The sequence below is a fragment of the Triticum aestivum genome, chromosome 3D (assembly GCF_018294505.1).
Source record: "Triticum aestivum cultivar Chinese Spring chromosome 3D, IWGSC CS RefSeq v2.1, whole genome shotgun sequence".
NCBI lineage: Eukaryota > Viridiplantae > Streptophyta > Magnoliopsida > Poales > Poaceae > Triticum > Triticum aestivum.
In genome coordinates, this window is record NC_057802.1 from 554,108,081 (window position 1) to 554,180,169 (window position 72,089).

Genomic DNA, 72,089 nt, shown 5'->3' on the forward strand with positions numbered 1-72,089 from the left:
ATACCCTGGTAAGATTTTTTACTATTACGACATCTGTGCATTTTGCATACTTCTAAAACTAGTACATCATGCTAACTATGAAGTTATTACTATGTTTTTCAACAGATAATTCCAGAGAATTGTGTGCCTCATCTGATGTATCAGAGTGGTCGCCTTGATGTTTTGAACATACATCCAGGTCATCCTACGAATCTGAACTGTCCATACCGGATTTCTAAAAGAAGTGGAGACATGAAAATCAAGGAATGGAAAAAATGTATGGACAGTCGTAAGGAGGTTTTTGGAAGCAAAAGGAAGTGAAGCGCAAGAATTGGAGACAGGATGATCTCCATTCTTCATAATGGAGAGTCGGGGTCTATATTGTTTTATGCTATTTTACCTTAAAAGGGTATTTAGGTCCTACCTAATACTGATGATCATGTGCCTAGAACAATTAAGTAGGGTTGGTTCGATGACTATGAGGATGTTGATCGTATGACTTGTTATTAATAACGAATAGAAGTTGTATGATGATGATTAGTAGGACTTATTATTATGATGATGCATGATACGGGCATGAAGAGTTATTACATATTAGTGGGTGAAATGAACATGGATTGGATTAAAGTGAAGGCAACAAGCATGTGGTGCATGTCGAAAGTAGTACTAATCCAAACTTGATCAAGTTAGGATTAATATTACTTTCGACATGCACCACATGTTGCCTTCACTTTAATCTAAGCCATGTTTAGGCATAGCAGTAGCGTTGGTAAACCAAACCCAGAAATAAGAGAGGACACTTCTCTCTGTTAGCAAGCTTACACACCCTAAATTACCCCCTAAACCACCTCCTTTCAGAAAAAAAAAACAAAAACCTCAGCTCCTGCCACCTGCTGACGCATGGTGCCACCAACCGAAACTAAAGGCCCTGGGCTCGCTGCACCGGCCACGTGAAGGTCCATCTGTCCCGGTTTGTGTAAGAACCGGGACTAAAGGCCTAGGGCATTAGTAATGACCCTTTAGTCCCGGTTCAAAAACCGGGACAGAAGGGCCTTACGAACCAGGACAATAGGCCCTTTTCTACTAGTGAAAGGGGGATCACCTCACGCACGTTTGCTGCGCTCCGTTCAAGCGCACGCTGCCTCGTTGCCAAATCGCAATCACCGCCGCGGCCGTCTCCTTTATTCTCTATGTGTGTGTGTGAGAGAGAGGTGGTAGGTTTTCTAGACGAAAGCACACATTGCAACCAAGCTAACCAGGCCAGATCGAGCACCAGACGCATGCATAGGCTGACATCATGGGCCGCGCGCCGATTTTCAAATATTCCTAGGGTCCTTGCCGTGCTGAAAGTGTCCGTCGATAGGGAACATGAATGATCAGCTACAAAGATGACTCGGAGATGGTGTACTTTTTGTTGAGTTGTTGGGCTTTTAACCAATTTCAATATTTTCAATAATTCCTAGGAAACCCCAAGGGCCCATATGACTTATTTATGTGTGACAGGGGAGTCTGGAAAGTCTAGTCCCATCCCGGCTGTGGAGGATGTGTTGGAACAACATCTAAGATTGGTTTCCTCACACACCAGTAAGAGCTTGACATGATACGGACGGCGAGTACAGCGGCGGCCGTGTTTGACGAATTGTTACTTTTTTGCTTGTGATTTTTCCATTACTAGATTCGAGCAATGTAATAGGGAAGCAAATAAATTTGCCCAGGAACTTGCTAAGTTAGCTAAAAATTTTTCAAGTTTTGACTGGTTTGAGAAGCCTTTGAGCGAAAATTTACCCCTCCTCGTAAACGATGTAATTGTTATTGAAAATAAATAAAGATCTGTGTTTTTCCAAAAAAAAAAGCGCTTGACAAGATGAGACACACACGTGCACTCCTCCGCCGTCCGCCTCGCCACACCTAGCAGGGGTGTTGTGTATCGTGGTCGAACTGAGCCGCTCTAGGACCTATGCCACGTTTATGCACTACCTTCCTTTTGTCACGCAAGATAGAATCAACAAGTTTTACACTAATGGAAACGAAACCGAACATTTATTGGGTTGTTTCCCCTCATCTCCTATTTAGTGCTTTCAAGTTTGTTTTCTGGAGTCTAATAAGAGCTTGCTACTCTTCCATAGATAGAACTTACTTCATACCCTATTTGTTTGCCTCCCGGTTCCATAGCATTGCGCCGTCTTGGCATGCACCATGCAGTGAGACAATATGCCGCCGCAAACCTGTATCATGCCGCCGCAAACCTGTATCTGATGATCCTATGGGAGAGAGGGCTGATCAGATTTTCGGAAGTGCTCTCTTGCGATTGCGAACTCTTCTCCAACGTGGTTGCGCACAACTACTTCCTTGCTATTAGCGTGTCTAATACGTGCACGTGTGAGTTTTGGCTAATACGCGCATATTGCCAATATTGTCTGATACATGAATTTAATAAACCTCTTCGTAAACAAAATATCAGAAAACTTAACTCCAATGTTAGAGCTCATCTGAATAAAGAAGAGAGTGAGGAAATGAATGAGAGGTGACCGCACCAGTAACAAACAAAGTAATATGGCACCGAAAATGCAGGAACAAGCAAACATTTCTGCAAGAAACAATTTGTATCTAAGATATAGCCAGAATCCCTTGTTTTACAGATGGTGTCGAAAGACAATGTACAATTATTTAACAAATCGGACAACTTGAAGATAACAAACACATTTAATCTAGGAAGACACATGTGAGATAAAAAATTCCAAGCAAGATAAGCTTAATTGTTTGATAGAGGACACACTTGCAAGACCTAGAAGAACAAAAGCAACCCAATCAACCTATGTCTACTGATAAATGTTCGGAACCATGTCCAGAGTTACTTTACATGACAAAATAAACCTAAAAGCTTAAGCCTAGAGCAATTCAATTCTACAGAATTGATCCAACTGGTAGTTTGTGGTAATAATTGGCACATGACTGGTTCTGCATTTTTACCACACACCGATATGGAAGGGTACAATTCCCGTAATTCAATTCTAGTCGCCGTGCGGAAGAAAGAGGGCAGAGGAGACAAACGGAGTCAGAGGGGAGAGGGGGATCACCTCACGCGCGTTGCTGAGCTTCGTTCAAGCGCACTGCTGCCTCGATGCCAAATCGCAATCGGCACCGCGGCCGTCTCCTTTATTCTGTCGTGGGAGGGAGGGAGGGGGAGAGAGAGAGAGAGAGAGAGAGAGAGAGAGAGAGAGAGAGAGAGAGAGAGAGGAGCAAGGAAGGGGGAGAGGCGCTAGGTTATCCAGACGAAGCCACACGTTGCAACCAAGCTAACCAGGCCAGATCGAGCACCAGATGCGTCCATAGGCTGACATCATGGGCCCACGCGCCGATTAGAGCCTCAATACACCAGAGCGCATTAATATCTTGGAGCGTAGTACCTGTAAGGCTGGTCATAGTGGGGAGTATCATATACTAGTATCATGCATATGATACTAGTGTATGATACTACATCTATAGTGCATAGTATTATAAATTAGTATCATAGGTGATCTCATTTATTGACATGCATGACACATAGTAGCATCACATTTATTATGTTACGGTATCAACCTATGTTACTATAACCATCTCTCTCTTCTTTAATTCTCTGCCACATAAGCATGTTTGCGAGTCTCAAGTGCATGGTACTACTTATGTTACCCCACTATGGCCAGCCTAAAGATTAGTTCATACCTATGGGAATCACTGGGTCCATAGTTAAATCAGGGGGAGAGAAATTAATTACTAGGACCTAAATTTAAACCAAGAGGGAGAGATATTAATTACCGAATCCCACAGTTAAAATCAAGTGGAGTAGAGATCAATTATCGAACTCCACAATTAAAACCAGGAATTTCGATACACATCGAGCGTTGCAACGCTCCCCCAGCAAAAAAAATCGAAGATACCCACACATACACACATAGTCATCCTTATGAATGCACACAAGCACACCCTACTTTTATGAGCTTCTCCGAGATACTGAGCCGGCACAACATCTTGCGATTCTCGAAGTAACCACAGACATCTCGTAGTCGACGGAAATGTCTTCTCCCACAGAACGTACATCGTTGGAAAGACTGAAATAAATCCAGAAAATAGATGCACCAGTGTTAAATGTAGGACTTCAACCCTGGTGGGTTGCTTTCACCACAAGGAACCTAACCATCTGAGCTATGCCGAGTTCACGCCCAAATCTTGTTAGTTGTTGACAGACATGTCGACTATATCAAGATCGGCGTGTCTTGGCCAATAGGTCGAGAAAATTGGCGTTTATCTTGGCTTGACTGGCCATTCACCTTTTTTCAAACTTGTTTAGAAACTCAAACTTTTTTGGTCAGTTTAAATAATTTTCACGCTTTCAATAATTGTTCCTATTTTCCCCAAAAAAACTACACAAATAGAATATGTTCAAGGAAATTCACAAAAAAATTAGTTCCAATTTTTGTTCGTATTTTTCTGTTTTTTATTCCAAATTCCAAATTTGTAATGTTTTTAAAAAATGTTTGTAATTTAAAAAAAAATCGTGTTCAAAATTTGTTCTCCCTTTTTAAAAAATGTTCGTGTTTTGACATTCTGAGGAAATTTGGAAGACACAAACTTTTTTAACAAATTTCTTTTAAGTGCTAATATTTTTTAGTTTGTCGAAAAAGCAAACATTTTTTTTTTCAAATTTTGAACAAATCCCTGTGCGTGGCATCGTCTATTGGAGGAGCTCCTAGTCACCGCTTTAAGCTCCGGTTAGGAAACTGGCGCTCGTGCGGATGCCAGCGGGCCGTAGCCAAATATTGCGCAAGCTCGGTCCCCCGCTCACCTGCTTCGCACGCTCGCTCGCTTCGCCTGTTAGCTTTGAAAAAAGTTAATGAATTTGAAAAGTTAGGATGTTTGAAATATAGTTCACGAATTTGAAAATTATTCATGAGTTAAGATTTAAAAAGTTAATAAATTTTAAGAAAGTTGACTAGTTCGAAAAAATTGTGAATCTAAAGTTGCTACGAGTTTAAAATTTTAAAATACTACGAATTTGGAAAAAGTTCAGGAATTTTAAAAATTTTCATAAGTTCAAATTTTAAAGATTCATAAATTTTAATTAAGTTCTCGTTTGGAAAATTTGCACAAATCTGGAAATGTTTGCGTACTTTGGAGAATGTTTCACGAATTTTAAAGAAGTTCACAAAGAAAAGTTAAAATAAAAAAGGGAAAATAAATATAAAACGGTAATGGAAAAAGAAGGAGAAAAAACCAAGCGGAAACCATGCATAAAAAAACCAAAAGAAAAATAGCATGGAGACACTATGGAGATCTGAACCGGAAATGTGGACAGCAAGAAGTAAAAGAAGATGAGCTGGTAACTGTGTTAGGAAATAAGCTGGAGGTATGCGTCAGGTAAAAGTTGGCAGGGCCGTTCAATCCTGCGTCGTATCGGCTGGCGCTCGTCGTCCGCCCAGTAGTTTCGCTCGTTTTAAGTGGTCTACCTCCGACAGTGAAGTGTACTCTGCCTAGCCAGCCTATGATGCCAACCTCTTTGGTAGAAATCCCAATCCTACCAACGGTGTGGAAAATCTAACCTAAGGCAAAGATCAAGTTCTATATTTGGCTGCTTTTACGAAACAGACTCCGACTGCTAATTTTTGTTTTTTCTAACCAGGCTCCCCCCCCCCCCCCCCCCCCCTCCCCCCTTACATTAATTTCCTAATTGAAATATCCAGTACAATAGTTGCACATAACAGCAGACTCTGACTGCTACTCCTACCTCTGGTTTAATCTACCAAAGTGTCTTATATTTTGAAATGTAGGTAGTAGTTGATAGGCTGCTTTCTCGGAATTCGCCCTATATCGTCTTGCTGCCCCTGTGATCAACTTCCGGAATCGGCTGCCCACCTTACCCCTTCTTCTGTGATCATGTATAGTAGTCAATGAAAATGCATAACACCTGCTAGTTGCAGTAAAAATAGAAAAAAATGACAGAAACTTCAATACACCAGGAAAATAGGAGTGCTCTTCTGATTTGGCAAGAATATGAGCTGCACACTTACAGTATCCAACATCTGGATATCACACATTTACAGTATGTGTGTACTAATGTACTACTGGATGCACTTGCATTTATAAAGATGTAGTAGCAGTACTAACACCTTTTCGAAAAAAAGTAGCAGTATTAACTAATGCATGTATCTTTTAGAAAATGAGGATGACCCCCTCTGCATTTGGACGATGCATACGGCCATTTTATTAATTATTCTCACAAGACCTTATAAAGCCATACAACAGCAAGACTAAAGCCACCGTCTAAGTAACAACTGTCGCTACACCTATCCAATTGATGAAGGGGCGCAGATAGTCTGGGCCTAACACCAAACAGACATCGTAGCCAAACCTAAATATCTAAGACCTGAGGTCCCAACCAGGACGCTTGCCGGGTATGGGGCACCTACCAGTCCGGCGCACTCCTCAACCAGGACGCCTGCCGGGTATGAGGCTGCCACAGCCACCTGCCACCAATGCATCTTCAGAGCTGTACTGTTGCATGTACCGTGCCAGGTCTCTCTGCCATCGACGCCACCATGACGCCCGACAGCGTCTCCTCCTGCACGAGTCCATCCTTCCACAGCGAACTCCGAATCTGCACAGCGCCACGCCGTTAAGATCCGTCGCCATCAGTGTGTAGGATGAATCACCGCTCCACCAAAGAATCCGGCCTCTGGTCCCTCGATCACGTGTGTACCTCCAAGAATGACGCCCCCAAGGGAGGAACGACACCAGAGCGCCGCCGTCATCCGATCATCCGATCTAGGGTTTCCCCCGGAGGTAGCAGAGAGTGCCCTTGAACTTCTCTACGGCGATGCCTTCAAGAAGGGAATGACGCGCCGCCACCGCCGGCCTTAGCAGACGCCGAAGGCAAGTTTTCACCCAGATCAGTTCGAAGGGATCCAACTCTCGTGCACGGGCCGCCGTCACCACCAGCACTACCAGGCAGAACCCTGGAGCACCGACAGATCAGCGAGCCACCGGTACCACCGCATCCAGATCGCCGGCCACGCCGGGCCGCCGCCATCCGCCGTGCCGTCTGGGTCAGAGACGGAGCTGCCGACCGCGCACAGGGACCGCCGCCGCCTGCACACGCCGGAGCGCCACCGAGAGCCCAGCGCCCGCCACCGCTTGCCGAGGGCCGCCGCCGCGCGTCCCGAGCAGACTCTCACGCACACCAGGGGAAACCGCGAGCGCGAGCCCTGCCGTCGCCCCCAAGCCCGCGCCGACGCGCCCCGCCTCCAGCGCGCCGCCAATAACCGCTGCGATCTGCCCGCGCCAGATCCAGCGAGTCGTGGGAGAAGAGATCCCGCCGCCGACGCCGATCGGGCTTTGCCCGGCGGCGCGCCTCGGCGGCGGCGAGGAGGAGAGGTCGGGGGAGGGACGAGGACGCGGTGGCGCTAGGGTTCCCCCCGGCCGCCGCGCAGGGGCGACACGGCAGGAGAGGAGTTTGGTTTTCCACATCGATATCCATCATTTGGATTCCCGCATCGATATCCATCTCACACATTCAATGCAAGCTCGAAGGAACATCTATAAAGAGCAGGCTGATGAGTTCACATCGATCCCATCCCATCACATCGAAAACAAAGCAAAGCGAAGCCTAATCGTGTTCGAGTTGGCCATGGGGTTCAACAGAGCACAGTTGTTTGGTGCCTTCGCCCTGGGCTTGCTCATCATGATCCACAGTAAGTTCAGAGACCAGCGCCACACAACATGCCCATCCAGTCTTGTGCTAGAAACAAAAATCTAATTCTGTGGTGCAGGTGTGGAGGCGGTTAATCCCCGTCCCCGGATATGCCATTCCCCTAGCCATTTTTATAGTGGCTCATGCAACAACAGGAAATGCACGGAGACGTGCCACCACGAGCAGGGGCGGACCCAGAACAAAAATCTCCGGGTGTCCAACGTATACGCCATGCATGATGGATACCACACAATAATATACATAAAACTCAAAACGTCCAAAGGAAAAAAATTCTTGCCAAAATGAAGTGTTCCAATTGAAGTGCTAATTGAGTATGTAAAGTTGAATAAAAATCATAAGAACTCACCCCCAAAAAAGGAAAATCGTAAGAACTCCAAACAATAAAAACAACATGTTTCCAGTTTGTAGATGCAAGAATAGAAACAATAAATAAAACATATTGGTTGAATTGTACGCTTGCAAAAATTGATGAGTAATTAAAAATTCCAATTAGATGTGAATCACTTAGGGTAATTTTCAAATCGTAGCATTCAGATTATCGATTATGATACCATTAAATTTGATAACTCTGGACATATACAATTTAGACAACAGGTAAAGAAAATTTAGATCTGTACGTGTTCTTGAGCGAGATTGGCGACCTTACCGAGAGGCGTACCTATTTCCTTCAATTATTTGGCGATCTACAGCGGCCAGCGGTTTGAGAGCAGAGACGGGCGGCTGGCGTCTGGCGGCGGCTGCTGAGCGGGCGACGACGAAACTAGAGAAGGCGAGCAGGCAGCAACCGAATAGGCGCAGGTTAGGGCATGTACAATGGTGCTATCTTAGAAGTGCCACGTAGGATAAATGATGAGGTGGAGGAGAGAGAACTCATAAGAAAAGGCTTGTCTTCTCTTATCGAGAAATAAGGGATGCAGTCATTCCCGCGCCTCCTCAGAGTTCAGCGCATTCTGGCCGTGCGATCTGTTTGCTTGATGCGTTTCCGACCGTTAGATCGATGCGGTGAAGGATTCTGGCCGTCGGATCGACCCCGCGCGTCTGTAGCAATGAATAGTTACCGCCCCCCGGTCTTTCTCACTTCGCGGACCCGTTCCGGTCTCGCTGACGTGTGGGGTCGCCCGTGTGTGGGCCGCGTTTGTCAGCGGCTGTGCCTGGAGATGCGCCCGGTGTACGTGCTTTGCTGTCAAAATATCACGCCACCGCCAGTAATTTCGCCACCCCGCCAAGGGCATTTGCGGGAATTCGCGTGCGTGGCGTCGTGTGGGTGGTTGCGCTTGGCATAGGAGCGAGGAGGGTCCCCGATTGGGTGAGAGCCCTAGCCCATTCTCCCCTTCTCCACCGCAGCCGTCGCCGCCATGGTCCCGTCCTCCTCTCCTCCCCGTACATCTCCCAGCGCCGAGTTCGCTGCCTTAGCTGCTCTCCCCACTACCAGCACGCCGTCGACGGCCAACCGGGCCGCCGCACGCAGGAAGGAAGAGCAGCAGCAGCCGGGACGAGGGCGGGGGGCGTCTCCTTCTCCCCACCCCCTTGGCGCTCAGCAAGAGGGGCGCTGCTCGCCGCCCGGCCTCACGAGAGTGGTCGCCGCCCCGCCGTCTTCGGATCTGGCCGCCGCCGCCATCTCTATTCTTGCCCCGTCGTTCTTTCGGTGCCGGGTGGATGGGTGTCATGGTGAGTTCGCGGATGGAAGCCGAGGCTGTGGGTTCCAGTTCAAGGCAAGGGCCAGCGGCACCAAGCCGGCGCCCACCTTCCGGTGCGAGTTGCAGCTGCCCAAGGGTGAACATGTCAGCTCCATGGCCGTCATCGCCAAGCTGCCCAGGTTGCTCTGCCTCTCTCTCTCTCTCTCTCTCTCTCTCTCTCTCTCTCTCTCTGTCTGATGTTAGCTTGATTTCCTCTTATTTTACAGAGTAGGAGTGGCCTACAAACATGAATCCAAGCAGTCTGACAGGGGAGGATACACCTCTCATGATGTTGTGTTCTTCAGTTTTGCAGGAACTGCACACATATCAAATTCCAATTGTACATTCATCTATTGTTGTTCTCACGTTGCCTCATCCGTGTCTTTCTTTCTAGGTTATTATTACCTGTCTTTTTTGGTCCATGATGATGGAGTACCCATGTCATCTATATAATGTCAAAAAATTCTTATTTGTACCTTCTGCAGGACAACGCAATATTTTGTCAAGAACATTGTCATTCCGGCGGTTGTAATCATGCAGACAGTGGGCTCATTTGTTTGCTGCTTGTGCTACTAGAGGTAACATTATAAGGCTTTCTACTACCATTGTTGCCTGGCAAGTTTGGTGAAATTGATGTGTCTCAATGGATGCATTGGCCTGTACCAGGCAAATTATGAAAGGGGCGACAGTCGATGACCCGATCTACTTCAGTGATGATAAAGATACGTTCAATGATGCTGTGTTCGTGATGGTTGGTTCAGTTATTCAGGTAGCCGCTGTATTATCCTCAGACGATATATTGAATCATATATGCAGATAGACTTGTGCAAGAACTAACTCTTGATTTTTTTTCTGGACCATTGTCTTTGTAGTGCATATATGATTGACTAATAGTAATTTAGTAGTGCATTCTCAGGGTATCTATGTAGTGCATATAGTTCATGATTGACTAATAGTAATTTAGTTTTGACTGCCATCATATCAGAATAGTTAGATTGCAGTTTCAATCATAAATAGATCGGTTTATGATTGAACTATTGCTGCTGTCCAAGACCTTTCGATTTTATATCCTGGTGATCTTTCTGTCGGACTTTCTGATCCTCCTAGCTGCACCTTGGCGAAGTCGGTCGGACTTTCTGATTCTGCTAACGATCAGTACGTGTGATGGTCCATTAATCATTTTTTTGAAAGTGCATTTTTTAAAGAAACTTCCGTATGGTTAAATAATACACATGCAGACATGCGGTTTAGTTGATTTGGTCTTACAAATATTATGGATTTCTGGTTTAGATACCGGAATCGCTGATAAATACCACGCCTAGCCTCTGTTTCCCTTCCTTAGCTAACAGTGCTACGCACATATTTATGGCATTCCTGTCTACCCTGAAGCAGCATAAAGGAACAACCCATGGTAAAAGGCTTGTATATGGCCCAATCAATTAAACATTGACATGGCGGAAGCCGAATATATGGTTCTTCCAATTATTAGTTACCCTTTTTCATTCTCAGAGCAACTGAATTAATATGATGACAAAACGTACTAACCAGTTAAGTACCATGGTTTCAGAACCATATTCTAATATTCATACAGGCAAATCATTTTGAGGCGAAGAACCCAGATGTATTTTTCCTCAAAGTAACTTAAAAACCAAGCGATCGGTCTAGCTTGGGGTCTCAATGCGCATTCGTATCTACTGTAGTGTGCTGCTGTTTGTTTTGTACAACTTATAAGAAACTCTGCACATGCATATGATGCCTATGAATGAAAGATCATGTAGTAATGTTTTTTTCCTTCTTTCCGGGAGAGCCTTTAGCTGCTAACAAACATTGTGTTGTTTATTGTGTGAGAGCTTTGAGCAGAGGAACCAAGTAGAAACTGCCTAGGCCTTACTTGTGTTGATGTGATGCCTTAGCATATATGATTTCAAATCAAACATTGTCATATCTTCTAAATTAGTGTTTCCCATCACACAACAGAAATAAGTGATTCAAATTGATATGGGAGTGTTCTAAGAAACTTCCTAATGTTCGAAACAATTAGTGGTTCAATTGCAATATATTGTAAACGGTTTATTGTATTAAGAATGTTACCATGGTTTGAGATTCAATTGGTGAGGTCGGATTTACTTTTATATTGTTTGGATCATGTTTACATGTTTTTCTTGGTTGCAAGTGCCCTACAATTTTATATTGACCGCACTTATAATGCTTAGAGAATTCCAAGCACGAAACCATGGTATGCACAGTTGGTCAGACCTTCAAAATTATATGGTCTCCAGCTCATCAACTCATTGAAAATAAAAGGTCTGCCATAACACTTTGCCCTCTTTTATCATGTTGGTTCACTTCTTTTCTGTACCACTTGCTCTTTTGGTACCTCATTTTACATGTGCCTAATAAGTAATGCATCTTCCATCAGTATTCGCATATGGTTGAGATGAAAAGTTGCATCTAATATCATGTAGTTCCAGTCAGAGTTTTCTGGTCCAGTACTTGCCAGGGAATACTTACCTTGCCATTTGCTGTGATTATGTGCTCTTATGGGGCTGGTTTGTAGATTGGTGAACTCAAGAGGCTGTTGGAGGGAGGTCAAGTATGTTGGGTTATAGAGGCGAGCCCCGACACCATCAGGCATTCTTACATTGTGCACCTGATCTCTACCATGTAGATGGAAAGGTCTATGTGGGCTTGCCCAAGATTGCTACTCTCTGCAGGTGAATTGGGCACTTTACAAACTCGACTTCTATGCTTCCATAATCAATAGTCCTGATTGAATGAGTTGTATCGGTGATGTAAACTCGCTTCATGTATATAATCAACGTGACTTACTGTGCACATATAAGCTATGATATATTGTTCATACACTTCCTATTTCTGTGACTCGTCATCTGGATGGCAGAGTAATAATTAGTTGTGACGTTTGTTGGTATAATGTATTGAACCTTTATCCTTTTGGTATATCATATTGCATTTCCTATGAAAATGCACTACTGATATGTAATAGACTTTGGTACTTTGGATATTTTTTTCTTAACTTATGAAATATAAATCATGCCTTACCAGGCTGTTGGCTATGGCTGGTGCGGGTGGGGTGCGGCAAGCCGCACTTCCTATCTAGTTTAAGAGAAGACAAGAGATGATCTCTTAGCACAATATGTCTCATCACGTTTTTAGGAGTTGCTAGTTATTGAAGATAAGACTAAGAGATGACCCATTGTAGACTCTTTTTTGTCATCTCTAGATTACATGCAAAATTTAAGATAAGACTATCTTATCAACCATTGTACATGCCCTTATGCACGTACGGTACATCATAGTATGATCCAATCGATCGATAGCTACGAGCTCGCGCCATACGATCGATAGGCGGATGGGCCAATGCTACTAGATGGGCCGCGCCAGCTCGCACGCTTGCTTCAAATCGTCCAACCGGTGTCCAGCTATATTTTTTACCGGTGTCCAAGCTCAAAAACATACCTACATATCACGTAAGGGGGACTTCTACCCGGTGTCCTGTGACACCGGCTGTGCCAACGTAGGTCCGCCCCTGACCACAAGCACTTCACCGGCGGCTACTGCACACGTAGAGGGGCTGTTAAAGAACTTCACTGTCAATGTACCATGAGATGCAGCAAGCATAGTCCTCCACCGCCGGCGGAAGTGCTGCCACCGCCGCCGTTAAAAGTGCCACCACCACCAAATGTCATGCCGGCGAGAAAAATCTCTGGAGGCATGAACTACTGACTTAAAAGATCATTTTCGTGTCTCCATGGAAATGTTCAATTTGTAAGGAACTAAACATGCATGATTGATCGCATGAAAATAATTTGAAGTGTCGAAACAATAATAAGAAAAACCTCTTTAATTTGAGACTCTGCCTGACAGAATTGTGGTCGGTTTTACTAAATAGTCTCCGTTGCCATGATTTCATGTCACGCACACTCATGACCTATCATATATCATATCAAATACATAACCACGGCATATTAAAGTGATCCGATATTTGTCTTCAAGAGGATTGAGCATTGATCTCGACTTGACACTGACTTGAAAAGAAATAATGTAATTATGAATACCTTTTATAGCTCAGTCAAAAGAGGAGGTAAGAATTCTAAAAAAAGAGAGGTAAGAGGGACCATGTTAAGATTATTCACACAAGGCTCGGTTCGTTCCCAATAGGAAAGGAAATAATACAATTTGACCAGTCTTTTAGTACAACTTTGTTCACGTTGATTAATATAGAAAAATAAAAATTCACAAAAAAGAATAAATACGAATTAAAAATGTTCACGAAATTTTCAAAAAAGTTCACCGAAGTTGAATTTTTTTATTAAATTTGAAAAAAGGTCATTGCATTTGAAAAAAGTTCATCGATTTTGAAAAAGAGTTCATTGATTTTTTGAAAAAATATAATCAAATTAAAAAAATTCATCGATTTTGAAAAAGGTTCATCATATTTTGAATAAAAGTTCATAATTTTTTTGAAAACATTTCATCGAATTTATAAAAATTTCATCGATTTTGAAAATAGTTCATCATATTTGAAAAGAGTTCATCGAATTTGAAAAAAAGTTCACAAATCTGAAAAAGTTCATGGATTTGAAAAGAAGTTCATGGAATTTCAGAAAAGGCTCATCGATTTAAAGAAAAGTTCATGTATTTTCAAACAATTCATCAAACTAGGAAGAAGAAAAAAGAAAAAAAATTAAAAAGGAAAAGGAAAAAGGTAAAAGGAAAGAGTGAAACGAAAGAAGAAGTTCAATCCTAGCTGATGCTGCGAGTTGGCGTGGTGGTTACACCTGCTGTAATGCGAGAGGGAGGACCCTTGTTCGAATCACGATTAATGCATGTATTTTTTCTTGAGACATGCATGTATTTTTGCTGATTAAAACAGAGAAGAAAGGAAACACTAATGGGCCGGCCCAGCGCGGGAGCACTTCAGGCGCCCGTTTGCGAACGGGCGCATATGCGCCAAATAGGATCCGCCAAGACACAACCCCTTAGAAGTAGTCTAGACTGTAGCATGGTAGCAGCCCATTTAGCATTGTTGGCCCAGGTGGGAGCCAAATCGTTTTCTTCCTCGTTTTCCCCCTGGGTTGTACAAATAGATTGCCATAGTGCCATACACCATATAAATGCATATGGTTGCCTCATTTTATTTAATATAAATGCATATGGGAGCATATATACTAAAAGTTTTCTGCAAAAATATTGAGTATGCATTGGATACCATCGCATTAAGCCCAAATCACTAGTTAAAGAGCACTCTTTGCAAAGGTCTCCCCGTCTTCCCAGGTTGCCATTAGTGTCACACTGCATATACGCCACTCGCCGCAACCTTGGAGTTTTTTTAGATTTGTTTATTCAAATGTTTATCTCTCAAACTGTGCGTCCAAATCTTGAACTGTTTTCACTGTTGGATTCCATGCATCGAAATCTTCAAAACTAGATCCCGTGTTGATAGATTTTGACGAATGTTTTTTCATGAAAAAAGATAGAAAAAACCCGAACCGGGATTACGTTATTCCCTTTCCAAGAGGCACCACCATGCCCCTCGCGGAAGCAGATCCGTGCCTTCATGAGAAGTAAACCCGTGCCTCTCGTGATAGGGAAAAACACGCTTGTTATCCCTTTTGCGAGAGGTACGGCCGTGCCTCACACGTAAGAAAATCCGTGCCTCCACAAGAAGTAAATATGTGCCACTCATGGAAGGAAAAGTTAAGAAAAAAAATATTTTTTCCTTTCCTAGAGGCACGGCCGTGCCTCTCGCAGAAGCAAATCTGTACTTCTACAAAAAGTAAATCCTTACCTCTCGTGGTACAAAAAGAAAGTGTGTTTTTCCCTTTTGCGAGAGGCACTGTTGTGCCGCTCACGGAAAAAACACATTTTTTCCCTTTCCGATAAGCACGGCCGTGCCCCTTGCGAAAGCAAATCCGTGCCTCCACGACAAGTAAATTCTTGCCTCTCCCGGAAGAAAGAAAACACATTTTCTGCGTCAATTTTTTTGTGGTCCAAAACCTAAAAAAAGGTCGGGAAAAACCAAAAAGCTGAAAAAACCAAGAAAAATCATCTAAAAGCCCAAAACGCGTGCAAAAAAAAAAATCCAAAGAAAACACCCAGAGCACGACATGTGGCGGCGGATGAGAGCGCTTCAAGTGACCCTTGGGAGGCTCCCGAAGGTGCGCTCGTTGATTAGACGCTCTTCACCGGGGGTAAAAATGAGAAAGGGAATGAGATAGAAATACCCGTATCCAACATTTGGATATCACACATTTACAGTATGTGTGTGCTGATGCACTTGCATTTATACACTATATAGTAGTACTAATGCCTGTATATCCAACAGTTGGATTCCCTCATCGATATCCATCTCACACATTCAATGCAAGCTCGAAGGAACCACTATAAATGGCAGGCGGATCAGTTCACATCGATCACATCCCATGCCATCACAAGCAAAGCAAAGCGAAGCCTAATCGTGTTCGTGTTGGCCATGGAGCTCAACAGAACACAGTTGTTTTCTGCCTTCGCCCTGGCCTTGCTCCTCATGTCCCACAGTAAGTTCAAATACCATCATGGCATCATCACAAGCCCATCCTGTTGCTAGTTAAAAATATCCATCCATTATTGTGCAGAAAACAAAAATATAATTCTGTGGTGCAGGTGTGGAGGCGATTCATCCCCGTCCCCGGATATGCCATTCCCCAAGCCATCTTTATCATGGCCCATGCAACAATAGGAAATGCGTGGAGGTGTGCCACCACGAGCACTTCACCGGCGGCTACTGCTCACGTAAAGTGGTTGTCCGTGACCTGATGGATGAGAACCTTATTAGAAGAAAAAGAAAACCTTACTGTGAATGTACCATAAGGTGCGACCATAGTCCTCCACCACCATCGGAAGTGCCTGAGCCGCCGCCATCCCAAGGGCCACCACCACCAAATGTCATGCCGGCGGGAAAAGTCTCTGGAGGCACGAACCATTGACTGAAAGGATCATTTTCGTGTCTCCATGGAAATCTTCAATTTATAAGGAACTAGACATGCATGATTGATCGTATGAAAATAATTTGAAGTACAGAAGCAATAATAAGAAAAACCTCTTTAATTTCAGACTCTGTTTGACAGAATTGTGGCAGGTTTCACTAAAGTCTCCATTGCCATGACTTCGCACACTGATGTTCTATTAGTCAATATCGCATTATCGTATCTAATTCGTAACTGTGACGTATTAATGGAATTTGATATTTATCTTTGAGGCGTGTGAGCCACTTAGCTCGACTCGAGGTCGATATGAAAATAAGTAGGCTAATTATATATGAACACTGTTTATAGCTCGGTCAAAAAAGAGCTGAAACTGAGCGAAGACTAGTTTGCTCGATTTTGACTCAAGATAGCTTGAATGAACATAATTGCTACTCCTTCTGTGCGGGAATACTTGTCGGAGCAATCGATTTATTTAGATGTATTTTAGTTCATTTTTTCAACAAGTATTTCCGAATGGAGGGAGTATGTTAATTTAACTAGCTAAATACCAATGCATTGCTACGGGATTAATAATATTTAAAGAGTGGCGGCATGTTACCGAATGTCCTCAATGGTCATGGTCTTCCTCGAAGGCACGATCAGAGCTCCCGACCTTCAGCGCTGGGTCGTCCTCGATGTGACCGTCGACCTCGCTCGCGAATGTTTCGGCAACCATGCATCAGCGTATGGACATCATTTATCATGGCGAACATTTGCTTGCCCATGTCAACAGCGCATGATGGCATTGTCCATGTTAGCAAGCGCTAGTCGGACATGTCAATGAGAGCCTGCTGGCAGTCACACGCGTCAGCGAGAGCCTGTGGCCGTCATTGCCTGCTAGTGTTTTCAAATTCATTCAACATCATTAAATGTCTCCCCAGTTAATTAATTGTTAGCCTAATTGAAAATAATCCCTACTTCTAATTATCAGCAAGTCTAATTAACTCACCATCTAGTTAATTAATTGCATAAATGACTCGACTTTCAAACGGATTCGATGTGGATAATCCTTATTTAAATGGACATAATTGAATGAACAAGTAATTAATTTGTCTACACTAGTAGAAATAGGGGCTTTTGGCCCGGTTGGTATGGGCCTTTAGTCCCGGTTCAAAAACCGGGACTAAAGGGTCGTTACTAATGCCTCCCCCTTTAGTCCCGGTTCTTACACGAACCGGGACTAAAGGCCGCGGCCACGTGGAGCTCCACCTTTAGTCCCAGTTGGTAACACCAACCGGTTACCAAAGGAAATTTTATGATTTTTTTTTTAAAAAGTTTGATTTTTTTTTTGATTTTCAAATTTCTGAATTATTTTAACCTCTAATCTCTAATCACCACCCCTCATCACTGCTCAATTTATCCCCTAATCTCTAATCATCCCTCATCATTCCAAATCATCTAACTTCCCGAACGGTCACCCATCCTCCCACTCCCCCAGCCTGAGCACGCTTAACTTCCGGGTTCTATTCTCCCTCGTTTCCAAGTCTTGCACTTGTTGTTTTCCTGACAATATTAAGATGTCAATCCTATTAACCCTCAGGAATTTAGCTTGAGCATGAAGTGACACATTTCACTGTTTGAGTTTGAAACTATTGTTTTAAAAAACAATAATTATTTAGTAACACTAATATTTCTTGAATAATTAGTTTGACCATTGTTTGACCATAGTTTGACCAGATTTGACCAAAATTCAAAAAAACTGAAACAATTATTTAGTAACACTAATATTCTAGAATAAAAAGTTTGACCACAGTTTGACCACAGTTTGACCAGATTTGACCACATTTTTTCCAAATATAAAATTTGAAACTATATTTTTTTCTGTTACTAGTAAGTTTCCCACTAGTAAGTTTGAATTTTTTTGCCTCTAGATCTTAAAAGCCCCGTATCTTTTTTTCTGTTAGGTTTTTGAGGATTTTGAAAATGTTAAACGGGGTTCCCCTAGTTAAATTCGGATGTAACTTTTCGAGTAGATGATTTTTCATATAAAAAACTTTTTAATCCGAGTTCGTATGCAAAAGTTATGCCCATTTTACAAATTCCAGAGAGATTTTGCAAATAAAGTCGAAATTCATATTTGTAAATTTTGCCAACAACTAGACCACATATCACATGGGAAACTTATTTTATTTTATTTTTTTGACATTTCCATCATTTTCTTTTGTTTTTTCTAAAACTGAAAAGGCGGTCCACGGGGGGGGGGGGGGGGGGTAGAGTTTGAAAATGGGACCTTTAGTACCGGTTCGTGCCATGAACCGGTACTAATGCCTCAAAGCCCATTAGTACCGGTTGGTGCCACCAACCGGTACTAACGGGCATCACACCCTTTAGTCCCGGTTCGTGGCACCAACCGGGACTAATGCCATAGCCGCACGAACCGGGACCAATGCTCACATTAGTCCCGGTTCGTGACTGAACCGGGACTAATGTGAATATTGCTGTGTGACCAAAGCCCTGTTTTCTACTAGTGCTAGCTAATTTATTTTATTAACTGTCTGATTTCCAAATTGATACGACGCTCAATTTCAAAACTTTTTTAGCACAAATGTCACGCGATTAATTCATTGCATTAATTGCCTGATTTTAAATTATTATTTTGGCGTGAATTTTTCTATTTAAATGAACCCAATAAATTGCACAAATAATTCACTAGTTGGCTAAATTTTTGCATTAATTACTTGATTTTTAAGTTAATTTGGCGCTCGGTTTTCAAATTGTTTACGCATTAATGACTGAGTGCGAACAACTACATACACTCGTCTTTAATAGTACATATACAAAAATAAATTCCATTTTTATCCTTTAGTTTTATGTTTGTGAAAGATTATACCCTACTTAACCAAAAAATATCCCAATTTTACAAAATTTAAGCAAACTGCTGACACTTTTTAACCCTTTTTTTCTTCTGTTTTGACTGGTGGCTCCAAGTTTCAGTGTTGACTTGGCTTGCAACGTAAAGGGGTTAATTATAGAAAATATGAAATGGCTAATATTCGTGTGTATTTGTCTGAGAACACTTGGCTTGCAACGTAAAGTGGTTAATTGCAGAAAATATAGAACGGCTAATATTCGTGTGTATTTGTCTGACCCTTGTGTAGGGCATATATAGGATTACATGCGAGGGAGAGAGACTTGAAGAAGAGTGCAAGTCATACATGTTTAAACCTATTCTATCTCTAACTTTTATATCTATCTTAAACACAGTTAACTTCTAGCATTCCCCCGGTCGTAGCTGGAGTGAAGCAGACGATTGCGACTGAATTTGAAGTCTTGCGCTTCTATCGTCTTCTCTGTGGTGCCATCATCAACTGCGTCTCTTATGGGTTGGCACCTAATGATAAGAACTGAACCTCGTGGCGAGATTCGATCTGTTATAGCGGCCCGGTCTTTCACGGTACTCCACCTCTAGCAGCAGTAGCCTCTCGCCTGCGCACGCGATGTACACGAAGTAGAGGGTTTGAACCTTGCGGCTCAGTTTCGAAAAAAAAACCTTGCGGCTCAGCACGAGAGAAACAATCTAGACGACGGCACCTCACGCGCAAAACAATTTCCTCGCAGAAATCGCAACAAAGAGGTTATCTAAAGCTACCTCAAAACCTTGGGGTGTCTACCTAAAAAAACATATGTTTATTTCATACCAAAATATAACCTAACTCTTACATCCACGCACCATGGATTTAAATAACGACTTGACTCTAGCCTAACCCCTCACGCACGCACATGACTTTGAAAAGAAAATAAACTAGTACTAAAATAAAAGACTCCAATCCTTTTACATTTTAGATTGAATTTTTTTCTAGCTAACAGACCGAACAATATTGAAGGAGGACCCCAGCCCGTGTCCTTCAATGACATAAAATCTCGTACTAGCAGCCTCGAAGTCTTGCCAAGTTGAGAAGCCTTCTCTACGTGGAACTGGCCAGAATAGAAATAAATATTTTTCCTTGACGTTGTTGACTGAGCCAAATATGTCACATCTGACTTGTTCCTTTGCATCAATGTAGGTTACGTTCTCTTTCCAAATATTAATGAACGTTGATTTCTCCTTGCCAAAACGAGCTTGGTCAATATAACATGCATAGCTGCTGTCTTGATTTAGCACGTCACCTTGCATGTAATTATTCTCTTTTAATGCCCGTCCAGAGACGTTTCTTTCTTTAGCGAATTGACATCCGATTGTATTTTGTAAACATCAACAACACTTGCATCCGCCATATCATCAGCTGCAACTACCATAGTTAAATTACCCATGGTGGTGTCACCTAAGGCGGTGATTGCGTCCTCTTCTGGTGCCTTTCTTGTCTCTCCTCTACCCCCAACAGTCAGAACGGAGGTGGCGTGGACGCTAGTGACAGCGCGGACGATGTTGCCTGGAGTTGTTGTCGATGAGTAATTGTACATGTTGTCCTGTATGTCGATGTCAAGGTAGCCGATCATGATGTAGCCGTGGTCGAGGTAGTCATGTCGATGATATTGACGCTGACACGCTGTGGATGATGATGCCGCACAAATACGGAGCCGTAAAAAAATGCGCTATGTTGTATATGACGGAGCTGTAAAAAGATGTGCTATGTTGTAAATGACGGAGCTACAGTAGTGGACAATGCACCCTGTGGATATCAGAGGGTGCCGTCGGTGATGAGTTCACTGGTTTTTTCAGGACCAGAGGAAACCCATCGAGTACACATCGATTTTGGCAGAACCGTGTGACTGTGAAAGGGGTCGTCACTTTAGTGACGCCATGCCAATGTAGTCGTCTCATCGTATATGATGCGGTCGTTACCGCCGTCGTGCCGCGGTTATTGCCATCATCGAAGTCGTGTCTATCAAAGGATGCTGGAGATGTCCACCTTGTGGATGGACGGCGGTGGTGTTTTCACGAAGATGTTGATGAAGACCAATGGCGGTTGATTTCTAGGGGCAGTGCCCCCCCCCCACCCCCCACCCCCAACTTTGAAATATTTTCATGATTTTCCTTTAGCCCTCCCTGAACCTTTTCCCTAGCTCCGGCACTGATGAAGACCATTTGATGTATACCTTGTCAATGATGTGTCGGCGATGACGTTGCAGCGGCGTGTCGACGATGATGCCATTTGAAGGGCCCCCCTGTCGCGACGAAGTGTCAACGCCGTGTCATGCCACAGAAGTCGATGAAGAATTCGCATTCGTTTCACACTGCCTGGCGTGTGGATGGTACATTGGTACGTATTGGAGTCGCTTCTTGTTAATGTTCTCTCGATGAAGTGTTTTTTCCTGGCCGTGATCGATGTAGTCGTACAGTGGGATGTTGATGTTCGGCTGACTGTAAATCCAGCTTGATGTTGGTGTTGATGTAGCATGCGGAAGTTCGCCCTCCCGTGCGGTCGACTCACCAAGTCGAGGGCCGTCCCGTGTTCGGCCTTTTGCAGCAGAGGAGGTGCGTGTCGCGCTGCGTTTGTGCGGATGGTCGACAAAGCAGCAGGGACGGCAGTCAGGGATATTTGGATGACGAACAGCCAAAGTGGTGGTGCTCGGAGATGCATACCTGAAGCTAGCCAAATCCATCCCATCGCTGGCTTGAAGTAGCACATGGGCATGCAGGCGCGTCGGTGGTGCAAGGGGCCATCTACTCCCTTCTTCTAAATACGAGTCTTTCTAGAGCTTTATATATAGGAAAACGTTTGCAGCCGGTCGACCGGCTACCTGTTCCGCCGGTCGCTCGCGCACATGTACTGGGCCCACGGGTGCTCTTCTCTCGCCACATACCTCATCACGTGTCGCCGTTCCCCTTTCTCTTATCGATTTGACCAAGACGCCGCAACTTTCCCTATCTTCCTCACAAATCACAGCCATCGTTGCGCACAATGGCCACCAATCGCTGCTGTAAATCGAGAGGAGGCAGGTGCTGCTGCGAGGACTCCGGGGGGAGGGAGGTGCTGTGTTTTTTGGGCGGTGGTTTTGCTGTCGAATCTGGTGCTGCGGCTGCCGGGGGTCCCGACGAAAGCTGGCCGGAGCCAAGGGAGACACGAGGGCGAGGTGTGATGCGGGGCGACAACGGAGGTGCCGGAGTGCCACAACCGCGCTGTGCCTAGAGCTTGGACCGGCGTGCCGAGGTGCGGGGGCATGCTGGAACCGGCGAGGCGGAGTGCTACCACCGGCGAAGAGCGGTGCTTCAACCGGATTCGGCAAGAGCTACTATCAGCGTCAATTTTTGCTACAACTAGGATTTGTTTTGCTGGAATTAGTGAATTTTTTTGCAAGGATTTGTAATTGGGGGTGTTTTTGGCTGGAACCAGCTCCAATTTTTGCTGCTACCATATATGATTTTGCTACAACCATCCTTCTGATTTTTGCTACTGCCCGTCTTTGATTTTGCTAAAACGAGTTTCAAATTTTTGCTACCACCGCCCTTTGTTTTTGCTGCTACCGTATTTGATTTTTGTTACCAGCCTTTCTTTTTGTTTTTCTGTTGGATTCATCTTTTTGCTGGAACCAACGAAGTATTTTGCTGGGAGCAGCAAATTATTCTGCTGGAACTGGCTTCTTCAATAGCACGGCCATGGCGACCGCTTTCCTTCCCTCGCGCAAGATGTGCCAGGGGAGCAACGAAATTGGCAAAGCTAGAACCGGCACACAATTTTGCTGGAATCGGCACCCAATTTTGCTGGGATTGGCTATGGTGACGGCTACGGTTGAAGCAACGAACTAGCGAGGATGTTTCAACCTGCAGGCTTTTTTGCTGGAACCGACTGCGTGTTTTGCTACATGGGGGCAGACACACGCGGGGCATGAGCGATGCGATCATCGAGCCGGCGAGGGGGTCCGGCGAGCTGCGCCGACGAGCGGTGACTGCGAGCCGACGACCGGCGCCATGGAGCCAGAGGCGGGAGGCCGCGGGGGGAACAACTAGCAAGCAGGGGACATGCGCGACTGGCGTCACTCGCGAGAAGAGAAGGAACTTGCGCGAGGCAATTCTGTGGTCCAAGACGCGTGCATCGGGCGGCTGCGCGGCGACCGGCCTAAATTTGGGCCGGTCGACCGGCGCCTAGTACTGGCCTTATATATATATAAACTATATACGAAACAAAATAAGTGAATCTACACCCTAATATATACAGAGTAGTATGTCTATATACATCCGCATGTAGTTCATATGAAGTCTCTACAAAAACTTATATTTAGAAATAGGGGAGTGTCTCTGTTGCATGCTTCATCGAGCCCTGCGATGCACGTGGTTTAACATGACGTTTAGGACGCGGGTGGCGCAGTGCGCCGTGGTCGGCAATGCCGTCCATGTATACGGGGTCTTTCTTCGGCGGGCGCTGGAAGGCGGGGTTGGCCTGGATCTGACGCGAGAAGGTTGCGGCGAGGCGCTCGTTGCCTCCTGGCTGGGCGAGATGCAGCGGCTGGGCTTGTGCGCTGCTCGTCCGTGGGGCGTGACAGCTTCGCTGGGTGATGGCGGCGGGCTCGGCCGGCTGGTATGACGGACCTGGCCGTGGCCTGTCCGTGGCGGCCTGGCGCTTGGCGCGGTGCCGCGCGGCGACGGTGATGCGGCGCTCTCCCGCGTGGAGGATCTGGTTGGTGCCCTATAGCTCGGTTCGATTTCGCTGATGGCCTCCGGTTCGGCTGGATCTGGCGGGTTTAGCCTGATCTAGTCCTCTATCAACCCCAAGGCCCGGTGGTGGTTCGGACTGCGGCTAGTTTTTGGCCATGTCCTGAGAAACCGGACCGGCGGCTCTATGCCGAGACCGGGAGGTTGACCGCGGTGGCGAGACCGGTCGATGTCTCTACGGTCCATGGCTTGGTGATCATGATTCAGATCTGATCGGCCGAGTGGAGTAACTGCAGACTATGCTGCAACGATCTCGTACGGTTTCATGACAGCGATGGCAATCGGAAGATCTTCCAAAATCTAGTGGTTGACTTTGGCGATGAGATGCAAATTATCAACGATGACTTGACGTGTAGAGGGATGGTTGTGCAGTTGCGCCGGACTGCATGTAACTGCTGGAATTGTGGAAAAGTGATGGCGACAACACTTGAGTGACTTCGATGGTGGTGTTAATCAAGCACCTGGTCACGAGCTCCGGGGTGAAAGCCTAGGTCTGACCAGATGATGGTTATACCTGGCAATGGCGATGTTCTTATGTCGTTACCTTGTTGAAGGCATTGCTCGGATATGTTCGGATTGATTCTTCGGGGTGAAAGCCTAGATTCTGGCCTTGGTGGTTCGATCCGGTGACGGCGACGCTTGAGTGTCGCTACCTTGTTGAAGGCGTTGCTGTCGAAGAACCTCATCGTCTATGTGATGTCATGAGATGGTTGGTGCGGACATGGTCTTTGTTGTAATTTGCCGATCACATATCTGATCATCTTGGTTTTTTTTGCCTGCACATAGCTTTGGTCTTATATGACTTTGCTATTTGCCGGCGTGTTTTTGGGTGCGTGCGTTTGTGTTGACTGTGTACACCCTAGCTATGCAGAGGTCGAGCGTGTGCTCTATGGGTTTATATCCTCTTGATGCTCCTGTTTGAGCCAATAAATCCACCATTTGTTGAAAAATACGCAACTCCTGGGTTGGAGTTGGATGTCGAAGAAGCTACACGCTCGCCCCATCGGAGGAGAAACGAACCTTGTAGTGCCGCCATGCACGTCAGGTGTCAATTTTGCACTGCTTGGTTTCACCGTTTTGAGGATCGCCAGATTTATTCGTAGCTAACGGGGAAGAAAACTTTTTTTTTTGCGGGAAAGCTAATAGGGAAGAATCGACCTAATATGATTGGATCTGTCTGGAATTTTAAAATTGTGAATATTTAATCTATATAAGAACTAATATAATCTATGAAACTGATCAGATGCTTATGTAGGGCATATATAAGATATGTGAGGGACTTGAAGTAGAGGGCATTGTCATACATGTTTTTAAACCTATTCTATCCCTCACTTTATCTATTTTAAACACAGTTATACTCCTAACATTAATTACTACGGTTAACAATCCACCTTTGACCTAGGCAGCCGCCGCCTCCAAAAAACTAAGGTTTTCTGCCTCCTGCCGGCGTCGGCGCCGGTCCGTCCCGTCTCCGGTGGCCTTAGGGCCATGGAGACGGAGTGGATCTCAGCCCTTGCCGGTGGGAGGGCTTCGTTTATATATATTTTTTCAAGCTTTGTTAGGGTTTGTATCCTGCTCAGGAAGGCGAGACGGCGGCGGCTCCCTGAAGATGGAATAAAGGTCTTCCCTCCTAGTCCCCGTTTCGGTGATGCATCTATCATCATCGGTGGGCATGTGGAGGTGTGTCTCCGGCGGATCTGTCATTGGTGGATTTGCTCGGATCTATTCGTCGTTCGTGTTCGTTCGTGTGTCTTCAGGATGGATCCTTTTGATCTACACTCTTCATCTGCGGCGGTTGCTGTTCTGGTGCGTTGGTTTTATGGGGCCTTAGCACGACGACTTCCTGACTGTCTACTACAACAACGTTTGCCCGGCTCCGGCGAGGGAGGGGCGATGACAGCGGCGCGCCTTCGGCTCGCTTCAGTGCTTGTAGTCGTCGCTAGGTGGTCTATGGATCTGGATGTAATTTTTATTATTTCTAGTGTTCGTTGTACTACCATGATTGAAGATGAATAGATCGGAAGTTTTTCCAAAAAAACATTAACTACTACGGTTGATTTTTTTATTCAGTTCACTTCGGTTTTTTCAGCACAAACCACCGGCCCGTTTGATGTACTCCACCAGCTCTGCCCCACCGGCCTCCGGCCGCCGCACCACCACTATATCCTAGCCTGGATCATGTCCAGCTCACCGATGTCCAACACGGACGTCCTGCCCATCGTTTAAACTACTGACTGATTTTTGCGTCTTCATGGAAATGTTCAATTTTCAAGGAACTGGACATGCAATCATGTGAAAATAATTTGAAGTATCAAAGCAATAATTAGAAAACCCTCTTTAATTTGAGACTTTGCCTGAGGGAATTATGGTCGGTTTTACTAAATAGTCTTCCTTGCCATGATTTCGCACACTCATGTGCCATGTCCTATTAGAGCCCTTGTCTTCCCGCCACATCCACTCAGGTCCCCCTCCTGCTCATCCTGCATCGCCACTCTTGCTCGTTGCTGCCATGCTCTCCCGCCACACGCCACCGCCACGGAGTCGATCCTCCTTCTCGATGGACTCCTCGAGAGCAACCTGTTTTTCTAGACTAGACGGAATGGCTTGGTGCGGTACGTTTTGCTAGCCGGTTACCCTACCTCGTATCCGTGGCTAATTCGATGGAAATTTAACTGTGCACTGGTGGCCTTTGTCTACCTCCAACTCATCTGCATATTATATGTCCCTATCTCAATTACAAGTAATTAACCTAGTGGGTAGCGGAAGCGGGGGCACCTAACCACTTGGTTGCAAGCTTATGCACCTAACCAGTTCACCCATCAGACCGATCTGATGGAAGAGACTAGGCAATGCATTTATACGTCAACACTATCCTCATGCGTGGCTCCCTCATGCCTAAATATGGATCGAAAGTAGGCTGCAATTTAATTGCGCCAGGCGGGTCTTGAACTCAAGACCTGTTGGCTCTGATACCATGTAGAAGTGCATGCTCTAGCCAATGCAACCAAAAGACCGATCTATGGAAGAGGGCTGGACATTATACTCGAACAAGGAGAACCGACATTGGCCGAACATGCCATTTTACGATAACCAGGTGTAGTATACTGCCAAGGATGTGTATGCGGCGTATGACATCTAGATGTGCATCATCAACTTCAAAAAGTGTCTGCTTCAAATGGAGGATCGGGAGGGGAAGAAGAGGCACACCCGGGTCATGTAGGTCTGTAGTTTGGAAAATTTGTTAATCTGTTTCTACAGTATTATGTTTGTGTAGTGCTATGATTTGTAATTAAAAGCCTGATGTACGTATTTGACTTAGTGTGTAAGAAGATAACACTATATTAGTCATGTGATTTCGATCAACGAAATCTGCCCAAAGTTCAAACCTATTGGGCCAACTAAGTTGTCACTTTCCCAGTTTGTCCAATACGTGTATGTAGAATTGTTCAGACTTTTTTGATAAAGTCGATATTTTTGGCTAGTTTTATAAAATGCTGTCATATGTAGGTCAAAAGTGGTCATTTCTAAGCAACTTAGTTTTGAATCATGTAAGATTTTTATGACAAGCTCATGTATCAATATATGGACACCATGCCAACTTTGAATTTTTTTTGATAACTTTCATTTCTATTTTTTTCCTAAAAAGTTGAAGAAAATGCTTCCTGAAAATCATTATTTCTCTATGTGTATCCTATTCAGATTTTTATCATAAGATATTGTACTACCTGTGATCCAAATTAATTGATGCTGCTTTAGTACAACAAAGTTGTACTAAAAGAGCTTCAATTAATATGTACTAAGGGAGTACCAATTTCTTTCATTTTTTAGTAGAGGGGTATTCTATTTTGCTGAGTATCGCTGGAATTATCATTGTATGGCCCGACTTGCATTCTCTCCACGTTTTGGACTATTTATACTCCAGTATATACAGTTCACGAGTTCTGTCGACAACTATCTCTGGTGGATGTAGGACGAGGGGCCACCGTAGGAACCACTCTTTGATAGGAACTCCTCCGAAGATGAACTTTATCACTTTATCAGACTTTGTTTAGAGACGGCTCATTTTCTAAAAAAAAGAAGAAAGCCCCCGGCCTCTGCATCAGTTTAGGGACGGCTCATTTCTTTGTTAAAGACTCGATTAATGGTCTACCTCTGACTGTGAAGTGTACTCTGCCTAGTCAGCTTATGATGCCCAGCTCTTTGGTAGAATCGCCCAACCCCACCTTGAAACGGTGTGGGAAATCTAACCTGAGGGAAAGATCAATTTCCATATTTGACTGCTTTTTACAAAACAGACTCTTACTGGCTGCTTTCTTGGAATTGGCCCCATATCATCTTGCTGCCCCATGTGATCAACTTCTGGGATCGGCTGCCCACCTTACCCCTTCTGTGATCATGTATGTAGTCAATGAAAAAGTAGAACACCTGCTACTTGCAGTCAAAAATACCCGTATCCAACATTTGGATATCACACATTTACAGTATGTATGTACCAATACACTACTGGATGCACTTGCATTTATACACTATATAGTAGTACTAATGCCTGTATATCCAACATTTGGATACCCAGATCGATATCCATCTCAGACATTCAATGCAAGCTCGAAGGAACCTCTATAAATAGCAAGCGGATGAGTTCACATCGATCCCATCCCATCACAAGCAAAGCAAAGCGAAGCCTAATCGTGTTCGTGTTGGCCATGGGGTTCAACAGGGCACAGTTGTTTGCCGCCTTCGCCCTGGGCTTGCTCATCATGTCCCACGGTAAGTGCAGATACCAACGCCACACCACACGCCCATCCTGTTGCTACTTGAAAAGATCCATCCATTCTTGTGCTGAAAACAAAATTATAATTCTGTGGTGCAGGTGCGGAGGCGTTCATCCCCGTCCCCGGATATGCCACTCCCCAAGCCATCTTTATCGTGGCTCATGCAACAACAGGAAATGCGTGGAGGTGTGCCACCACGAGCACTTCACCGGCGGCTACTGCTCACGTAAAGGGATTGTTAAAAGACTTCATTGTGAATGTACCATAAAATGCGGCCATCATAGTCCTCCACCGCCATCGGAAGTGCCGGAGCCGCCGTCGTCTGAACGGCCACCACCACCACCAAGAGTCATGTAGGCGAGAAAAGTTTATGGAGCCATGAAACACTCACTGAAAGGATAATATTTGCGTCTCCGTGGAAATATTCAATTTGTAAGGAACTGTATGCATCATTGATCGCATGAAAATAATTTGAAGTGCCGAAGCAATAATAAGAAAAACCTCTTTAATTTGAGACTTGCCTAAGGGACTTGTGGTCGGTTTTATTTTTCATACGCACGCTCATGTCCATATCGTATCAAGCCCTCGACTGTCAGCGCTTGGTCATCCTCGAGCGCTTGACCATCGACCTCCCCACGAACATTTCGGCAACCCTCAGCATGTGGACATCCTGCATAGCATGATCGTCATCCATCTTCGCTAACGCTTGGTCGCACATGCCGCAAGCAATTGGTGGTTGTTGTCCATGTTGGCAAGCGTTGGTCAGCCATGTCGCTGAGAGCTTACCGGCAGTACCAACGTCACCGAGAGTTTGCTGACTATCCTCAGCCACGAGTGATTTTGAATTTATTCCGCACGATCAACTGCCTACCAAATTAATTAATTGTTTGTCTAATTGGAAAAATGCCTACTAGTACAAATTATCTGCATGCTTAATTAATTGCCTACCAAATTAATTAGTTTCATTAATGACTCATTTTTTAAATTGATTTGGCGCAAAAAATCCCTAATTAAATGGACCTATTAAATTTCACAAGTAATTATTTGTCAAGATAAATAATTGCAGTAGTGACTTGGTTTCCAAATTGATTGGGTGCTTGCTCTTGAAATTATTTTCGCATTAATGACTATGTGCGAATGACTACGTACACATACACCTTTTTTTGTGGGAAAACATTCGATATATTCATCTCCAACCATGAGAGCAAAAAATAATAAAATTAGATCCAGATACATAGGCCACCTAGCGACGATTACAAGCACTGAAGCAAGCCGCAAACGCGCCGCCGTCATCGCCCCTCCCCCACCAGAGATGGGCAAAACTTGTAGTAGACAGCCGAAAAGTCATGCTGCTAAGGCCTCGTAGGACCAGCGCACCAGAACAGAAAGCGCCGCCTATGAAGAGTAGCGTAGATCAGAAAGATCCAAACTGAAGACACACAAACGTAGACGAACGACGAACAAATCCGAGCAAATCCACCAAAGGCAGATCCGCTGGAGACACACTTCCACACGCCCACCAGCGATACTAGATGCACCACCGAAACGGGGGCTGGGCGGGGAGAATCTTATTCCACCTTCAAGGAACCGCCATCGTCTCGCCTTCGTGAGTAAGACACAAACTCTAACAAAACTCGAAAACACAGTAGATATTCGATATTTGTCTTCAATGTGCGCGAGCCAAATGAGCTCGACTCGACCCTCACTTGAAAAGAAATAAGGTAATTATGAATACCTTTTATAGCTCGGTCAAAAAAAGAGCCAAAATTAGCTAAGACTAGTTTGCTTAATTTTGACTCTCTACATAGTTCAAATGAACATAGTTGGCATGTGAGTTGCAATACCACGAATGTAATTGGAATCATTCGTTTAACTTATTTTAAAATTTAACTTGATACTTTAGAAAAATACACCGTGGCGAGCGTGCCTATATTAAGATGTAGGAAAACATATCAAGATGAGTGAAAGCTGGACGGCTCCTCCCACTGGTAGAAAAAGCGGCTTCCATACGCCCCCATTAGTCCCCAAAACAATTGAACCGCGACAAAAGGGGTCTTTAGTCGCGGTTCGGGAGGAGACCCGCGACCAACTATCTGGGCCCAGCGCGCTCGGTCGACAGCTGGCGGACGGGAGGGGCTTTAGTCCTGGTTGGCCTGGCCAACCGGGACTAAAGGTCCCCGAAGGCCTTTAGTCGCGGTTGGCCAGGCCAACCGGGACTAAAGGCCCATCCCTATATATAGGACTCAGCTCACTTCACTTCACTCAGCTCACTTCACAATTTTCAGAAGGGGGTGGTGGGTTTGCTTTTGGTTCCTCGTATGCACACAAGGTGTTCGATGAAATGCCCGAGAGCCTGAAACAAACATGATATGAAGTGTCCGAGCCACACTTGAGCTTTCTCATTTATTTTTCCTCCGCGATCGTGGTTAGCAACTTGAACCTTTCATGTGTCATTGATAAAATATGCATGTGTGTAGTTCATTGTTTAATTTGTATTATTTCTAGCTAGTTAGTTTAACAAATGCATGATGGTTAATTATATACTTTATATAATAATAATGCAGATGAATCGGCAATGGATGTACGGTCCCCGACTCTCCGGCGAGTTCACTACGGGTTTGAAAGATTTCCTCGTAGTGACAAATGCGAACAAGCAGCAAGGTTTTATTATCTGTCCATGTGCTGTCTGTAAGAATCAGAAGGGTTACTCCTCCTCAAGAGACGTTCACATGCACCTGCTTCGGCACGGTTTCATGCGAAGCTATAATTGTTGGACCAAGCATGGAGAAAGAGGGGTTAGAATGGAAGAAGATGAAGAAGGGGATGATATCGATGACAACTATCATGATCATTTCGGTGATACTTTCATGGAGGATGATGCTGAAGGTGGGGAAGGGTTAGGTGAAGGTGAAGACGAGGCACATGATGAGCCCGCTGATGATCTTGGTCGGACCATTGCTGATGCACGGAGACGCTGCGAAACTGACAAGGATAGGGAGAATTTGGATCGCATGTTAGAGGATCACAAAAAGTCGTTGTATCCAGGATGCGATAATAGTCTGAAAAAGCTGGGCTGCACACTGGATTTGGTAAAATGGAAGGCACAGGAAGGTGTAGGTGACTCATCATTTGAAAATTTGCTGAAAATGTTGAAGAATATGTTTCCGAAGAATAATGAGTTGCCCGGCAGTACGTACGAACCAAAAAAGGTTGTCTGCCCTCTAGGTTTAGAGGTTCTGAAGATACATGCATGCATTAACGACTGCATCCTCTACCGCGGTGAATACGAGAATTTGAATGAATGCCCTGTATGCACTGCATTGCGTTATAAGATCAGAGGCGATGACCCTGGTGACGATGTTGAGGGCGAGAAACCCAGGAAGAGGGTTCCCGCCAAGGTGATGTGGTATGCTCCTATAATACCACGGTTGAAACGTCTGTTCATGAACAAACAGCATGCCAAGTCGTTGCGATGGCACAAAGAGGACCGTAAGTCCGACGGGGAGTTGAGACACACCGCTGATGGAACGCAATGGAGAAAGATTGACAGAGTGTTCAAAGATTTTGCAGCTGACGCAAGGAACATAAGATTTGGTCTAAGTACTGATGGCATGAATCCTTTTGGCGAGCAGAGCTCCAGCCATAGCACCTGGCCCGTGACTCTATGCATCTACAACCTTCCTCCTTGGTTGTGCATGAAGCGGAAGTTCATTATGATGCCAGTGCTCATCCAAGGTCCAAAGCAACCCGGGAACGACATCGATGTGTACCTAAGGCCATTAGTTGATGAACTTTTACAGTTGTGGGCCAGACCTGGTGTACGTGTCTGGGATGAGCACAAAGGAGAGGAATTTGACCTACGAGCGTTGCTTTTTGTAACCATCAACGATTGGCCTGCTCTCAGTAACCTTTCGGGACAGACAAATAAGGGATACAATGCATGCACGCACTGCTTACATGAGACTGAAAGTGTACGTTTGGTTAATTGTAAGAAGAACGTGTACCTGGGTCATCGTCGATTTCTTCCCCGAAATCATAACGTAAGAAAGAAAGGCAAGCATTTCAACAGCAAGGCAGATCACCGGCCGAAGCCTGCGGAACGTACTGGTGCTGAGATATTTGATATGGTCAAGGATTTGAAAGTCATCTTTGGAAAGGGTCCTGGCGGACAATCAGTTCCGCGGGGAGTTGACGGGCACGCACCCATGTGGAAGAAGAAATCTATATTTTGGGAGCTAGAATATTGGAAAGTCCTAGATGTCCGCTCTGCAATCGACGTGATGCATGTTACGAAGAATATTTGCGTGAACCTGCTAAGCTTCTTGGGCGTGTATGGGAAGACAAATGATACAAAGGAAGCACGGCAGGACCAGCAACTTTTGAAAGACCCAGATGACCGGCATCCGGAATGGTTTCAAGGTCGTGCCAGCTACGCTCTTACCAAAGAAGAGAAGGTCATTTTTTTTGAATGCCTGAGCAGTATGAAGGTCCCGTCTGGCTTCTCGTCGAATATAAAGGGAATAATAAACATGGCGGAGAAAAAGTTCCAAAACCTGAAGTCTCACGACTACCACGTGATTATGACGCAATTGCTTCCGATTGCTTTGAGGGGGCTCCTACCGGAAAATGTTCGAGTAGCCATTGTGAAGCTATGTGCATTCCTCAATGCAATCTCTCAGAAGGTAATCAATCCAGAAGATCTACCACGGTTACAGAACGATATGGTCCAATGCCTTGTCAGTTTCGAGTTGGTGTTCCCACCATCCTTCTTCGATATTATGACGCACCTCCTGCTCCACCTAGTCGAAGAGATTTCCATTCTCGGTCCTGTATTTCTACACAATATGTTCCCCTTTGAGAGGTTCATGGGAGTATTAAAGAAATATGTTCGTAACCGTGCTAGGCCAGAAGGAAGCATCGTCAAGGGCTATGGAAATGAGGAGGTAATTGAGTTCTGTATTGACTATGTTCCTGACCTTAAGCCGATTGGTATTCCTCAATCGCGGCACGAGGGGAGACTAAGTGGAAAAGGCACGATCGGAAGGAAATCAACGATATGTACGGACAGTCATTCTATGACTGAAGCACACCACACAGTTCTGCAAAATTCCAGCTTGGTGGCTCCGTACTTCGAGCAACACAAGAATATTTTACGCTCGGACAACCCGGGAAAGCCTGAATCCTGGATTAGAAAGGCCCACATGACCCGTGGAAAGTAGGGTTTTCCCAGGACAATGACCCGTACTGTTACAGAAGCCGTAAGAGAAAGACGGACCGGGATGCAGATCTTATGACGAAGTTTGCATCGGAACTCCATGAGTTGAAGCAGACCGTGCATGAACTAGTAAAAGAAAAATCGGCTGCAGGGCCGCATGAAGATCATGAAGCGGATCGCGGAAGCCAGCAGAGCAGCGTGGCTTCCACGGATGCCCCGCCTGGTGCTAGTGCACCGATGATCGAGATTCGTGCACCGGAGCCTCACTACCCCGTGGATGATGTAAAGGAGATGAAAGAATGTGATCTGCATTATCCTGTGGGGAACGTTTCCACGAAGGTAGCTAGCGGCAGTGCTTTACCCTGTACACCTGGAGCACTCCACCACAACAACCCCATTGCATATGGCTATGCTCGTGTCACGGTGGAAGACATAGTCCAAGGATTTGAGGACCTGGAGATTGACAAACCTACACCCGAAGGGGAGAGAAGACTTGGAGATGTCAAGCGCCAGATCATTCTATGGAAAAAGAAGTACATAGTGTTTCCAGGCGACGCGCCAAGGCTAGCAAGTCCACCCCCCTCCGATGGTGGTGGTGGTGGCGGTGGTGGCGGTGGTGGTGGTCGTGGTGGTTCACCTACACCTCCTTCACGCCATTCGACGCCGTCCCCCGATCCACAACCTCCGGCGGGTACGACGCCCCCCAATCCTCCTCCGGCGGGTACGACGCCCCCCAATCCACCTCCGGCGAAGAAGCAGAAGCAGGCGGACAGCAAGGAAACCCGCTCCTGGACTATTAACCCGGACCCTTATGTACCTAAGACCACAAGGGTACCGGAGCCATCACTGAAGCCTCTCCTCCCAAGGCCTGGGGAACTTAGTGAAGCTGAAACCAAATTGGCCGCGTCTGCTGATTATGAGAAATGGAAGGCGGATATGAAGGCGATAAAAGAGCCTGAGCCCAAGCAAGTATTCACTGAGAAGCAAAAGAAGTGGGCTAAGGATTTTTTGACGACACCGTCCCAAGCCGAGCTGAATATGCCTGACGACTATGGACATGAACTTCGTAGGCAAGCAAAAATATTGAGGGAGGAGAAAGAAGAAAGTAAAAAAAGCGGGAAACAAGTTGACCTGCTCGGGATGCAGAAGAAACAATCGACCCCCCCCGCTCATAGTGAAAGCCGGTCCGGAAGAGGACCCCGAGATCATAGCAGCTGCGGCAGCACTTGGATTGACTGTAGCGAGTGCCATGAAACAAGCGTCCGAGATGGGTTTGACTCTTCGTGCCTTCTTCGGCCTTGAGGATGCGCCAGTATGTGAGATAGCATTACAATATGTGCGGAATGGGCCTCTCGTCGAGCCTGCGCGGGAAAAGAGTCTACCACCACAAATGCGAAATCTGCTACGTTGGTACAAGCAATTCATAACATGGGCCGACAAAGAATATGTTTATGCGGATGTTACAGATGAGCATCACACCAAACGGTACTCTGTACAAGTTCATATGAGTGAATTGTTCCAGCTGTTCAATCTGCGCGACCTCGACAAATCTATGCTGAGTTGCTACGTTCTGTAAGTGATTTATTTCTACCTCATCTCGTTCTTCATTGCCTGCACTATCTATCTATATATATATATAGTCCTAACTATATTGTTGCGTACGCTACTATGCAGATTGAAGATTTGGGAATGCAAAATAAGAAACATCCATGATGTTGGGTTCATTGACCCACATATCGTTAATGGACATGTGTTACAACATCACCCCGAAGACGTGGAGAAAGACTTGTACAAGTTTATTAGAAAGCATCAACTCAAAAGTCATATTCTATTTCCTTACCATTTTGGGTGAATGTTTCTCTCTTGTGCCCATTCTCTTTTGTTTACTCCATGCATGGTATGTCTAATCGATGAGTTATGCATGACTGTGCATGTAACGTGTCCGCAGGTTCCACTGGATTCTGCTAAATATTGAACTTCACACCTCCAGAATTCTAATCATGGACTCTATGGATTCGGATCCAAAGCGTTGGGCCGACATGAGAAAAATGCTGCAAAAGTAATTATTTTCAATCATTGAGCTCTATATCGATCGGTCTCTTTCGTTCATTTCCTAATATCAAGTAACTAATAACTCCCTTATTCATTTAATTTTCTTTGCCCTGTAGGATTTGGAGACGGTTCTCAGAAGAAATTGTCGGTGAATTCAAACATGAGCTAGATTTCAGAAGGTTAGTTAATGTGGATAAGCAGCCACCGGGGACCAATCTATGTGGATACTATGTTTGTGAGAACATCCGGAGACACACCTCTGAGCGGAAGGCATCGGATAGCGTGCGGAACGCGACGGATAACTTGCGGAGGAGGCTTAGTCCAGAAGCTCGCTTCCGACCAATTCAAGAAGAATTAGCAGGATTTTTCATGAGGGAAGTCATCAATCCTAAAGGAGAACACTATACCGAGGACGAAGAAATTTATATGCATACCCGGGATTGAAACTTGTTCGAAGTTGTATATGGTCATCCATCCTAATTGTGTATGGAAACTTGTTCGAAGTTGTATATGGTCACCCGAGATTGAATATATATTATATATTCCTCTTGAATTCTTCTTGTTTGAAATTTCATATGCATGTATATAGTAGCGTAGAATATGTGTACTGAAACTTCATCAAAATTAAAATAAAACACAAAATAAAATATAAAAGAAATAAAACACTACAAATTAAAAAGAAACCAGGTTTAGGGGGGCTAAAACCCTAAACCTGCGGAGGAGGCCTTTAGTCTCGGTTAGCCACGAGAACCGGGACTAAAGGTCCTCCGCCCCGACGGACCACTAGCGCCCACGTGGACGGGCCTTTAGTCCCGACCAGCCACGAGAACCGGGACTAAAGCCTTTAGTCGCGGTTCGTAAGAGGCGCGACTAAAGGGGGGTATTTAGTCGCGCATATTTAGTCCCGGTTGCACAGCCGGGACTAAAGGCTGTTGCGAACCGGGACTAAAGGGCTTTTTTCTACCAGTGTCCAACTAAACATCCGCCGTGACATTTGTGTTTGCCATTGTGGCCATCTGATGCCATGCTCCACCATCGCTGAAGTAAACACCGGAGAAGAATGACGCGGCTGATCATCATCCCATAAACAAGAAACACCATCACGTGATGGTTTTACTTTGTAGTAGCCGCGTACCAGATCAAAGTCTTGGCCGAATCTACACGGCCGAGGACATGCTCTAGGCCACCGTCGGACGTGGCCAAGGAAGACATCCAACTCTGGTCGCCACACACCCAAAATTACCATTGACTGCATTATATATACTCCCTCCGTATCAAAATAAAGGACGTGAATAGGCAGCGCGCGGGCGCTAGATGGAGTGCCCGAGCATACCCTTTATATTAGGAAACCTATGTGCCACGTCATCCTACTATGTCAAAAAAGGAAAGTATATGAGCCTGCAACCTCACGCTGCCTCAGTCAAGCACCCACGCGCATTAATTTTCGGGTTTTAAAAAATTTAAAAAGCTATAACTTTTGATTCGAGCATCCGAATCAAGATCCGTTTTCACCGTTGGGTTTCTCGTGATGAGCTCGTCAAAACTAGATCCCATATGAGCTAAGGGGACCGCGTCCCTTAATTTCCGGAAGAGATACTAACGCGCATGCATGTGCTGACACACTCTTTATTCCGTTTTATTTAAAAAAAAGTAATAACTTTTCAACCGAGCGTCGAAATAAAGATCCGTTTTCACCGTTAGGTTTCTCGCGACGAGATCTTCAAAACTAGATCCCATATGAGCACGTTTTGATAATTTTAAAAAAGAAGCAACTTTGATCCTAAACGAGGCAACTTTAGTTTTAAACATAAGCAACTTTTATTAAATTATATGTACTAATGAATTTATCAAGCAAGTATGTCATATACCACTTAGAAATCACGGCAAATAATATTTTTGACCGTATATGGGCAACTAAGCATCTTCGGTAGCCAACTTTGGTGATGACAACATATTTTGATAGGATAGTTGCATGGATTTGCCAGGACAGTTGCTTGTTTTTGTTATTGAAATTGTTTGTTTTTTGTTAAGATGGTTGCTTGGTTTGTTAGGTCAGTTGCTTGGTTCGAATTAGAAATTATGCATTGTGTGTTTTGATAATGTAGCTGCATGGATTTGCCAGGACAGTTGCTTGGTTTTGTTAGGATAGTTGCTTAGTTTTGTTAGGACAGTTGCTTGATTTATTAGGACAATCGATTGGTTTTGTCATGACAGTTGCTTGGTTTACTAGGACAGTTGCTTGGTTTACTAGGACAGATGCTTGGTTTGTTAGGTCAGTTGCTTGGTTTTTACACAAACCAAGATGATAGGAAGTCATATTAGACAAACAAGAAGAATTGCTTACTGATAACACTAAAGTTGCCTATATACCACACAGAGTTGCTCAAAAAAAAGTTCATCGAAACCTATCCATATGGGATCTAGTTTTGAAGAACTCGTCGCAAGAAACCCAATGGTGAAAACGGATCTGAATTTCGATACTCGAATCAAAAGTTATGGCTTTTTAAATTTTTTGAAACTCAAATTAATGCATGCGAACTGACGTGGCAGAGCATCTTCCTAATCACGCGGGGGGACAACAGAGTGTGATTGTTTTCGCGCGCGGGCGGCTGATTTCCGTTTCTGGCTGTCTGGTCGCGCGCGGGTGGCTCCTTCCTTTTCTGGGAGAGCGCTCGGGGCTGCAATCGGGCACCCGTGCGCTCGCGAGCCACGTCCAGAAAAAAAAAAGGTGCATTTGTACATTCAAATGCAACAGTAAAGCCTCACCACCGCCGGAACCTGACGTGCCTGAGCCACCGCCGGTACAAATCTGATGTTCTGGAGCCGCCCTCTAGGGAACACAAGAAGAAGCTACCGCCGGTTGCCGGCCAACTTACTGAGTGAGCAAATGGTCCAGTCCAACGGTATGAGAAAATGATTTTAATAAGAGAGGAATTAATCAACGCTTGATTTGTACACATGCATAATTGATCGCATGATAATAATAATAATAATAATAATAATAATAATCTGAAGTTTTTGTTTGAGGGATAATAATAATCTGAAGTGAATCATCAACAAAACTCGAGTGTCTCAATGCCAAGTGTTGGTTGTCAACAAGTGGTAGTGGTAGGTTAATTATGCATACTAAGTGAAAGCCTGACCCAATGACGCATCCAACTCGCGATCTATTGATGTAGCTAGCATTTCCCCAAAATAAAAGATGCAGGTGGCATTTCCAGCTCGACACGGTTAGAATCTGTCAGGGAACTAAGCTCCATCTGCCCAAAGGGAGCTCCAACAGACGGGCAAAGAAATAGGGTAGTAGTACCATTCACAATGACCGAACAAGAGGATCTTGTGCAACTCGAAATACACCAAGCAATGATCGATCCACAGGAACAGCACGGTGCCTTCAGAAGTGAAATGATCCAGGCGGGTGGTCGTTGTTCTCCCGGCTCCCGTCGTCCCCTTCTCTGGAGGCCGGAGTAGCGGTGGATGGGGAGCCGGGGCCTCTCCTGTATTTAGTAGTTTTGGTTCAGGGTGCTTGCCTGGGGTTGCCGTGATGGCGCCTGGCAAGATGTCGTTACAGTGCTGCCCACCGCTGCCTTTTTTTTACGAAAATGATTTAAAACTTATTATCAAAGTTCATCGAAAGTATAAAAAATCTAAAACATAAGAGAAATTACATTGAGATTTGAAGGCTACCGAACAACCATTACTACCGCTAGAAGGAGGTACCGACCCCGCTATTGTCGCTCCTTTATCGGAGCCGGCTTGAACTTGCAATGACAGCCGAGAAGTCTTCGTGCACGTGCCACTAATGACTAGCGCCCTGGAGCCGCGCAGTCATTGCCGTTCAACCGTTGCATAGATCCGAAGTACCTCACACCAAATCTCGTCACATGACGAGAAATCCTAATCTCACTGCCCTAAGGAGATGGCAGGAATCTACGCCGGGGATGCATCGACTACATTTAGACGGACGAACTTGAGAAGGATCGAAGCACGAAAGACCAACTCAAAGAAGTAGCACCGGCATCTGCCCAAGCGCTGCACCTCCAAGGACTAAAAACCGTAACCTAAACTACCAACCGGTGTGGAGGCACCCAGATTCTCCTCCCCGCCACTGAGCACCGGAGTGGCAGGCAAAGGGGAGGCGAATCCATGGGCTCCACAGTGAAGTCTGGGGATTCTTTTGTCCTAACGGCCAATGATTAGGGGAGGAAAATGAGAGGCTGCCCACCGTCGCTTGCATAGTGCACGGTGGTCGTCGATATCATCTTCTGCTCTGGTTCCACGGTGACGTGAAAGGGAGGCAACGGTTCTTTCGCTAGTTCCCTTAACAAGCACGCACTTGCACAAGATCAAGCCTATCTCGTGTCCTCCCCTCCTTATTTTGGCCATCATGGCGATGCCACAGGTGGAAGAGCACGACATGACTTGGGCTTCTGATGCAGTGAGGTATTTTGCCAAGATCTGTTAGAGGGCCTCCAGCATGCCTCCCGTTTCTACATTCATCGTGGTGGTGGAGGCATGGACGCGGTCATTTGGATGGGGTTCAAGGGCTCATGGCGGTGGATTTGGAGGAATTGTGGTGCCTCAGGGTGGGCGTTCGGGTTTACCCAAATTTCGGGTCTGGTAATTCAGATTTTTAGAAATTTGGGTTTCTAAAATAAACACCCAAAATATTACTGAAAAAAGAGAAACCCAAAAATTCTGGTTTAGGTTCGGGTATTCCTGAATTACCTGAAATAGCACAACAAACAAAATGACAGCATTAACTCGTGGCATACTGACGGCTGATGCAGCGCTCCCCTTTGCTTCCCTCACTCAAAGGTTGTGGGATGTAGCCTCACCTTGTTTACTTCTCATGGAGGCAGGATACTGGGACTAGGAAGTCATCGACCTTATTGCAGGTGGAGGTGGTGAGCCTCGCGCGCGTCACAGACAGTGGCAGCGAGGTGTAGATGATGGTGACGATGTCGGCGAGGTGGAGGGAGTTAATGAGGTGGCCAACCGCCCGGCTGCATTGCACGCTCGTGGTTGCTAGTTCGGGACACAGGATGTGGCCGGCTGCGTTGCATTGTTGCCGCTGGTTCGAGAGAGACGGAGAGGAAGGAACGAGGCGCCCATGGGAGAGAGAGAGAGAGGGAGAGAGAGAGAGATGGACTGCTCGACTAGCGGCACAACATGCGAAGTGGGTGGGGGTTGCGACTATGCTCGGTCGACCTAGGGAAATCAAGGCCTTATTCTTATTCACATATTGGGCTGGGTTGATGCCAGAAGGTGGAATTTTAATTGGGCGGTACCATGAGTTGAAACCCAAATTTCCCAATAAAATTGGGTTTCTAAAAATGTAACCTGGTTTAGTGTTCTGGTTTTTCGGGTTAGGGCTAAATTGGTTCTGGTCTGGGTTTTTCAGGTTTGGGCGTTGGGTATCGGGTTTTATGCCGATCGTGTGTGGTGCCCTTGTTGGTCATGGCCTGGTTTCCTCCGAGGGGACACGTATCTTGTGGTCAAAAGGGGACCAATTTCATTTCTTCTGACCATGATACTAGAGATGAGACAAGGTTGCTTAAAGGCGCAGTCAATGCCATGCTGTCACGGAGGTCTCGCCGGCTCAAGTGGTGTCATTCGTGGACCAACGAGACTAGGTCCATCGGGGAGCAAAATCGGAGCCGATTGCAATATACGTTCTTTGTTTTTGTTTGGGGCTTCTTTTGCAAGATGCATAATCTAGTTCGTAATTTTGAGTTTCCTTTGGATCCTGTTTATAAATTGTACTTTGTTAGATTTCGTATTGTAGCCCTACTGTGTAAACCATACCTTATTGGTATTGGATTTGTATGTCATCATTATATATATATGTGATAGGCCACTTCTTTGAAGGTTGAGCAAGTTCCCCCAAAACCTACGTTTTACATGATATCGAGTCTAACCTAGGTCCTCCACCTCCAGCCCACCCGCCGCCGCCGCCGCACCAAAACCCTAAACCCTAGGGCTGCCGCCGCCGGCGCCATGACCGCTTCCGCTTCGAGCGCCGCCAGCTCCGGGTCTATCCCCGTGACGCTTGCCGCCCTCCTCAACCTCCCACCTCGCCCCCTGGCTCCGTCAGTGCCTCAGTTCTTCGGCACCACGGCCGTCGGCTCCCTGTTTTCAGCGCCGATCCCACCGTCACCGCTCGCGACGGCCTCAGCACCAGTCGCGCTGCCGCCGCCCGCGATGGCCTCCTCTGGATCCTCCTCCACACTCGCCGTCATCCCGGCGACCTCGGGGATCACGGCACCACCCGCGGCCGTGATCCCGATCGTCCCGGTGCCGCCACCCGCGGCATCGGTCGCGGCCGTGGATCCTGTCACGGCTCCGCCGCCAATCGTCCCTGCTGCTGGCACAATCACGCCCACCGGGCCGTTCCACTTCGACAACTTGATCGCCATCCGACTCACGCCGAACAACTACTTGTTCTGGCGCGCCAAGGTCCTACCGTTGCTACGCAGCCGGTCTCTCCTCCGGTTTGTTGATGGTTCGCTACCATGTCCTCCGCAGGTCATCCCTACCGTCCACGACCCGGCCATCAACCCGGAACACCGTATGTGGGTGCAGCAGGACCAGGCGATCCTCTCTGCCATCCAGGATTCCCTCGGCAACGGGGTCGCTGGCCTTTGTCTCTTCGCCGCCACCTCCATGGACGCCTGGACGACCCTGGAGCACGCCTTTGCCCAGGTCTCTACCTCCCGCTCGATGGCCCTTCGCAGCGAACTCGCCGACATCAAGAAGCTGGACTCCTCCGCTACGACCTACTTCAACAAGATGAAGGTGCTGGCGGACACGCTCACCTCTATTGGTCGGCCACTTAGCGACGAGGAGTTCGCCGGCTTCGTCATCAAAGGCATCGACGCCGACTACGACAATCTCGCCGAGGCCGTCCACAACGCCAAGCCAACGATGCCTCCTCACGAGCTCTAATCACGCCTCCTCTTCACCGAGCAACGCGTCGAGGCTTGTCGCTCCTCCGCCACCATCACCGCCCAGCCGGCGGCCTTCTGGGCCTCTCGTGGCTAGCGCCCACCTGCCCCGTCACCTGGCAAGACAGCCCCGCCCCCTACATCGACCCTGGGTGGGGGGCCTAACACTAGGGTGGTGTGCCAACTATGTGGTCGTGAACGCCATGTCGCCTCCAAGTGTCACCGCCGCTTTCAGAGGAGCTTCCTTGCCATCGGCAACGACGGCAAGGGCAACGAGCGCCAGTTTGCCATGACAGACTTTGGTCCTCCCGCCGCCGTCCCGGCTGCCCACATCGCTGCCGCCCCGTCTGCCCACATCGCCGCGAAGTGCAAGGAGCCGCGTCTCAAGCAGGGATACACACCATCCTACCCCGTTGATCCGGCCTGGTATATGGACACCGGCGCTACAGATCACATGAAGAACGAGCTCAACAAACTCTCCACCTACCAGCCCTACTACGGGCACGATCAGGTTCACACCGCCAATGGTGTAGGTATGCCCATCTGTCATATTGGCCAAGCATCTCTTTTAACTAGTCATCCCTCTAGGCAGCTCCATCTTCGTAATGTTTTACGGGTACCCTCGGTAACACGTAATCTTTTATCTGTCCCTAAGCTCACCCTTGATAATCATGTCTTATGTGAATTTCACCCTTTTAATTTTTTTGTTAAGGATCGAGCAACCCGGGACGTTCTGCTTAGTGGCCGCTTGAGCCAAGGCTTGTACCGTTTGGAGGATCCATCCGCCCCGTGCGTCTTCAGTGGTGTTCGTGTGTCGCCTTCCCAGTGGCACTCTCGCTTTGGTCACCCCGCCACACCCATCGTTCGCCACATAATCCACCGTCATGAGCTGCCATTAGTGTCTAGCAATAAAGAGATGTCCGTGTGTGATGCCTGTCAGCAAGGCAAGAGTCATCAGCTACCTTTTGTTTCATCTACTAGAGAAGTAAAAAAAACCCTTGAAATTGTGTTTTCTGATGTGTGGGGTCCGGCACAAACATATGTTAGTGGTCACAACTATTATGTCAGTTTTGTTGATGCCTATAGTCGCTTCACTTGGCTTTATCTTCTTAAGCGCAAATCTGATGTGTTTGATATATTCATACAGTTTCAATTGCATGTTGAACGTCTACTCAAGCATAAAATTATCCATGTTCAATCAGATTGGGGGGGGCGAATATCGCAACCTCAACACCTTCTTTAATAAGCTTGGGATCTCTCATCGTTTATCATGCCCGCATACACATCAGCAGAATGGCGCTGTTGAGCGCAAACATCGCCATATAGTTGAGACGGCCTCACACTTCTTGCTCATGCTTCTGTACCCTTTCGTTTTTGGAGTGATGCTTTTGCTACCGCGTGTTTTCTCATTAACAGATTACCTACGCGTGTTCTTAATATGAAAACTCCGATTGAGCTTCTCTTAGGTGAAACTCCTGACTATACCTTTTTTAAGGTGTTCGGGTGTGCCTGCTGGCCTCATCTTCGTCCTTATAATGATCGCAAACTTGAGTTTCGCTCCAAAAAGTGTGTGTTCTTAGGGTATAGTTCTCTCCATAAAGGCTACAAGTGTCTCCATGTCCCAACCAATCAAGTCTACATATCTCGGGATGTTGTTTTTTATGAGACCGTCTTCCCCTTTTCTGCCATGCCTCAGTCATCCACCACAGCACCATCTATGCATTCATCTCCTCTTATGCCTGGCCAATTTGAAGATGTTGCATATTCGCCTGTGTTGTTACCTAATCATGGTGCAGGAATTGGACGTGGAGCTCGCCTGGAACTCCTCCCTGACGGACCCGCTACGTCGCCTGTGGTGCACGTCGATCGGCCGGTGCATGCACCGCCTCCCGCCCTCGACCCCGCACCAGGCGCCTCGTCTCCAACGGCACCTGGGCCGGAGCCCATGCTGGCTACTGCAACCGGGCCAGAGCCTGCGACGACCTCCTTTGAGCAGTCTCCGTCGCCACCTCCTCGCCCGGACTCCCCTCCATCGTTGCCCTCGCCATCCGCGCGGGCGTCCTTGGTGCCTACTTCGCCCGGGTCTGCAGCGGCTCACACGCCGCCGGGGCCTACGTCGCCTGGCCTGCTGTCGCCTGGTCCGCCGTCGCCTGGCCCGACGTCACCCGGTCCTTCTTCGCCGGCATCCCCTGGACCGGCCTCACCTGCTCCGGACATCCCGCCGGCCCTGGTGTTTGCTCCCCCGCGGCGTCCACACACTCGCAACCGCAGTGGCATTGTTCGTCCCAAGGAGCGCACCGATGGCACGGTCACCTATCTTGCTGCTTGCCTGGCTCATGCTGTGGATGATCCAATCGCTGAACCACGCAGTTATCAAGCCGCTATGAGTATTCCACACTGGAGGGCTGCTATGGAACAAGAATATCATGCTCTTATGAAGAATAAGACCTGGACACTTGTTCCCCCTCCGTCTCGCGTCAACATCGTTGATTCGAAGTGGGTGTTCAAGGTGAAGAAACATGCAGATGGTTCCATTGAGCGCTACAAAGCGCGCCTCGTGGCTAAGGGCTTTAAACAGCATCAGGGCCTGGACTATGAGGATACATTCAGCCCAGTTGTCAAGCCTACCACTATTCGACTTCTTCTGTCTCTGGCAGTTTCTCGCGGATGGTCTCTCCGCCAGCTTGATGTGCAGAACGCTTTTCTTCATGGATTGCTTGAAGAAGAGGTTTACATGCGGCAGCCACCTGGATTTGTTGATCACACTCAGCCTCATCATCTCTGTCATCTGACGAAGGCCATATATGGACTGAAGCAGGCTCCCCGTGCCTGGCATGCTCGCCTGGCTTCAGCTCTACGCACTCATGGGTTCATTCCTTCGACGGCTGATACTTCACTGTTCTTGTTTCAGCGACCGAGTGTGACCATGTACCTCCTTGTGTATGTGGATGATATTGTCCTGGTGAGCTCATCTCCGACGGCTGCTGATGCTCTTGTGACTGCACTTGGTCGTGATTTTGCAGTTAAGGATTTGGGACAGCTTCATTTCTTCCTGGGTATTGAGGTCGCTCATCAGTCTCGTGGCAGTTTGGCTCTCACCCAGAAGAAGTACTCTCTTGATCTCTTGCGCCGTGCTGGTATGCTCAAGTGCAAGCCATCGCCTACGCCCATGTCCTCCACTGACACCCTTTCTGCTGCTGATGGTGCTCTTCTCTCTCCTGAGGATGCTACTGAGTACAGGAGTATTGTTGGTGGCCTGCAGTATCTGACGATCACGCGTCCTGATCTCTCCTTTGCGGTTAACAGGGTGTGCCAGTATCTTCATGCTCCTACTGATGTACACTGGTCTGCTGTGAAGCGCATACTGCGTTATGTGCGTCTCACTGTCTCCTTTGGTCTTCACCTGCGCCCCAGTTCCTCCGGAGTTCTTTCTGCATTCTCTGATGCTGATTGGGCTGGGTGTCCAGATGACAGGCGATCCACGGGGGGACATGCTGTGTTCTTGGGTCCTAATCTGATCGCCTGGAGTGCACGCAAGCAAGCCACTGTTTCTCGCAGCAGCACAGAAGCTGAGTACAAGTCGGTTGCCAATGCAACTGCTGAACTTATATGGATTGGGTCCCTACTTCGAGAGCTAGGAGTTGCTCAGCCACATCCTTCGGTCCTTTGGTGTGACAACATCGGTGCTACGTTTCTGTCGTCAAACCCGGTGTTCCATCCACGGACTAAACACATTGAGATTGACTATCATTTTGTGAGGGAATGTGTTGCACAGAAGCTACTACAAGTCAGGTTTATCTCTTCAAAAGATCAACTTGCGGACATCTTCACCAAGCCTCTACCTTCTCCCATGTTTGAGGTCTGTAGGCGCAATCTCAACCTCCTAGATACTTCAGGAGTGAGTTGAGATTGAGGGAGGGTGTTAGACTTCGTATTGTAGCCCAACTGTGTAAACCATACCTTATTGGTATTGGACTTGTATGTCATCATTATATATATATATATATGTGATAGGCCACCCCTTTGAAGGTTGAGCCAGTTCCCCCAACACCTACGTTTTACATACTCGCATGCTTATCTAATCAATATTGGGTCTTAAAAAAGAGTGAAATAGTATATTGTTCGTGTGTTTCTCTAATTTGCTGTAGCATAGCGATGATGAGCAATAGATTTTTAGAAAACGAACCTTACTAGGATTTTTAGGAGATCCGTTTTGCTATCTTTTCTGTTAAGAATAGGCTTAAAAAAATCTTGTGTGGGCCTTGATTAGATTTTGGAAACTTAGAGCATCTACAGCCGCGCTGAGCAAATCAGGCCCCTCAAACGCTTGCGGACGAACCCGGAGGCATCCGCGGGCACTGACCGGGCACGCCTCATATTTGCCACTCTGCATACATGTATCTCATATTCGGCGCCTTATCTCCGTACTACACATGCAACGTTGATCTACTCTACATGATCAAACGACGGACAATAAAAATCGGCTGCAAAGGAACATAAGATCGCTGCAAACAGATATTACCAAACTTGGGCACATCCAAAAGATCATAGTTCGTCACCGGACAAGTTCTTAAACTTCTACAACTAAAACGATATAAAAATTGAGGAGGGAGGGACGGACATTTCCTCGCCGGGCCTTTGCCCTTCCGGTCGCCGGCGCAGCTGTAGGCGTCCGCGGCTGGTGGAGGGTCTTGGTCATCCGACGAGGAGGTGCAGCTGTCGCCGTCGTCGGAGTCGGAGTTGGAGAGGACGAAGAGCCCCTTCATCCTACTTCCACTTCAACCTGGCGATCCGAGCCTTTTCCGCCGCAGCCTTCTTCGCCTCGTGCTCCGACCGCTCAGTAGCAAGCCGGAGCGCCTTGGCGTTCTTCCATCAGAGGCGGCGAGCGTTCATCTCCTCCGTCGTGAGGACCCATGCAAGGAGACGCGCGTCCTTGTCCTGGCCAGCCTCCATCCCGCAGCGGCGGCGCGCGAACTCCTCCGCCGCGTCCCTCTCCCGTGAATGCTGCCTCTCGCAGTGAGCAACGCGTGCCTGTGATTTCGGAGTGCGTGTGCGGACCGGCGGCGTGGGCACCAGCAGCCACCGCTGCCCGCTTGGACAAGCGGCCGGTGGGGGAAGGAGATGGCGCGGGGCCGGTTCGGATTGCGCTGTCCTGGCATCGTTGCGCGCGGGCCGGGAGGGTCCAGCTCTAGCATCCGCGCTATGCCGGCGCGGGAGCTGCGGCGACACTCTAGATCCGGAGCTGCCGCCGGTCTCCATCTTGGACTTCTCCAGCGCAATGCAGAGGGTCATCTCCTCCTCGTAGTTGAGCTCGGAGTCGGAGTCGCTGCCGGAGCTGGACATCATAGTGGATGGGATCGAAATTGGAGAGCGAGATGAGAGGACGGAGCGAGAGAGAGAGTGTGAGCTAGGGTTCGGAGTGAGGCGCCCAGATTGGGTTTTTTTTGTGAGACATATGTGGGGTCAGTGGTGGGTCGGGCCTGTCAGGCGGACGCGCCCAGGCGTGCCTGGGCCGCCCCATATCCATTGTATATTTGGGTTGGATATGAGGCGTGCCGGTCAGACATGACATCTATCCGTGGTTTGAGAGATTCGTTTGGGTCTATTTTTGGTCACCGATCAATGAACGGACGGCCTGCCCGGGTGTTTGAGACGAGTATAAGAGGCCCAGATATAGATACCAAGCCAAATGACCACGTTGATCGACTCCATGTTAGCTAGACTAGCCGCTGAATGAAGATGTTGCATTATTAGGTTGGAACGCCCTTCAGATCTGGGCGTTGAATGACGAAGCGCTCAACAAATATCTTTTTAACTTTTTTTGGGATTTCTTTTTCGGGATTCTAGAATCTCACTCGACTAAGGACTTAACGAAGTTTTAGTCGATGCTATATTCGTTAGATCTTATGTGGTGATTCATGTAAAATTTTGTTTTAATTTTTTTCTTTCATAGTTTCAGTCGACTGAGATCTAACCACATCTTTTTTATTTACCGAAACATATGTATAGGCGTTTTGCATTAGAGATGGCCTTAACATAATTTGTTTTCCACGACGAGTTCTCTCACAGATTTTTTTTCATGTAAGCAACTATGAGTAGCCAAGTATTATTTATGTTTTGCTCTTACACTGCCACCAATGTAATTGCACCAAGAGCCAGTAGAAGGTTTTTTTGGCGGGGTAGCACAAGCTTTTATTTAGATACACATGATTAATTACTGGAGATAGATACTATACACAAATGCTTGTATCCAATATTTGAATTTCCATATCCTCTAAGACATTACACAAATGCTTGTATCCAATATTTGGATTTCCATATCCTCTAAGACATTACACAAATGCTTGTATCCAATATTTGAATTTCCATATCCTCTAACACATTACACAAATGCTTGTATCCAATATTTGGATTTTCGTATCCTCTAAGACATTACACAAATGCTTGTTTTCAATATTTGGATTTCCATGTCCTCTAAGGCATTGAATGCATAGCCAAGAGGAGTGCAATAAATAGCACTCAAACCCCGTTCTTCTCCTCACACCATCATTCCAACAACTTATTTTGAGCACTTGGCCATGGCGTTCAGCGGCGCCCAGATGCTCGCTGCCTTCACCATGGGCTTTCTTCTCATGGCCTTCTGTAAGTTGATATAGCAGATTTTATCACATTGCAATTCCATGCAATTTTAAATCAATCGATGAAACAACTGCGACTATAATTTTCTGGCGCACACTCTAATTCTATGTCACATGCAGGTGCGGAGGCTCGGGTATGCATGTCCCCTAGCAAGTCGTACAAAAGGAGCCCTTGCAAGAACGTTCGCTGCACCGCGGCCTGTCACAAAGAGCACTTCAAGGGTGGGTACTGTGCCACTAAGAAGTCAATTGTTGGCGATGAGCTCAACGAAGACAACGACGACAACTTCTTTCACAAACAACCTAAGAAAAAGACGTGCATGTGTACATTTCAATGTAGTAAAGCCCCACCACCACCGTCAGAACCTGACGTGCCAGAGCCACCGGGTGAACCTGAGGTGCCAGATCCTAAGAAGAAGCCGCCGCCGCCATATGTACGTGATGTGCCGGAGCCGCCCTCGGGAGAAAACAAGAAGAAGCTACTGCCAGCTGTTGACCAGTGAGCAAATGGTCTATTCTGCCCGTTCGTGGAAAATGATTTCAATAAGAGAGGAATTAATCAATGCTTGACCTGTACACATGCATAATTGATTGCATGAAAATAATAATAATCTTGGTACTGTTAAAGGGAGTATGTCGCTGTGATGGTCCCACCTTCTTCCACCCCCCCCCCCCCCCCCCCCCCCCCCCCCCCCATAGAGCCAACACTGATTTTTTTCTCGTACAACCCCACACATCCAAGGACCCAACACCTGTTTTCCCCTAAAAACTGCTAGACCAACGAACGGGCTACTTTCCTTTCCAATCAAAACCTACCACGTTAGCTCTCACGTAAAGTATGTCAAAAGATTTTCGTAGATGTAGCGTTATCCTTCATCCCATCCACGCTCGGATAAAAGAAAAGGAAAAGTCAATGAGATCCCGCGAAGCATGAACACATATCCACACACCCCATCTCCCCAACCATGTCGCCCACGATCACGTATCTCTCCCCTCACCCGAGAAAATTTGCCGACGCTGCTCCACTCCTCGTTTGCCTCATGGTCCTGGGAGCACGGCCGCTAGGATGGGGGACGGGTGGGAGCGTGCACTACAAGAAACCTGTTAATCCATGACGGATTTCTGGTGACATTTTCAGAAACTGTCATGGATGACCTGGTACAACCCCGCAAGCCCGCTAAAGCCCGTCTTCCTGTTCCTGTATAAAAACCTAACCCTAAATTCTCCTGCTCAGCTCCCGCTCTCTGTCCTCCTTGGCCCCCTCCCCCGTCTCCCACAGCACGGCACCACCCACCACTCCTCGCGTGCTTCCCACACCTCGCCGCCGGCCCTCCCCCTCCCTTCCCCTTGCCTTGTAGCTCCAGCAACAACCAGATCCGCCGTAATCCCCACCCATCCATCCTTCTCGCGACACATCTTCGACCCCTTCGTCCTCTAGTCCGACTAGATCTACTGCTCCTGGTCTCTAGCGCTCGCCCGCGACCCCTAGCGATGGCTAGGGTTTCGGCCGCGACATCGTGTCCAGCGCTGCGCATCTTCGACGACTCCTCTCCGCCTACACAACGCGTCTCACACAGCTCCTCTCCGTCCACATCGTGCCCCCTCGCGCCCATCTTGCGGGCTGCACGGTGCTGTCGCTGTCCAACGTCTGGCGACGGGCGACCAACTACTGGGCTGCCATCGGCGAGACCTTCTTCTCCACCAAGGTTAGCCCCCCGCCTGACCCAGGTCACACTAACCTCATCCCTGATGCCCCCGCCCCCTCTCGTGATTCAGTCTGATCCCCCTCACGCATGTGTGCAGGAAGTGTAGGGCCCAACAGTTTGTGAATCGTTTCTGAGTACTTGGCATTCAAGGAGCAGCTTGTCGATGAGTAGTAAGTTCAGGATGAAATCTTAGCAGCGTAGGTAACTTGTTCATTCTACTTGTACAACCTTCTGAATTCATTCTCTCTATGTGGACAGCAGTTAAATTTGTGCTTGTGCTTGATTCACCCACTACTCCATATGCTGTCTTTGGGTTCAGAGTGTGTTGATGGCTCATCCAATTGATGAACTGTTTTTTAATCGCTGATGTATCTAAGGGAGGAAGACAGGGAGTGATGTAGTTGTGCAACTGCTTGCTTCTAAAACCTTATTATTTTGTTTGTGTTTTGTAAGACTGTAGGGCACACCTCAATTGGAAACACATCTGCACTAGAGCAATTTTGTTTCAGAATGCCACATTGGTGGTGATGTCTGAATGCAGGTAGCGCTAGCAGCTGTGCCACCGCATGGCGCACAATAGAGCTTAAGAGGGCAGCCGCGGTGGAGCTGCTCCGCGATTAACCAGGGATTAGTTCTCTATTGTCACTCCTATTATTTCCAGTCCCCAGCTCAAGTGTTACTGAACTGCACTTATTTAGTTCATCTAGTTCAGAGTTATGCATTTTTCACCAGGGTTTTCAACTAATTTGTTTGTGCCCCACTAATCTTGGTGGTTAAATATATCATCTTAAGCACTCTAATCGAAGTAATCCCAGTATGCATGTGGCTAAAATCAATAACTGATACATCCTAACCACTATCTCAGTATCTCTTAACAGAACCATTTTCCTTTTTATAGATCTATTAATGGCCATGGCTCTTAGTTATTTTGTATGCCATTTGAAGTTCAGTTGACAAACTAAGTGTTGTTTACTATTTTCAGTGCCCTGATAAATATTTAGTTTCATGTGTAAACTTGTTGAGACATGAACATCAGAATCTTACGCCAGCCAAACCGTCGAGCAGTGGCAATGCATCATGGATATTGTTTGTTAGTTACGCCATTTTGGCCGGATTTATAGGGCCTCAACTGGTGCTGCTATAGTACATGAGTTTTGCTATGTATGTTCTATTACATTATCACTTATAAGTCAACTTGATAAGACTTCCATCTGACACATTTCTGTTTGGATTAATTTGTAGCAAGCTCATGTTTATTGTTTTTTTATAATAGATACTTTATTATTCTCATTTGTAGGCACAGTAAGATTTAAGGATTTTAGAGAATATGCAATTGATTTTTGAAGTTTCTTCTAATTCTCTTATTTCTACTACTATCTATTCATATCTTCAAATGTCTAATGTTGTTGTAAATATGGTAGGTATGATTGGGTAGCAGGTTACTTGGTGCTGTCCATCACAATCCGCCAGGACATATAGTTGACATCACGAGGGTCGAGGACTAACAATGAATAACAACCTTAGTAGCTTATATGTTCTGTTGTTGTAAATTGGATTGTACTGGACAACTAGTTCCTAACCTTGCTGTGTGATATATTTTGTCAATATATGTTGTATATTACCATTTTATGGAGGATTTTATAAACTGCTCCGTTGTAGATACCTATAGATTTTGTAAATTGTTCTGTTGTGGATACCTATGGAGGATTTTATATATTGAACAATTTGTGTAATTTATTGCACTTTGGAAATACAGTCTTGGGCCAAAATTGGCAGTATTTTGTGTAACCCATTGCGCTGAAAGTGTATTGGTTCAAAATTGGAATGAAAGAAATCGACGAGACTAAATTTAAATTGATCCCAGATTCATGACGAATTTCGTGACGAAAAATAGTGTCCACATAGGCAGCCACGTCATTCCAGTTTGTCAAATGAAAATCCTACGTGGCATTGGTCCATGACAGTTAGTTCCGTCACAAAGGCTCGGGCCTAGTTTGGGCTTGGCCGGGCTTGAAGCAGATCCATGACGGTCAAGATCCGTCATGGAGAGTATGATGTCAAATTATGACGCGATATACATGACGGATTTCAAATCCATCATGGATGGGCATGCATGACAGTTTTTGGCTGATCCATGACAGTCAAGATCCGTCATGTATTAACAGATTTCTTGTAGTGGTGGTGCAAGATTGGAGGCAGAGTAGGGTGTCTTGCAGTGAAGATGTTCCCCACAACCACTTGTTCGCCTCGTCGTCATCGTCGTGGTTGTGGGAGCGCGGCCACCGGGATAGGGGCGGGGTGGGAGCGCGGTGCGCGATTGGACGCAGAGTAGGGTGTCTTGCAGTGATGCATCCACCAAGTTTCCCAGGCTGCAACGTCCTTTGACATGGATACAAGCGCATGCAGGGAGAGAGAACTGAGTGGGAGGTGTATGGGGTCAACGCCCCCGTTAGCTTGTTGCTCGCCGCTGCTGGACGAGATTATGGTGGGTGTCGATTTGAAGCGTGGGGAGAGAGCACCGAGGAAGAGCATCGCATTGGGGATCGATTTGGCCCCGATCCGGCTTAAAGGAATACAAGCCATGCCCATGCCACCCCATGGACGCACCTGACCGAGGTCGGGGCTTGCCGTGGGTGCATCCTGTAGGAGATATGCCCTAGAGGCAATAATAAATGTTATTGATTATCTCCCTGTTCATAATTATGTTTATGTTCCATGCTATAACTGCTGTGGTTCCCGAGCCCGTATATCCATAAAGGCTCTGGGGAGAACCCATATGCACGTGTGGAATAATAAACGGTAAAATGTATTCCTAGTCGTGCCTCTAAGACTAGCTCAAGTGTTGCATGATGATTATGTTTTCCCAATCATGGGCATGTCTATGCCAAGAAACTTTGAGGGCACAATGTCAGGAAGGACATTTGTGTTGAATCGACCCGAATTGATGCTATGCTATGAGATACATTCGTCACAAGTTAATGGTTTATAACACAGAGATAGTTAATATTTGCATAATTCCTTAGACCATGAGAGTATCGAGTTTCTTCATGCTTGCTTCATGAACTTTGGGGTTTGTTAAACGTCATCCGTAACTGGATGGCTATTACGGCGGCTTACGGGTTCATGGGAAAGTATGTTAAGTAACTTGATAGCTCGAGATTGGGATTTGCTCCTCCGACGATGGAGAGATATACTCGGGCCCACTCGGTGTTACGGTGTCCATCATCGTCTGGCCAGACACTTTGTGATTTGATCACGGGGATGCCGGAACACGAAACGAGAAAAGAGAACAAAACCGGTAACGAGGTAACTTGCATAGTGGACAAAGTGTTGGCCCACGGGGATGCAATAAATCTCACCTCAGGTGTTTGTGATATATCGTGAAGCAACAGGAATAGCTCACCTCAACTGGAGGTTCACTCGAATATTCATTCGTGTGGGTATAGGGGTCAATATGGGTGTCCACGGCTCCGATGTTGATCATTGATCGGAAGGGGTTCCAGGTCATGTCTATACTTCACCGAACCTATAGGGTCACACGCTTAAGGGTCATCTATCTGCTGAATACTAGACAGGGAGTCTGAGAGAAAATCACCGAAAAAGTTTCGGACACCGAAAAGTTTCGGACAGCGGAATCGTACCGCAGAGAGAGGTCACCGGATGAGTTTCGGTGAAACCGAAAAAGTTGTTTCGGGGTATGCCATTAAGTCAAAATGGTTTCGGCACATGCCTGATAATTCTTGGAGGGTGCCAGAATCATTCTGGAAACTTTTTGGAATTTTCAGAAATAAAAACCGAAAATGTTTCGGAGCTGCCGGTACCGCTTTGGCTGTTTTTCGCAGATGAAATTCACTAATCTGAAATTGTTTCAGAACGAATCCAAAATCATTTTAGTGGGTACTGGAATTATTCTAAGACCCACAGAAATATTTTCGGATTTAGTGGACGCGAAAAATTGTCTTCATGAATAGTGAAAACGCATTCTTGTTTGCTTTTCGCAGATGAAAATCACTAAACCGAAATTGTTTCGGAACGCGTTGAAAATTATTTTAGTGGGTACTGGAAATGTTCTGAGCCCACATAAATATTTTCAGTTCGAACGGACGCTGAAAAATGTCGTCATGAATAGTGAAAGTGCTTTTTGCTTGGCTTCTTGGAGAAGCCACCTTGAGGGCCTTTTTGGTATTTCCCCCCTTGGCTTCTTGGAGAAGCCACCCTTGGGCTTGGCCTATAAATAGGGGTGGAGGGGGCTGCCTAAAGGATCATCCCTTCTCACATACAAGTGCCATGCATGATCTGGCTTCTCTCTCCCTCCCAGCGAAATAGTTTCGTAGAGCCGAAAGGCTGTCTGGGTTCCGGTGGGAACTAGTTCTGGACGGCGAAGCCCTGCCGGATAGATGACACCGTATGTGTGCAACTCTGTAGAGAGATCGTAGTTTCGGTCTTAGTTCGTGAGTGCCTCCCGAAGGGCTGTCCGTGTGACCGTCCGAGTTTCGAAGGTCCTCCCGAAGGGCTGTCCGAGTGACCGTTCGAGTTTCGAAGGTCCTCCCGAAGGGCTGTCCGCGACACCGTCCGGGGGGCTGTTCGACCGCCTCCCGGAGGGCTGTCTGAGGAGCAGATGAGGGTATACATCCTCGCGGTTGGGAGGTTGTAAATCCTAGCTGCGGGGATCTGCACCGCCGATCGTCATCGACTCTACTTCCCGCTGCGCTACGAGTCGGTAACGAAAAAGATCAAACCTTGTATGCAGTCTCCATAGTGGTCCTGGGCTGGTGCGTAGGTCGGAATTTTTTGTTTTCTGCTGCGTTACCCTACAGTGGCATCATGAGCCGTGCTATGCGTAGATGCAGGTTGCGATCTAGAATACATAGAGATGTATGGGTATTGCATAATATAATTTGGAGTAGATGAGATCTATTGCTGAAAATTATTTATGCGGGTGACAGATGAAATCTGTTACCCGACGTTCTTGTTGCTTCCCTAGAATTTGCGTTTGCTCAATCTCGAGACAGCATGGTGGAATTTGACAAAGTTCTGGCAATCCGTGATCCTGATTGATCATGGAAGTGCTATCAGTTCTTTGGGTTCTCCCGTAGTCAAAAGAAAGATGAAATTCGCAGATGAAAGGGCATTGCAGATATGATCTGCACGGGGGTCATGCGTATGACGAAGTTTAGTATGGGGCTCGGGATTTAATTATCCCGTGTTTCATACACCCCGAGATGTTAATCTAGCAACCTGAATAATCATACTTGATGATAAAATGTTGGTAGCTGCGGTTTAAGTCAAAACCTTAGAAGCCACGTAAAATAAATTTTGCATAAACCGATTAGAGGCGTCTAACTTGGTTTTGCAGGATGTGCATGTGATGTGGTATAGCAGTGCTCATACTAATTCGATTATGTATGAGATGACTATATGATGTAATTTGATTAACATGACCTGCGTGTCATGATTCGGCATGATGGCTGGAGCCATATGATTGCACTTTAATGACCTGCGTGTCAACCTTGTTGTAATGCATTATTTTGTTAGCTATAGAGATAGCAATATTATCTGGTGCATCGACAAGGTGGTGGCAATCTTCGCGAAGGTGAACACCGACGCGAATGCCGAAGACGAAGAAATGAAATACTTCTCCGTCAGAAAGGGCTATACCATATCATGCTATTATGAATTGCCTGAGATGTTTATCCCTTATGATGCACCCTTCTTGATTGCGCGGTAGTCGCTTTTATTAGGGTGATCTCTCACTTAAAATATCAAGTAGTTAGTGTTCTCCCAAGTGTAGCACCGTCACGGCACCTATCTTTTCGGGGTGCGCCATGGATGCATGGGTACGAACGATTAGAGAAGTGTGAGGCGGGTGAGGTCAGACCTCGCAGCAAGATCACTTGGTTGTCTTGACGTTCATGGCAGGATCGTCCTGAGCTCGGAACACACGCATCGAAAGATGAGCAAGAGTCACATAGAGATGTGATCGGCAAGTTGGCCTACCGATTAAAATTCCCGTTATGAGATGATGATTCTATGGCGATGAATTGAAGTCTGGATCTTGTATCACTCAAAATTAATTGTGAGAGATATTGATTTGAGTGGGAGCGCACTGTTGAATTAACATGTTTAATTCTCAGTGCAATTAATTATGAACACTGTCTAAGTGTTTCTTGCATAATAGTTGTAGAATAATGGCTCGCATTTCCACCTTCCCTATTAAAATTGAATAGCTGTTAAATATCTGGTTAAAACTTTACGATTGGTAACGTAATATGAGGATTGTCCTCAAAAGTGCCGAGAAGGACTTTGTCCTATCGCATGCTTTCCGTATCCTCCCGCTAATGCTATGGATCATGTGACTCTCGTCCTTCGATCCAAAAGCTAGAATTCTGTTACGGTCAAGTGGAATATGTTTGCTTCCATGAAACCCAAACTTCGAAAGTTGGGATAGTTATATGATATTCATGGAACTGAAAATTATTTTCAGATACAAACAAAGCAATGTTTGTTTGCAAGTATTAGTAAAAGTGTTTACTATGCATTTGACTGTTGGGAAAGGGATCCAGCAGAACGCCTGTCATATAATGAAAGGTGAATAAAACAACAACTTAAAGAGAAAGGAAGTGTCCAAAGGGTGTTAGTATGACTTACACGCCTAGGAAGTCCGGGGCTAATGCCACTCTTAAGTTGGGTGCTTCTTCTGAGAGTAGGAGAAATACTAAAAGTTAAACTGTTAGAAGTATAAAGGCAAAAGGAAAGAAGACTGGAATATCCAGCTCATGTATGAATGTCATACAAGTTTTTGATGTATAGAAGGCTGGTCAAAGATATAGTTCTTGCGAATTATGGTTAAACATGTTAATCACTAATTCTTGGGTATTGTGAGTTCATCACAAAAATGCCCGCTCGATTGCATTCTGTTGCAACTCGATGTAAGAACTACTATGGCCTGAAAGACTAGCTAGAAATGAGGTTAAGGTATACACAGGGAACATAGTAAATGTTACTATACCTTCCATCGGTGTATTGCCGTCTGTATTTATTTTCATAATTCATTTAGAGTTTTACAAACTCTATCCCATTGCATAAGGTATCTTGCAAGAAGGTTGTTCATAAGAGAACTTTTTATGTTCGATGTTATGAATAACACAAGGGCCATACTTTCATTATGAATGAGATGTATGTTATGAATATTGATAATAATACAATACCTCTGGGTTTACTTTCATAATTCATTTTAGAGTTTCATACACTCTAGCCCATTGCACAATGTTTGTTGCAAAAGAGTTGTTCATAAAAACAACAATTGTTGTTAAGTATTATGAATAACATAAGGGCCATACTTCCATCATCGATGGGACGTATGTTATGAATATTGAGGGTAATATGATACATCCATAACACTGACGCTAAATGTCGCAAGACTAAAAGAATACCACACAAGTGTGGCACTACATTTGGTCACATTGGAGAAACCCGCATGGAAAATTCCATTATGATGGATTTTGAAGTCTTTTTGATTTTGAATCATCTGACACTTGCAACTTTCCTCCGAAAAGTGAAGTGACTAAAATACCGTTCACAGGCCATAAGGAACGAACAACAAACTTATTAGTGATCATACATTTGATGTGTGTAGTCCGATAAGTGTTGTTAGTGGTGGATTTATTTATCTTCAGAAATGACTCAAGTAGATATATGGATATTTACTTGATGAGACGTAAGTCTGGATCTTTTGAAATCATTCGAAAGGTTCTCAAAAATGAAGTAGAAGTTATTGTAACAAGAAAATTATGTTTCTGCAATTTGATTGCACAAAGGAATATTTGAGTTACATGTTTAGCGAATGTCTGATGAGTTGTGAAAGGGGTTTCATAACTTGCACCTCCCGGAACACCACTGCAAGTGGAAAGTCCGTGGAGATGTAATCAAACCATTTATGACATGGTAAGGTCAAAGATGACATAAATAAATTTGCCATTATCCCTTTTAAAGTGATGCTTTAGAGACTGCGGCTTTTACACTGAAAAGAGCTACATCGGGTCTGTTGAAATGAAGCCATGGTATGGTATGCCCAACCATCTTATATCTTTTCTTAACATTTGGAATATGGGGCTTGTGTAAAAGGTTACAAACCTATTCCAAATCAGACAAGTGCTACTTTGTAGGTTATACCAAAATGTTGGGTATTCCTCCCTCACTATACCGAGGCAAATAGTTTTGCCGCGAAACGGTGTGCTTTTAAAGAGAATGGTTCTTTCAAAAAGGTGAGTGGGAGAATAGTGCAACTCGACGAGATAAACAGTATCTACGTCATCAGATCAAAGGAAAGAGACCTTGGAAGTAATTCCAGAGTTTCCTACTGCGACTGATACGGAAGTCTCTACAATAAAATGTATGAACTTCGGTCGAACTTGCAGCTGAACCACGTAGGCAAGGCTCGTGCAAACCTCTCAGGTGCGCAAACGAGATATTGTTGTTAGACAACATTATACCTACGATACACAAGGAAGCGTTGATGGGCCCTGACTCCGGAATTGGCTAAATGCCAATACAACCCGAGTTAGTTTCCATATAAGTGATTCAAGATTAAAACCTTGATACACCTTTCGGAAGACTTAGAGTCTAACGAATATTTATGGAACTTAAAACTGATACGGATAAAATGTTTTATCCATAAAGCTCGACTTGTTGAAATAACAAGTTCAAGAGTTGACTACGATGAGGTTGTTTTCATCATAGCGATGCTTAAAGTCGGTTCGGGTTGAACTAGCAATTAATACATATTTCAATCATGAGATATGAAACATGGATGATAAAAGGATTTCCATCTGATGGAAATGAAAGCTAGGACTTGTATATGATACAGTCCAAAGTAATTTGTCGATCCAGAGGATGCTAGTAGGTATGCAAACTTCAGAGTTCCAGCAATGGACAGAAGAGAGCAAAATGGAGTTGGAATCTTCGTGTTTTGATGAAATGGTCAAAGGGGTTTTGACTTCATCAATGGGTAACGAAGATGCTTGTAATTCAAGAAAGTAAGTGGGAGCGTAATAATATTTCTAAAAACCTTATGTGCTTGGCACATTGGTAATTGGAAATAAATTTCTTGACACAAATTAGGACTTCATTTGAAAATAGTTTTTCGATGAAGTGCTTAGGCTAAATAGCCTCAATATTAGGCATGATGATCTATGGAGATAGATTTACCTAATGGGGCTAAGCAATGAATACATATTGACAAGATGCTAAAACCTTTTAGCATTTAAAACGCCAAGGAGTGATTCTTGCCAAAGTCACATGGAAAGAGTTTTTGCAAGACTCGGTGTCCCAAAACACTGATGAGTAAAATACATGATGCAGATTCCACACACTTTTGTGTTTGGATTAATCATGTATTCCATGGTATGTAAAACAACCAGATATGTCCGATACTCCCAAGGTGTTGCGAGTATGGATACCAAAGTGATCAAATTACTGATCATGGGACAACAGTGAAAGATGTCACAGAGTACTAGAGTAAGTACTGATGACATGGTTTTCTCGCAAGCAGAGATCATGAAGAGTTCGTTGTAAAATGTTACATCGATACAGTCTTCATCTTTTCTCCATGCGATTTTCGATTTAAATTAAGGGTTTTGTGTAACACACAATGTGGTGGCACCGTTAGTTGGAATTTGTTCAAACTAGTTACTGTGGCGAATTCTATAACAAGGGCTAAGTATGTTGACGCTTTAGAAGCGACAAAGAAGATGTTGAATCATATAGTTCATTCATGAACTTAGTATAGTTCCAAGATGGCTTTTGACAATGGGACACTACTGCAGGTAGTTGCTCCATAACTCAGTCTGAGGAATCCAGGTTCGACCTGTGATTCACATACATACAAAGCCAAGTCCACACAAAATATGAATTTTGTGAATGTGAAAACGCGAGGACATGCAAAGATACACACGGAACTGAAATCGTCAGATCCGTTGGACATCAGGCTATACCACAAGCGAAGCATATTTACACCGGTGTGCCACAGGTGTGAAGTGCATTAGCATAAGCTAGATTATTGTCTCTAGTGCAAGTGGGAGTCTGTAGGAGATATGCCCTAGAGGCAATAATAAATGTTATTGATTATCTCCCTGTTCATAATTATGTTTATGTTCCATGCTATAACTGCTGTGGTTCCCGAGCCCGTATATCCATAAAGGCTCTGGGGAGAACCCATATGCACGTGTGGAATAATAAACGGTAAAATGTATTCCTAGTCGTGCCTCTAAGACTAGCTCAAGTGTTGCATGATGATTATGTTTTCCCAATCATGGGCATGTCTATGCCAAGAAACTTTGAGGGCACAATGTCAGGAAGGACATTTGTGTTGAATCGACCCGAATTGATGCTATGCTATGAGATACATTCGTCACAAGTTAATGGTTTATAACACAGAGATAGTTAATGTTTGCATAATTCCTTAGACCATGAGAGTATCGAGTTTCTTCATGCTTGCTTCATGAACTTTGGGGTTTGTTAAACGTCATCCGTAACTGGATGGCTATTACGGCGGCTTACGGGTTCATGGGAAAGTATGTTAAGTAACTTGATAGCTCGAGATTGGGATTTGCTCCTCCGACGATGGAGAGATATACTCAGGCCCACTCGGTGTTACGGTGTCCATCATCGTCTGGCCAGACACTTTGTGATTTGATCACGGGGATGCCGGAACACGAAACGAGAAAAGAGAACAAAACCGGTAACGAGGTAACTTGCATAGTGGACAAAGTGTTGGCCCACGGGGATGCAATAAATCTCACCTCAGGTGTTTGTGATATATCGTGAAGCAACAGGAATAGCTCACCTCAACTGGAGGTTCACTCGAATATTCATTCGTGTGGGTATAGGGGTCAATATGGGTGTCCACGGCTCCGATGTTGATCATTGATCGGAAGGGGTTCCAGGTCATGTCTATACTTCACCGAACCTATAGGGTCACACGCTTAAGGGTCATCTATCTGCTGAATACTAGACAGGGAGTCTGAGAGAAAATCACCAAAAAAGTTTCGGACACCGAAAAGTTTCGGACAGCGGAATCATACCGCAGAGAGAGGTCACCGGATGAGTTTCGGTGAAACCGAAAAAGTTGTTTCGGGGTATGCCATTAAGTCAAAATGGTTTCGGCACATGCCTGATAATTCTTGGAGGCTGCCAGAATCATTCTGGAAACTTTTTGGAATTTTCAGAAATAAAAACCGAAAATGTTTCGGAGCTGCCGGTACCGCTTTGGCTGTTTTTCGCAGATGAAATTAACTAATCTGAAATTGTTTCATAACGAATCCAAAATCATTTTAGTGGGTACTGGAATTATTCTAAGACCCACAGAAATATTTTCGGATTTAGTGGACGCGAAAAATTGTCTTCATGAATAGTGAAAACGCATTCTTGTTTGCTTTTCGCAGATGAAAATCACTAAACCGAAATTGTTTCGGAACGCGTTGAAAATTATTTTAGTGGGTACTGGAAATGTTCTGAGCCCACATAAATATTTTCAGTTCGAACGGACGCTGAAAAATGTCGTCATGAATAGTGAAAGTGCTTTTTGCTTGGCTTCTTGGAGAAGCCACCTTGAGGGCCTTTTTGCTATTTCCCCCCTTGGCTTCTTGGAGAAGCCACCCTTAGGCTTGGCCTATAAATAGGGGTGGAGGGGGCTGCCTAAAGGATCATCCCTTCTCACATACAAGTGCCATGCATGATCTGGCTTCTCTCTCCCTTCCCGCGAAATAGTTTCGTAGAGCCGAAAGGCTGTCTGGGTTCCGGCAGGAACTAGTTCTGGACGGCGAACCCTGCCGGATAGATGACACCGTATGTGTGCAACTCTGTAGAGAGATCGTAGTTTCGGTCTTAGTTCGCGATTGCCTCCCGAAGCGCTGTCCATGTGACCGTCCGAGTTTCGAAGGTCCTCCCGAAGGGCTGTCCGAGTGACCGTTCAAGTTTCGAAGGTCCTCCCGAAGGGCTTTCCGCGACACCGTCCGGGGGGCTGTTCGACCGGCTCCCGGAGGGCTGTCTGAGGAGCAGATGAGGGTATACATCCTCGCGGTTGGGAGGTTGTAAATCCTAGCTGCGGGGATCTGCACCACCGATCGTCATCGACTCTACTTCCCGCTGCGCTACGAGTCGGTAACGAAAAAGATCAAACCATGTATGCAGTCTCCATAGTGGTCCTGGGCTGGTGCGTAGGTCGGAAATTTTTTGTTTTCTGCTGCGTTACCCTACACATCCGCACCGGCGCGGTGGCCTGCAGTCCCTGCACCCAGCATAAGCTCTGAGACCTGGGAAAGACGCAAGATCAGATGTTCCGCACAACCTGAACATGTGAGCTATGATATTTCTCCCGACATGTGTGTTGCTTCCGCTGGATGATGCTCTGTTGCCTTCCTAGCTGTCGTCATCTTTCCTTCTCTTGCTGCTCGATGAAGTTGGTCGTGATGCTAGCTTTGCATGTTAATTTGACAGTCCCTAAATTTATATCGGTCTACACACGTGTTTGTACCAATGTTCAAGACCTGGCTGATGATATAGTTTTAACTTATATTGATCTGATTATGTATACCTTTGGGGGGGGGGTATATGTATGTAAGTATACATTATTAAGTACTGGGGAAAAGAGGGGGATGTATTGTACCTCTATGGAACATCGTCTTTTAGCTGAATCTATATGTTTATTCAATCTGAACTTGGATGTTTTATTTGGCTTGTACTCCCCCTGTAAAGAAATATATGATCGCTTAGATCACCAAACTACCTTGTGATTTCCTATGCTGCAAACTGTAATTAGTTTTCTTTAGCTTCAGACTTTGGTACTATAGTTGGCTAATGGCTAATGCACTTAATTGGGATCATTTCTGGTCTGATAATAAATGCATGTATGTCTAATTTGGATCTTAACTAGAGCACCAACGTATGCTTCTAACACCTCTGTGAAAAATTATCGCAACTGAAGTATTGGACGCATCTATATATGGACATCATGCTAGCTTACTCCTTTGGTACATACACATGACAACTGAGATTGGAACCCCCTTTTGTAGTGATAATCACCGTAATCTGCAATTGATTCAGCATCACTTGGGAAAATAAGTGGGGATATTGTCATAAAAAATATTCCAATTTTGTGGAGCTTGACTAGCTGGGATCAATTCTTCCATTCCACAGTCTGCTTTGTTACGAAGCAATAACCCATGTCTCCACATGCTGCAGTTTCAGTTTCCTTGGATGTTGCAATGTATAGTTCAAAACTTCATCTGTGGATTTGGTTTGGATCACAAAGAATTGGTAGACATTTTTGCTAATTTACTAGGCCCTTTGCAGCAGCAGATTCCTTTTAATGTAGATATGCCATGCTTACAGTTTGACATGAATACTTCGTGTTGTGCTTCTTAGCTCTAATAGTACTTTGTGTTTACTTATACTAGCGGGCTGGGTCACTACTGGGAAAGGGATTATTGGTGAACCCTAAGGAGTGGCGGGCATAGTGGGTAACCCGCCACAACTATTTTTGAAAACAAGCAGTGGCGGGTAGCAAACACTGTCCGCCACAGCTAGAAGCTCACTTAGGAAAGGGGTTTGAAGAAAATATGTTGTCTGTGCATTGTTTGCGAGAATGATGTTATATAAACAATTGAATTGGGAGAGTTGCATAAGCACTTGTTGGCTGGTGGTTTCATGCCCGGTTATACGATATGGACAAGTCATGGTGAGGATGGGATGTCATGTGAAGGAGCGGAACATGACGAGGAACAAGAATGGATGATGGATGGACATGATGAACAATCTGACGGTGATGAATACGACGAGTCCGGTGAAGAGTCCGATGAAAGTGAGGAGGCCGAAATGGAGGAGGCAATCATCTAGGGCAAATTGGCGGGAATGGTGCACGATGAACACATGCAGGAGTTGATCATGAAAGAGACTAGCACCGAGGTAGCTTCTTGTAGAGAGGCTACCAAGCTGGCGACTCTTGTGAAGGACTTAACAGCCACTTTGTACGGTGGTTGCAAGGCAAAACACAAACGACTAAGTGTCACGATGAATCTTATGGACATTAAGGCAAAAAAAATAGCACAGACACTTCCGTTGATATGAATTTGAAGTATTTGCATGATGTTCTTCCTAAAGGCAACGTGTTGCCAAAAAGTATTGATGAGGCAAGGAAGTTATTGTGTCCTCTTGACATGGAGCCGGTAAAGTACCATACATGCAAAAATGACTGCGTAATTTACCGGAACGAGTACTCCAACCTAATAAGGTGTCCAACATGCAATTTTCCACGATTCAGGCGGGGAAACAACAGTTGGGAAGACAATGTTGATCGTAGAGCACCCGCTAGCGGTACTCCTTATAAGTTTGTATCGTACTTTCCAATCATTCAACGCCTGAAGCGTTTGTATGAAAACAAGAAGCAGGCAAAACTTATGCTTTGGCATTCTAAGAGGAATAAGTATGATAGAGTGATTAAACACGTTGCAGATGGTCGGCAGTGGAAAGCAACCGATGACGAGTTCCCTCATTTCAGTGGAGATGATAGGAATGTCATGCTGGGCTATAGTGTGGATGGTCTGAATCCCTTTAGTAACCAAAACAGCGCGCACAACACCTGGCCCATGGTTGTCTGCATCTACAACCTCCCCCCATGGGTGTGCACGAAGATAAAGTATCTACACATGGTCATGCTAATTCAACGGCCAAGCCAACCGAGTAGTGATTTGAACTTGTATCTGCAACTACTGAAGGAGGAGTTAGAAACTTTATGGACAGATGAGGGGGTGCGTACATATGTCGCTAAAACGGGTACGTATTTCCTATGAAAGTTGTGCTGCTCACGATGGTGGAAGACTATCCGGCATACGGTTATAATTCGGGTCAAGTTTGTCACGAGAAGTGTGCATGTGTTAGGTGCATGGATGAAACTCATTCTCTATATCTGAAGGCCTCTCATAAAACAGTTTACATGAAGTATAAGTCATTGAAAAGAAACATTTTGACAGATTTAATTTCCAGGCTTCTAATTTTTTTTGCGGGAAACTTCGAGCTTTATTCAACTATACTCTGTTCCCGCACGATCACCCAAAACGCTGGTCATGAGGAAGCCAGGGGAAGTCCATCCAGCAGTCGGTAATCCCCAGGGTGCAAGCATGCTTAGCACACAAGTGGGCCGACATATTGGAGTTTCTCGATACATGTTGAACATCAAAAGAAAGAAAAGATAAGGCTAGCTCTTCTATTTCTAGTAATAGCGGCGCTACGATGGAGCGCGAAAACCGTCGTGAGTGCCATAGCTGAACCAATTCTAAGCAATCTGTTTCCATGAGCACTTGCGAAAAGCCTTGAAGCTGTGCGAAAATCACCCCATCTCGCAGAGCAGACGCCTCTGCTATTAAAGGGTCCGTGATGTGGGGGTAAGGTTTGCTCCAGGCGGCCATGAAGGTCGAGGAAGTTCGTGCCACTCCTCCATCTCCACTCCTATGTTCAAGCACTGAAACACTAGCATCTGTGTTTACCTTTACCCAGCCTTGATCAGGTGGCCTCCAGCCATAGCCAGGTAAAACCTTCGTCTGTTCCAAGGGGAGCTCCAGCAAGGCAAGAGCTTCTCTTATACGTTTGAGAGATTGCGCCGGATTCATACTTGCTCTGTCATGCGTTATATTATTGCGAGAGGTCCAAATAGCCCACATGACAGCGACAATTTTCGCCCGACCACTCTCTGAAAACCGGGAGTCGCAAAGAATATCCCTGCACCAAGTCATAGGATGTAACTCTGGTAGCTTGACCTGCAGCCAATTTCGAGCTTCTATCCAGAAAGTTTGAGCATGTGAACACTTGATCAATGCGTGCATCAAATCTTTATCAGCTCCCATGCACACCTTGCAACGTGCTAAGGTTGCAATATGCCTGTACTGTAGTGTGCTCTCCACCGGAAGGATGCCACAGAGGACCCTCCATAAGAACACACGCACCTTAGGTAGCACTTTAAGCTTCCAAAGTCGAGTCCATAACTGCTTATTATTCTCTCATGATTCTGTAATCGCCCCTTCCTTTAGTGTTGAATGCTCGTTATAAGTCATTAGAGCACGATACGCTGACTTCACAGTATAGGAACCCGATCTCTCATGATCCCAAGACCAATAATCATCACCACCTCCTTGTCTAAGGGGAATATTCAAAATAGTATCAGCATCCGGTGGTATAAAATTCTCTCAAACAAGGCCAGCTTTCCAGGACCAAGTCACATCATCGATCAGGTCTGAAACTAGATTGATAGGTGCTGAACCGATCTGTGAAGTGGGCCGCAAAGAAAGCTTGCCTGGCAGCCATCCATCCTGCCACACGCAGTGGACGAGCCATTGCCAATCCGCTTTATCAGGCCAATATCCAGTGCCGCCCTCCCGGTAACGATCGCTCGCCAGGTAGCCGAGGCGTTACTAGGAACAGTAGCATGCATGAAATCCGTGTTGGGGAAGTAACTACCTTTTAACACCCGAGAGCATAATGAATTCGGACCGGTGATAAGCCTCCAGCCATGTCTCCCTAACAAAGCAATATTGAAGCATTCCAAATCACGGAATCCCATTCCTTCTCTGATTTTTGGAAGTGACAAGGACTTCCAATCTATCCAATGTAGAGACCTTCGATCTATAGAACTGCTCCACCAGAACTTTGCCATCGGTGAGGAGATGTTTTTGTACACTTTTTTTCGTGAGTTTAAAGCAACTCATAGTGTATGTTGGCACCGCCTGTGCTCTTGCCTTGGTGAGCACTTCCCTCGCCGCGCAAGACACCAATCTTTCTGTACCCCCATTCAACTTTGACCTCACCCTTTCTCCAACGAAATCAAAGGTGTCTGAGGTGATCTGTCCAACTGCCGTGGGGAGGCCCAAATATCTCTCATTGAACGCCTCAACTGAAATACCCATCGCAGTTTTAACCATTGCTCGTACTGGACTAGGAGTGTTTGGACAAAAAAATATGGAGCTCTTCTCTTTGTTAACACACTGTCCCGAACACTCACCATAAATCCTGAGAATGTTGTTTAAACGCTCTGCACTCTCCAGTTTAGCTTGCATGAAGGTAAGACTATCACCTGCAAACAGTAGATGATTAATCCACGGTGACTAGGTGTACACTTGAATCCCCTTGTCTGCATACACTCCACCATATCTATTTAAGAGTGTTGTGAAGCCCTCGGCACACAGAAGGAATAGATAAGGTGACATGGGACATCCTTGCCTGAATCCCCTAGAAGGGGTGAAGAACGGCAACAACTCCCCATTCACTCGAACCGCAAACCGCACTGATGTTACACATTTCATAATCAGTCGGATAGAGAATGAGCCGAAGCCCAACTTGGTCATAATCGCATGAAGATAATGCCCAACTCCAGGCTTCTAAATATAGAGATTTTTGTATGCACTATATACGGATGATTTATTGTACAATATACGACACGTACGTACATTTTAGGGCCATCTTAAAGGAGCTCTTCTTACCCTCAGCTACTGGACCTCCTCACTCGGTTATGATCTACGATGACCCTCATCAGGTGTACTACTATTTATAATTCATCTGAGTTTCTATTCTTGTATGGGTACCTAGATGACCTGGCCTATGTTCCTTAGCTCCACAATCTCAGCGACTGATATATCTTGATATTTACTTATCAGACGTAACGTTAATTACTGGCATCAATGTCTCCTGCTAACACAAGTCGATGTGCATGTACATGAATCAAAACAAGTAACAAACAAGTAAACCCAATTGTATAGAGCCAACATAGCACCACAAAGGACCACCTCAGTAGGCACAATCCTGCACCCCAACCCCTAGTACCTTATAGCAAATCTACTAGTCATCATATTGGGAAAATTCTAGCAAAAAAGGCTCTCTAGCAGAGTTGCCATATCTAGCAAAATTGACATGATTTTGTAGAGCATCCTCCATATTCGGCCTCCGAGCCCCATATTTGGAGTCTTGGGCTACCTTTTGGAAGACACTCCATATGGCTGTTCTGTGTGGCGGGAACAAAACCTCACATGATCCGTCACCTCACATGGGATCGATATTTTAATTGGAGGAAAATTGTATTCCATTGGCATATGGGTCCCTTGATTATGAAGGCCACATTATGGCGACTATGTGTTTACGCACAACCTCGGTGGACTCCATAATTTATATGGAGCGCACACCATATGAATACTGAGGCTCCCAATATGGCGACTCTGCTAGAGTTGCTCGCAGGAGGCATGTAGTCTTGCCCACAAATGATCGCTAGGTTCAAGGAACGCATCTGCTCGTCCATGTTGCATTCAGCCCGTAAAATAATCTCAAGTAAAACTTCTCGTTCCCCGCATGACAGGACCCACACACTAGGATTACACATCGCGCGCCTCAGTCATAAAATGTCTCCCTATACCCGTTGTTCCTTTTCTCCTGGAGACCATGGCGATCATAGAACGCACCACGTGCGATGTTACCGGGAGTGCTTCCCCAATACCGACCATTGGCGACCATGGAGGACCATCGTCGTACCCTCGCGATTATTGGGTCACCGTCGAGATCCATTAGTCGCTGGGATCCAGTCCTACTGATCTTCACCGCCGGTCGGAGCTTGCCAGATGCTCCATCTTCCGATGTTCACCACCTCGTTCTCCGCCACCTTCCTCTTCCCTACAGTTTGTAGTCTGCTAATTGATGTCTGTGATGATCGACTCCAAGAGCATTTTGGGTTGACCGGACCTCTCCTCCATTGTTGACAATGGGTTGCATGGAAGGTTTTGAATGCGTTGTTGTGCGCGCTCACAATAGATCCAACCCTGCCAGGGATTTCAAGTGGTCTCTCCGGAGTAAGTCTAACCCATTGGGTGGATGTTAAGGTTTTGGTAATAGGGTTTAGAGTGGATTGAGTGTAAAATTTCTAGGCATTATGGTAACTATGATACTAGTTTGTGACGACCCAATAGGAAGGGATCGCAGTCACACAACTGGATTGCTAGGGAGGCAAATGGTGAAGTTGGGGAAGAAAATGTTGAGGATTCATAGAGAATTTGAGATGAGAACTACAATGCGCATTCCATCTTTGTCCTCGTTCACCATTGTGTTCAGCTTGAGTAACACACACCAACTCACACGGGTTAGGCCACATTCGACGCCAACACTACACAACCCATAGCCCGAATCTTACTCCACTATATCGTTACTGGATGCATGTGTCGCATACTGTATGTTGATGGAACGGAAGAGCAAAGAGAAGATCTAGACCATCTTCCACGCTACGCCGTTGGAAGCAATGGACCAGACTATGGACTACAGATATTCCTCCAAAAATATGTAACTTCGCCTCGAGGCTGGCAAAGCGTACCGCCAAAGTTATTACAACCGGATTATATCTCTCTCTGCACTTGGGTCTCTCTCTTCGCATTAACGCGTTGAACGGCGGCGTAGTTCGCTTGACGGTGGAGCTACAGTGGGGCTGTGAGGTGTTCCCGGATCCGTCCAATGCCGTCAGCGGCGTCCTATCTAGGCCCACTCCCTGTTAAACTCCTCGCTCCGGTACACCGACGCCAGAATCTTGGCCTTCTTTGGCCCGACGGGATGCGCCCCCCTCCTCTTCTCTGACAGTACAGCTCCCGCCCTGGCATCGTTTCCCGCTGCCGCACGCAGTGGAGCCCGACGACGAATAGGCGGAGAGCAGACGAGAAAGGGGCAACCAGGGCTACTGCCACGACGTACTCCTCGTAGGCGCCATTGTCTCCATTGTGCCCAACGCTATGCTGCCCCCGGGGGCCTCCTTCTCTGACGTATCCAAGGCGACCCCAACTTCGCCCACGCTTGCCAATCGGCGCTCTGCTCCACACCGACCACCTCCTTCCACGCCCGCTTCTCCGACGCCACCGCACAAACGCACACGCCCCACGGGCTGCTCCCATCCATGGCCTTCTCCAGCTCCCGGTGCGTGCTGGTGCAGAGCCAGTGGGGAAGCACATCGTCGAGCTGAGCGGGGCTGGATGCCCTGCTTGTGTCGCCCCTCTCGAGACACCGGACAACCTGATCTTTGGGTGCCCGTTTGCGCACGAGTTCTGGGCTGCGCTGCGCCTGGGCAGCTCTGGACGCTCCGTGCGAGAACTGCATCTCTTCGACGTGAGTAAATTGCTCAAAGCCATCACATTTGTTGCTAGAATACTGCAAAACTACCGCTTTTGCCAAAAATTACGAAAAACCATCACTTTTATGGCAAGTGAGTAACAATTTCCACTAATTCAAAACTGAACCGCAACTAAACACAAAACTGACCGATCGGACCCACATGTCAGACCGACGTGGCATATCTACATAGACAATACGCTGAGGTGGCAAGAGTCTCACATGTCAGCCCCTCACCTTATTTTTCTCTCTCTTATTTTCCTCTGGTTCTTCTCTCTCTCAAACTTCCCTCTCCCTGTCCCGTGTGCACGACCCCATGCCATGGAGCTTCGCCGTTGCCGGCACACCGCCGGACTCCAGATCCGACCGGAATCGGTCTCCCGCCTCCAGATCTGACCTCTGCCGCTGTTTCCCGTCCGAAACGGGGCCCAACCACCGCCGCCGATTGGACTGAAACCCCACTGCTGCAGGGACCCTACATCGCCGCCGTCGTCGATTCACTATTGGTCGGCCGCGACGGGAGCATATGGCGTCGAGGAGCCACTCCACCAGGGCTCGTGGCTGGCCAT

The 72,089-nt window shown here is 46.0% G+C and overlaps 3 protein-coding genes and 1 long non-coding RNA gene across 8 annotated transcripts; all 4 read left to right on the top strand.

Moving 5' to 3' along the window:
* Positions 1–9,023: 9,023 nt before the first annotated feature.
* On the top strand, positions 9,024–12,263 carry LOC123080441 (uncharacterized). 5 transcript variants are annotated; one of them, XR_006438431.1, is made up of 5 exons: positions 9,024–9,539; positions 9,627–9,793; positions 9,885–9,977; positions 10,066–10,168; positions 11,613–12,263. XR_006438431.1 is itself a non-coding variant. In XM_044503367.1 (4 exons), exons 1-3 carry the CDS (start codon positions 9,079–9,081, stop codon positions 9,929–9,931), a joined length of 675 nt encoding a protein of 224 aa, XP_044359302.1. In that variant the 5' UTR covers positions 9,024–9,078; the 3' UTR covers positions 9,932–9,977; positions 10,066–12,263. The 5 variants fall into 5 exon arrangements, 2 of the variants coding, with proteins under 2 accessions (XP_044359302.1, XP_044359303.1); XR_006438432.1 differs by having other exon boundaries at positions 11,957–12,263; XM_044503367.1 differs by having other exon boundaries at positions 10,066–12,263.
* Positions 12,264–15,840: 3,577 nt separating this feature from the next.
* Positions 15,841–16,574, top strand: LOC123075375 (major pollen allergen Art v 1-like). Its single transcript, XM_044497998.1, has 2 exons — positions 15,841–15,956; positions 16,063–16,574. The coding sequence occupies exons 1-2, from the start codon at positions 15,893–15,895 to the stop codon at positions 16,383–16,385; spliced, it is 387 nt and encodes a 128-aa protein (XP_044353933.1). The 5' UTR covers positions 15,841–15,892; the 3' UTR covers positions 16,386–16,574.
* Positions 16,575–28,675: 12,101 nt separating this feature from the next.
* LOC123075376 (uncharacterized) lies at positions 28,676–29,298 on the top strand. Its single transcript, XR_006436122.1, has 2 exons — positions 28,676–28,782; positions 28,886–29,298. It is a non-coding gene; the product is annotated as an uncharacterized lncRNA (long non-coding RNA).
* A 20,260-nt stretch (positions 29,299–49,558) lies between these two features.
* Positions 49,559–50,266, top strand: LOC123075378 (major pollen allergen Art v 1-like). Its single transcript, XM_044497999.1, has 2 exons — positions 49,559–49,643; positions 49,760–50,266. The coding sequence occupies exons 1-2, from the start codon at positions 49,580–49,582 to the stop codon at positions 50,140–50,142; spliced, it is 447 nt and encodes a 148-aa protein (XP_044353934.1). The 5' UTR covers positions 49,559–49,579; the 3' UTR covers positions 50,143–50,266.
* Positions 50,267–72,089: the final 21,823 nt, after the last annotated feature.

Coding starts and splice junctions, on each gene's coding strand:
- LOC123080441 (XM_044503367.1), top strand. CDS start 9,079: ATGGTCCCGTCCTCCTCTCCTCCCCGTACATCTCCCAGCGCCGAGTTC. Junction 9,540..9,626: donor GTCATCGCCAAGCTGCCCAG/GTTGCTCTGCCT, acceptor CTTATTTTACAG/AGTAGGAGTGGCCTACAAAC. Junction 9,794..9,884: donor ATCCGTGTCTTTCTTTCTAG/GTTATTATTACC, acceptor TACCTTCTGCAG/GACAACGCAATATTTTGTCA.
- LOC123075375 (XM_044497998.1), top strand. CDS start 15,893: ATGGAGCTCAACAGAACACAGTTGTTTTCTGCCTTCGCCCTGGCCTTG. Junction 15,957..16,062: donor CTTGCTCCTCATGTCCCACA/GTAAGTTCAAAT, acceptor TCTGTGGTGCAG/GTGTGGAGGCGATTCATCCC.
- LOC123075378 (XM_044497999.1), top strand. CDS start 49,580: ATGGCGTTCAGCGGCGCCCAGATGCTCGCTGCCTTCACCATGGGCTTT. Junction 49,644..49,759: donor CTTTCTTCTCATGGCCTTCT/GTAAGTTGATAT, acceptor TGTCACATGCAG/GTGCGGAGGCTCGGGTATGC.